Source organism: Pithys albifrons, chromosome 4 (genome assembly GCF_047495875.1).
Source record: "Pithys albifrons albifrons isolate INPA30051 chromosome 4, PitAlb_v1, whole genome shotgun sequence".
NCBI lineage: Eukaryota > Metazoa > Chordata > Aves > Passeriformes > Thamnophilidae > Pithys > Pithys albifrons.
In genome coordinates, this window is record NC_092461.1 from 73,478,113 (window position 1) to 73,550,201 (window position 72,089).

The 72,089-nt window shown below is 38.5% G+C and overlaps 1 protein-coding gene across 3 annotated transcripts; it reads left to right on the top strand.

Moving 5' to 3' along the window:
* Positions 1–239: 239 nt before the first annotated feature.
* On the top strand, positions 240–57,080 carry TRAPPC8 (trafficking protein particle complex subunit 8). 3 transcript variants are annotated; one of them, XM_071554611.1, is made up of 30 exons: positions 240–553; positions 6,705–6,899; positions 9,545–9,628; positions 12,420–12,509; positions 14,251–14,425; positions 14,822–14,975; positions 16,074–16,155; positions 17,379–17,626; positions 19,215–19,330; positions 20,687–20,837; positions 22,120–22,220; positions 23,603–23,708; positions 25,206–25,337; positions 27,300–27,524; positions 28,572–28,680; positions 29,386–29,580; positions 29,767–29,897; positions 30,966–31,040; positions 31,731–31,857; positions 32,864–33,021; positions 33,807–34,249; positions 37,234–37,381; positions 38,674–38,770; positions 39,568–39,636; positions 39,749–39,789; positions 41,485–41,670; positions 42,196–42,297; positions 50,391–50,536; positions 52,107–52,196; positions 54,794–57,080. In XM_071554611.1, exons 1-30 carry the CDS (start codon positions 397–399, stop codon positions 55,026–55,028), a joined length of 4,368 nt encoding a protein of 1,455 aa, XP_071410712.1. In that variant the 5' UTR covers positions 240–396; the 3' UTR covers positions 55,029–57,080. The 3 variants fall into 3 exon arrangements, with proteins under 3 accessions (XP_071410712.1, XP_071410713.1, XP_071410714.1); XM_071554612.1 differs by lacking the exon at positions 9,545–9,628; XM_071554613.1 differs by lacking the exons at positions 50,391–50,536; positions 52,107–52,196; positions 54,794–57,080 and adding an exon at positions 49,055–50,368.
* The last annotated feature ends 15,009 nt before the right edge of the window (positions 57,081–72,089 follow it).

Consider the following 72,089-nt stretch of genomic DNA (forward strand, 5'->3'; position numbering starts at 1 on the left):
TGTTTGTTTTGTTTTTTCTTTTGAATAAAAACGACCGCCCAGTGTATGAGTGGAGGGTCCGGGATCAGCCCCATCCCGACCCGTGGATGCTCCGGAGCATCCCCCGCGCGCGCCGCCCCCGCCCTCGGACCGCACCACCTGCACGCGGGGGGGAGCGCTCACCCCCCCGGCACCTGCCTTTGCCCGGCCCGGCCCCGCCCCGTTCGGCCAATCACATGAGCGGGCGCGGGGGCCGCCGGGAGCGGGCGCTCCCCGAGGGCTTGGCCGAGGCGCAACATGGCGGCGCTCGGCGGGCGCTGAGCGGGGCCGGGGGGGGACCCGCGGCAGGAAGGGCAGCCCGAGAACTGCGCACCAGCGTGGCGGGGCCGTCTCGGGCGGCCCCGGGCGGCGGCGGCGATGGCCCAGTGCGTGCAGTCGGTGCAGGAGTTCATCCAGGACTCGTTCGTGCCCTTGGTGGCCGCTCTGTGCAGCGAGGAGGCGGAGCGGCTCACCCGCAGGAACAACCTCAGCTTCGCCGAGCTGGTGAGGCCCTTCTGCCGCCTCACCTCGGAAGGTCGGTGTCGGGAGCGGAGCGAGTTGTTTACACGGTGCGGGGGAGGCGACGGCGCTCCTTCCCCTCCGCCCGCGGCCTCCGGGGCGGCTCCGGGCGGGAGGCAGAGAGCGAGCCCCGGGCCGGGCGGGAGGCAGAGAGCGAGCCCCGGGCCGGGCGGGAGGCAGAGAGCGAGCCCCGGGCCGGGCGGGAGGCAGAGAGCGAGCCCCGGGCCGGGCGGGAGGCAGAGAGCGAGCCCCGGGCCGGGCGGGAGGCAGAGAGCGAGCCCTGCCTGCCCCATGGAGGGGAGAGAGCCCTGCCCTACGCCTCTGGCGGCGGCCGCCCGGCCGGGTGTCACCTGGAACCGGCACAGACTTTTCGGGGACACGTGTTTGCCGAGGTTGCCGCAGGTGACAGGTGCTAAGTCCGCTTAATTTCCTTCGGTCGGTGGACCCTGGGAAGTTTGGCTTCTCCTGGAGACACGGTGGAAGAGGAGGGTGTCTGTAAATCCAGCTCTTCCAGACGGGTTTTTGTATTTCATTAAAATCACTTAACTGTTACCTGGATAGTAGTTGCACTTGACTCTTGCTATAAATCTCTCTGCGTTTCACACTTGTGGTACCCAGTCGCTGAAAGTGGGGTCAGTCTTTCAGAAACGTTAATTGTCATTTCAGTCTTTCTCCTATCTGTAGATTTATCCAATATACTTTTTCTGTTGACGCTTCTGTGAGTACGACCTGTGCAGGGAGGAGGGAGGAGTCGAGCTGGTTCTCTGGCATCGGTGAAATGCCACGTGCAATAGGAGTAAAACTGGAAATTGACCACTGGAGAGAAACAGGAATCTGCCGTAGTCACTGTAATGCTTTAAATTAATACCTGAATATTTTTTCCCTGAATGTAACTAACCTATGTGTTTCCAGTCACTGCTCATCAAAATAGTGTGCAGGACAGCAATCTGAATAGAACGACTTGTTGGAATAGTAATACAGTGCCATTTGTCAGATTTGGTTCCTGACAGACACTCCTCTCAGACTTCAGCCTCTGCATCTCATAAACTGAGGAAACAATGGATGAAGTGAAGCTTGTACTGTCACTAAAGTGATTTTTCCATTTCTCTTTTTAAAATAATGGCATCATCTTAAAAGCTATTGTGTGTTAAAAATCTGCCTTGACTCTGTGGCAAGTCTTAGTAACCTATTAAAACTTGTTTGTTTTTCATTTTGTTTAGCAACACTCATGAACTAGAATGTGGCAGAGATAAAAATAATAAATGCAGACACATCCTTCGAGTTCTGAAGTTAATTATCTCTTTAGGTTCTTTGGTGAAAGGCTCACAAAATGCAATCTAGCAAACAAAACCAGCCAGACTATTCAAAATAAAGCATTCACTTTGAACAATACTTAATGCTTGTGCTGTTTAGTTGCAGCTATTTTAGTTCTAACTATTGTGAAAGTTAAGAAACTTGCAAAACTCATTCATCCTCAGCTTTACTGAGTAAGGCTTGGGACAGTGGGGTTTGTTGCTGCACCACTCTGTGAATTCTGATTCCACGGGCCACAGGCCTGACTCCAGTTGTTGTTCTTCACTTCCTCTTCTGACTTGGAGATAAAAATGTTGCTGCATTAAGTCTGTAACTTCTTGTGGTGGAAGCCAGCATGCATGAGGCTAAGGAAAGCAGTAGTAGGTATTTTCTTTAGGCAGGAGGGTAGTTTGGTGCAATAAAACTTCTAGTCTGTGCAACAGTGAGCAATTTCTGCAGCTTCAGAATTTGTGGAACTCTGAGGGGAACAGGCTTGTTGGAATCTGCACAAACATTGTTGCATAGTGACACTGTTAACTGTGCCAAGTGCACAAGACCTGAAAACACAGGATAAGTTTTTAAATTGCTTTGCCTTAAGAGGTTTGACCAGACTTAGCAATAAAATTCTTGCGTGCTTTTCATGTTGAATTAAGAGGAAGAGAGGCATAATGAGTGATCTGCTCATGGCACAGCAGGATGTGTGTACATGACATGCCTCCACAACTGTGTGTTGCACTACTTATATCATCCTCATCATAATTTTACTATTTATGATTATGATATTATCATAATAGCTATTCTGTGGGGAGTGATAGCTGTAAACTAAGACAGAAGAAGCTCCATCTCAACATGGCCAGGTGGGAGTTGGTCTCTTCTCCCAGGCACTCAGCAGTAGGACAAGGGGGCATGGGCTTAAGCTCTGCCAGGGGAAATTTAAGTTGGATATCAGAAAAAAATTCTTTCCAGAGAGAGTAATCAGGCATAGGAATGGCCTGCCCAGAGAGGTGGTAGATTCACCATCCCTGGAGGTTTTTAAACTGAGATTGGACGTGGCACTGAGTGCCATGATCTGGTAAATGGAGTGGAGTTGGACCAAGGGTTGGACTTGATGATCTCAGAGGTCTTTTCCAACCCAATCGATTCTATGATTCTATGAGAAAGAACTTATTTCCTCTGAGGGTGGCAGAATACTGGAACAGGCTGCCCAGGGAGGTTGTGGAGTCTCCTTCTGGAGACATTCAAAACCTACCTGGACACGTTCCTGAGTCATCTGTTCTAGGTGACCCTGCCTTGGCAGGGAGATTGGACTGGATGGTATCAGGAGGTCCCTTCCACCCCTAACAATTCTCTGGTTCTGTTTTGGCATCTTCATTTCTAAGCATTTCTCTTTTTTCTTGAAGGGAGTAGGATATGTTCTCCTTTTAAAATTAATACTCCTGTCTTTACTTAGTGACTATTTAATTGAATTTGTAACATAAAGTTTAAATTGGGTTGATAAGCATTTCATCTCTTTCAGAAATATTCTGTCCCTTGTATTTGTGTAAAACTTTAAAGTACATGCATTGCTTCCTGAGCTCCTCTATAGTTTGAAAAGCTCAGTCACGGGTTTGCCACTCCATTTGTAGAGTCTTATTACAATATACATTTTTGTCTGAAATTTAGGGTGTACATAGCTTATGAACCTGCTGAAGGTTGTGTGTTCTTGCTTAGAGAAGGAGCATGGTTATGAAATGAATCTCCTGATTTCTGTGCAAAACAGTTTTGATACACAGGGACCACCTGAGCTCTCTGGTGTGCACCTGTCAGTCATCCTGCACATGTTAACAGAGATGGCTCAAAATGCTATGTGAGTCCTCAAGTAGTGTAAAACCACACACTGCTGGGAGTTGCTCAATCCAAGGAGGCCAGATCATACCTAATGTCAAGTAGAACCCCACAAAGATACGTAGTACAGGTGTAGGGATGTGCCATCTGCACTAATCATTATTTAATCTGCTCATCATCAACTTTGGCTTTTCAGGAATTTGCTAATCATAGTGTAGCCAAAAAATACCTTTGCAGTGTGGCATATTGTAGCCAATAGTAGAACATCCTGAGCACAGATTCAAGAGTGGTCTGTCCTATAATTTTTAGCTTCTTGACTTCCATGAATAAGTTGCATTTTGAAGGAGAAATGGCTAAAAAATTAGGGGACAGCTTTACTGTCCTGCTAAGTCTTGACTTTAGAGGAAAGCAAAACCAAAACCCTCCCCAAACTTTCAAAAGGCATAGAAGTATATTGAGGTTTTTATACCTTCATATTTACTCTCAAAGTGGCAGTCTGTATTAACTATTGCATTTGTTAGTAATAACTGATGCATAATTTAACAAATGTCTATATTGTATAGGTAGGTTTTCTTTAAAATACATATTTTTTTAAGGATCTTTAAAAGCACTGTATGAACTAATACTGAACTAGTACTATATAACTAATGTTGGGAGAGAGAATTACAGTGTACAGTTCAACTAGCAAATGTTACTTTAAGATAGCCTTGATTACTCTTAACCCCCAGATTACCTTAAAAACAAAAACACAAAAAAGGGAAAGCTTCTGATAACTTTATCTGATTCTAAACCTTTAATGTGTGCAGGATGTAAGGAGGTAGAATGGGAATGCTCTGTTTATTTGAGTTTAGATTTACGTTAGGAATTCCTTGTTTGTGAGTATCTTAGCATCTGATGATTTTCAACTTCTGATGAGAAAGTTAGTGTTCTAATTTTATATGTGACTGCTTTCACTTTTGGCAAAGTACTTCCTGAAATGATGTTATAAACACTTCAAAGAAATGTGTAACACTTGGATTTTTTTTAATGGGGACTAAGAGAAGTGCTTTGTGGCATTCCAAGTATGTCCTTAATTTCAATCCTTACACCAGAAGTGTCATCTGTGTTTTGTATGGAAATGTGTTTGCTCTTCATTATTATGGCTGTTCTATTGCAGGACAGACACCAAGGATGGGTTGTGGTGTTACAGCTGCACTGGTGAAGGCAAACTAGTTTTACAGATATTTGCCCCCCCCATGTCCTTTGCTTTTGATATTTTCAGTAATCATGTGGCAGTAGGGTTGATAATTTACCTGTGTGATAAGATGGAAGAAAAACCCAATCCCAGAACAACTCCTTCAGCTTTCTGTTAGAAATGCTGAACTGGACAAATTAAGTTTAGCCAGCACAATTACCCTCCTCTATGTTGATCTATAGGTCCATGATGTACCAGTTCAATCTGAAACTTAAGAGCTGAAAAAACCCACACATTTTTAGGTTGTTTTGGGCAGGACTTGTTTTCTAAACTGCTTTACTGATTTAGTGATGTAACTGTTTTCCCATGAGCTTCGGGGTTCGGGAAAGGTTGGGAGTGAGTATGTGATTGAGGAGGGTAGAACTGTGCCAGTCAAGACTCAAAATGCATTAAGAATCTGCTTCAACACTCAAGATGGATTGTAAATACATCCATCCAGTGTGATATGTAGGGCTAACAAGTCCTTATTTGTGAAAAGGCTTTTGGAAATGGTGTGGAGTGCTCACCAGGCTGGAGGGCTCAGTTTCAGACCTTCGTGGTGTGAATTGTGTGGTCAATTGAAAGATGAGAAGAAGAAGAATGTTCCCTTTATATGTGCTGTGTTTTATATGCTGTGTGGGGATTTGTGAAAATAAAATGCAGAGGAGCTGAGGGCTGTACTGTGGGGCACGTGGTAGCACCAGTTGGCTTAGGCAGCCTTAGTCAGTGTATCCCACCTGCAGTTGTGGTCTGGCTTGTTTGGTGGTGGTGGTGGTGTTTGAAATAGGGGAAAATTACATGAAAACTCAGAGCAGGCCTAGAATTGTAATGAGTGTTGATAATGCCATGAGTACTTTTTTCAAAACAGGTGGTTTGAGGGAGCAAGTTTCACAAAGATTCTACAAAGGAAGCTGTAGTATTAAAAAACATAGAGTTGTTTGAGTTTAAAGGAGCCTTAAAGAATATCTGGTTCCAGCTCCCCCTGCAGTGGGCCCATCCCTCTACCACAGGCAGGGACTCTTTCCAGTAGATCAGGTTGTTCAAAGCCCCGCCCAGCCTGGCCAGGAACACTTCCGGGGATGTGGCATTCACAGCTTCTCTGGTTAACCTGTTACAGAGCCTCGCCATCCTCACAGGAAAGAATTTCTTCCCAATATCTAATCTAAACCCACCCTGTTTCAGTTTTAAGCCATTCCACCTTGTCTTGCTTGTCACTACATGCTGTGGTACCTCTCCAGCTCTCTTGCAGGCCCCCTTTAGGTACTGGAAGGCTACTCTAAGGTCTCCCTGTAGCCTTCTCTTTTCCAGGTGGAACAACCCCAACTCTCTCAGCCTGTCTTCAATAGGGTATGTTCATTTTGGATGAATTGATACTATGTTATTGCTGTCAAGTTTCTTAAATGCTGTTTATTGTGTACTGGGGCTTTCTTGGAAACCGGTGATGCCTTGAAACATGAAATCTTACATGAAATCCATGTGATTCCTGTAGCCTTTCAGTGAACGTTGAGTATGTTCCACACAAAAGGAGGTGCAGCCGTGGTGGGGATGCACTTGGAGTACTTTGTTAGTTGTAGTGGATATTCTTACAAGCTAAAATCCTGTGCTATGTTTTAATCAATTTGCATAGATGAGCCTAATGTTGAATATGAAGTAATTTTCTGTTACCATCTTCACCCCACATCATTTTTTATAGTTAAATATTATAGATTGTGATCTAAAATGGATGATGGAGAAGTTCAGTAAACTTAAAAGAAAAAATTGTAGTAAAAAGACTAATTTATGACAGCTGTTTTAACTGTTAAACTCCTCGACAAAGATTTTTCTTTTTCTTTTTCAGTTCATATGAGAGATCCTAATAATCAGCTTCACATAATTAAGAATTTGAAGATTGCTGTCAACAACATTGTTACTCACCCACCTCAGCCTGGTGCCATTCGGAAGCTCTTGAGTGACGTTGTGTCTGTCAGTCAGCCTGCGGAGGGACTGGTAGCCAATGTGATCACAGCTGGGGATTATGATCTCAACATTAGTGGTATGTAATGTATTTTTCATAACTTAAACTAAATTTCCTGTTAAGTTTCTAACCTTGATTTCCGCTTTGTGACATGCATAAAATTACTCAGAGTTCATCAGTTTTGAGTCATTGCTTTTACTGAAACTTTAGATTTATCAAATAGGTTTGGGTTTACATGGTGCCAGAACAATGGTTGAACTTGGTTAATAACTTTGATGTTTCCTAATGTTGTACTTCTTCTGAATTTGTGTTAAATCATTATTTTCATGGAGAAATTACTAATACTTTGTGTTATTTTCTTGTTACAAAACTGATATATTGACTTGTTATGCTTGGCTGAATAAATATCAGAACTTATTTATAATGTTGGTACTAATGTACATATTTATGTTGAAGTTAGTCCTTCTGGCTTCTTCTATTTTTGTTTTTACTTACTGCACAGAGTTCATAAATTTGTCATAAAAAAATTTTGGGGAAAAGTGTGTGATGCCCCGTGTTGCCTCTTTTTGTCCCCACGAAACACAGTGCTTCATATTTCACTGTCAAAATGCCCAGAATATTCTAAAAATGGGGTTTTTTTCCCAGATCTCCAAGTGCTGAGGTATTAGGAATAATACTAAATGAGACCTGATCTTGGGAGCAGAGAAGATTAAACTCCTCCCAATTAAGGCCCTAATCTGTTAAAGCCTTTGAGTACAGACTTAGTTCAAAGCATGTATGCATTGCCCTATTTAAAGATTCATAATTTATTATATTGAAAGTTCAATGTACAGTGAAGAATTTGGCTCTGCTATAGCAAGAGACTAATAAAACTTCACGAGGATTAGTAAGCAATGTTGTTGTCATAGATTGATTTTTTTTCCTTTATGCTGATCATGGAAATAGCATAATTCTTACATCTTTGTTATCTAATTTAGAAGGCACATCATCAACTTGATCTGAAATACTGGTAAAAAAGGAGAATACTTGAGCCTGGAAACTGTAGCTTTTGAGAGCTGTTGAAAACTTCACTCCTTGTTCAGTTTGTTTCTGTGCCCTTGTTTATCTGTCTAATTGGTGAATTGCCATTTTTTTGTGATTTTTCTTGATGGAAAGTTTGCTTCAATTGTAGAGATTGGAAGACCCTAAGAAAGCAGAATGGTTTCAGTGAAGATACTTGTCCATAAGAGTTTTCTGATGATCTCAGTTCAGAAGTGAGGTATTGAAAGAAGGAAAAAAAATAGTGGTTGTATCAAGCCATGTTTTGTAATTGTAGTTGTAGAAGCAAGTAACTCTTTTTTTTTCATGTTTGCTGCTGGAGCCTCAGATGGACAAATGGTCATATTTGACTATCTTCTCTCTCTGTGATGAGGTTCTCATTTCCATTCAGACTGACTAAATGCTTATTGGACAGGAGGAGAGACACATATGCTGTTTAAGATCATACAGAAGGACAAAATCATGTGACGATGTTGTGGTGTTCCATTTCAAGGGTTTAGCATAAAACACTGGCAGCATTCTTGACGAAGAAACCCGTGTCCTATTACATTGCAGGAGGATGTGAGGAAGTTCCTTGCCTATCAAGTAGAGTTCTGTTTCTGCTTAGATAACTCTAAGTATTTACTAAGAAGTGTACTTTATTTTCCACCTTTCTTAGAGCATTGTATTGAAACCAATGGAAGCAGTTATTCCTCGAAACAAAATATAGTCTTTTGGCACGAAATGTGAAATAATTGAATCAATTCTTTCATTTGTTCCTTTTTTTTAATGGTGGGGAGGTAGTGCATATACATTAGTTTTCTAGGATAACAATATTAAACCATATTTCTTAAGCTTTAAAGTGATACTCAGGTGCACTCTGTTTTGAAGAAAGACACAAATATTGTTTGAGAAGCTGAGGTAGTCGTGTTTTTGGCACTGGCATCATTATTCTGCTCTTTTTTTGGAAAAGGTTTGGAACTGCTGTGATGTATTGATTTAATTGTTTGGAATCCTTTGTTAGAATTGTTGTTTAATAGTCTCATAGTTCCATAATCTTGTACTGAGAGACTTGGTAGAGTTCTGAAAGGTTGCTTATGTTCAGCCACCGCTGCTTCTCCCACGTACTGGTGCATGTAGAAAGTGAACAGAAACAATCCCACTAAAGACTTAAAATATGTGAGAGAAGAAAACTTTTTTCAGCTGGATCAGTTCCCTGGCCATGTTTTTTCAGGCCTGCATGATGTTAATGGTGGCATGAAGCAATGCAAGAATATGATGGAGATGAGGGAGAGTGTTGGGGCAACCACTTTTCAGCACCTAATATGTTCAGTTACTTTTAACTAGTACTACAGGCTGAGAAATCTTACAAGTTAATGCCTTAGAGTATCTTCCAACTAGAAAAATAAAAATAATATCTGGATGTTACTTAAATATCTGCTACTTTATAGAATTTGCATTTTTGTTCAAGTCTAGAGTTAGGGTTGAACTAGAAATTAATACTGATTTCCATTAAAGTATGCTGTCAAATGTTGAGGAGCCTGAAGTATTCAAGATTAAGGTTAGCTGGACTCAAGTCTCTTCAATGCCCTTGATCGGCCTGCATGATACAGATTTTTCTACTTCACGCTACCAGAGTGTAAAAGCCAATAGTGTGTTTGCACCTGACCTTTTTTAGTATAATAATATCATGTTTTCTCTATCAGATCGCTCAGTTAAAGCTAGTGTTCCTTGGTACAGTAATTGGAAAGAGACACTGATGGAACTGAACACATCCACGTTTTATTCAGGTATTTTTTGTGGTTGGTGCCGATTTGCCAAATTGCCCTTTACTCCTTTTCCATGTGCCCCATCCACCTTTCCTTACCATCTGCTATAACTGTTTAGCACTTTTCTTGGCGTAGATGTGTGTTCCTTCATTTTTCCCCCCTAAATGAAAAATTGCTGGTGATGGTTGTTTTAATTTTCTTTTAGTCACGTTTCTATTCTTGTTAATCTAAATCATTTGGTCTTTCTATGCAGTCAGTGAGATTGGTGGTGGGAAATTACCTAATGCTTTAAAAGTACTGGATTGTTTGATCCTATGGAACTGTATCCTCTTACTGTGCTGTATTTCAAATGTACTTTCTGCTTCCCTACGGAACTTCTTTCTCGGGGGAAAGTAACACTCTTTGAATTGGAACTCAGGTGCTCATTGTGCTTAGAGCACATCTGTCTCTGCTATGTTGACATCCTTTCTGAAGTATGATTTAAAATAAGGAAAGCTTTCTACTACATTTTCATCTAGTGTGTATATAAGACTTATTGCTACCAAACAATATTGGTTATTGGCATCTCAACTTACAGTGAGGCTGTTGTGGTCTAAAGAGCCCAATTTTTATGTTCTTCAATTTTAGATTTTAATAAAGTTTATGCCTTCAGTTAGTGTAATAGCTTTTGTTTCAATAGTGTCTGCTCAGATGCTGCTAAATGCCTAGAGTGTACAAGACTTCATGAAATGCTTATTCTTAAGCTGTTATGTGCAGGTATTACCACTTTTTTTTTTCTTAATTTCTGAACACATTAGCAAGTTTTCATAGAGTTCTGTTTTGCTTGTGCTGCATACTGGGAACATTTACTGGAAAAATGCCTGACATTTACAGGTCTGGGTGCCTGAGTGACAGTGTTGGTATGCACTGCTGTATTGTGTTACGAATTTTTTTTTCAAATACTGCCTTTGTTTTGAATATGGTGTGTGTTTATTTTTTTGAGTATCTACTTTAAGTGATTATTGTCCTGCAAATGCTTGAGTGAAGCCTGTCAATGTGTTGTAGTTGCGTAGAGGGAATCCAGTTCCCCTTGAGGCCAGTTCCAAGGTTCTCACTAGGCCCAACAAGAAAAGTGGGCAGGGGAGAACCAACCCACAAAACAAAGTAATACTTCCCTGGTTTGAGCTGTGTCCCATTTTTAAAAAAGCTGTGATTCAGTGGTAAAACAAAAGCAAAAATTCGAAAACAAGTTTGAAAACTTGGAACTACAGAGCGGTTGAAAATTCTGCCTTAAGTTGTTTAACATTGTTTGCTTTGAACCTGCAAGTCTTGTTATGCTTATAAAAAATATGTATGTGAATCACTTTGTCATGGTTTGTTTTTAATAACAAGCTGTGTTTTCCTTAATTTAAATAGTTGGCATATTTACACGTGTGACTAAGTGGAGCCAAGAGCTTTTTATACCCCAGATGTGTGCTCAGAGAGCAGTTGCTAGAAAGGCTGTAATCAAAAGCCAGAAGTTTGTCTTGTATTAATTTTTCTTACGTGAGATGTGCTGACTGCTGAACTGAGTGGAGTTAATGAACTGCTGACTATATCTGACTTCTGTGTCCATGAAGCTGATCTGAGAAGGCTTGACAATGTAGGATTAAACAAAATGCATTAACTTCATGCACTGGAAGGTAATTTCAACATAAAAATGAACCCGTTTTCCAAAGGCACTTTAAGAATTCAAGGTAGTTGTTTGTTTTCTCTTTTTCCATGAGGGTGCATCAGAGTTTACAAAACATTAGAAATTCTCATGGGAGTTAAATCAGGCAGTGGGTTTTTTTGGGGGCCATGTACAGAATATAAATACCTTCAGGATTTATTATTTGGCTTTTTTTTCCTGTACTAGTTACTGTTTTCTAGTTTACTAGTTGCTGTCACTCTAGGCGAGTTGACACTGAATTCCAGTTACTTCAAAATGAAATCAGGTTATTGAAAGTGGATTGATTTTGGGCTGGGATCTGTTTTCCACTTAAAGGAAGGAGTTGGAGAATTGAGATGAGCTAAGATAGGCTTAAAAGAAGAAATAACAATTCATTGCTCGACTGATAGTTGGAGTGGGAAGAAGTGGACAAAGTTTGAGTTTTTTTGAATGTCCTAGACTTTCTTGGTTTCCCTTGATTTGTTGCTCTTAGGAAAATGAGATGCCTATTGCAAAAGGGTGTTTGAACATGGCAGGTTAAAATTATAAGGCATTAATGGCACAAGTCAGATCTGAAGTTTATCTTCTTGGATCTTTGCTTTGCCAACTGACAGCTGAACTCTTTATTTTAGCAAAGCATAAGAAGGGGACTGCTATAAGCCAAGTTGAAACACTTGAAAAAGGCTTTAGACAAACAGGCAGGACAGAATTTTGGCAACCTTTAGCTCCTCTGCATACTCAAAAATTTGGTCAATTTGTGCATCCCTAGCCCAGCAAAGTAGTTAGAACAACTTTCTGTTTCCTTTCTTTCCCAAGTGTGTCTATGTGTGTGTTAAAGGGGTGGTCAAGAGTAGTTAGTTTGACTGAATACATGTGAGCCTACAATGCTGAGTAACTTTGGTGCTTACTATGCTATTCAGTTTCACAGGATTTGATTTTAAGTGTTACTGTTTCTCCTACTTGTGTGTATTTTAGATGCTTTCTCCTTGGACTGTTCCCCGTTGTTTCCCCTGCCATGCAAACTTTGTCAAGAGTTTGCAAGCTCCACTTTTAGGTGTAGTCCTTCATATTTCCTTTTCAAAAATTAGTAACTAGCAGTTTCACTGAAAAGTCTAATTTGTCCTGTTTTGTTGTGTGTTCCAGCTACTACTCCTTGGTTTGAGTCTTACAGAGAGTGCTTTCTTCAGTCCATGCCTGCATCAGATCACGAATTCCTAAACCACTATGTCGCGTGTATCCTTTGAGTGTCACTGCTCACTCCAGTGAAAGCTGTTGCCAAATCTAATGTAGGAGAAGCTGAAATTTTGCACTAACATTTTTGCAATTATGGTTTGAAGTCTATATATTTTCTCGATATGTCTGACTACACAGGTTAGTTTCATAAAGGTTTTCTTTGTGGTTATTGTTTGGTCTGAGAGTTTTTTGTGTTGTTCCTATTGGGGTTTCCCTCCCCCCCTTCTCCACACACTTTTTTGTGTCTAAATGAACTCAAAGTCACTAACCTGTGAAGTAAACGTCATCATTCTAAAACATTTCCTGCTGTTGCCTTTTAGGTGTCTGCTGACTGTCTCATATCTCCAAAAGAGACTTGTGTGTTTGGGATGCACATGCTGCTTTTTATAGCGTTGGGTTTTTTTTGTTTTTTTTTTTTTTAGTAGTTGGAGAGGAGGAGAATTGGGGAGGATGCTTTGGAAAATTGGTGAACTTTGAGGTATTTTGGAAAAGAAGTCTAGGAAGATGCCTGAATGCTTTAATTTTTTCTTTTTTACCAAAACTTAGGTATAGTTTGCTTTTCTACAGGGAAAGTAAAAATACTCACTGTTTGCTGATGTAGCTGGTGTTCAGCTCTACAGTAATTATAATGCTGCAGGTTTCATAAAACTTACTCTGTTATAACTCTTTACTGTACATTATCATTTTAGTATGGTGGAAAAGTATGGCCATTAGAGAAAACTATTTGAGTAGAATTAACTTCACAAAATATTTATTCTGGCCCCTGACTTGTGAATTCTAGTAACATTTATGATACAGCTTTGCTTTCTGGCTTCTCTAAATTAATGTCTTTTTGATTTGGTGAATAGATGTTACAAAGCAGGATGTTCCTTATTAATGATTTTATCGTCGCATTGAGGTAAAAGTCTGAACAATTCTGCTTACTCGAAGATGTTGCTGTATTTATGAATAGCAGTCATTGCTAGTGCTCAGGTGGTAACCTCAAGTCCCATCTCTCTGTGGAATTTGAAAGCTGAAGTATATGGGGAATGAATTTCAGTTGCATTTTTCCTATGTGAACATTTGGTTTTTATCTAAAACCTTAAATGAGCTGTTATGTATTGGCTTAAACTTGGATTCAGTGTCAGAATTGGAGCAAAGTCTTGTTGCAGCTCATGTTACAGCTGTTAGTTAGTGTGTGTGTGGCCAGACTTCTCAAACGCAGATTTGGGAAGGGCTCTCCCCACGTGGCTGTGCCCTTCCAGCCTGCACAGTGGATTTTTTAGGTGAGGCACAGCGTGTGCAGAACTGGCCTCACTGTTTAAGTCCTGAGGTCCATCTGCCATGGCCGAGCGAGCTTGGATAGTGACAGTGAAGTCCTCGGGACTGTCACAGCACCCGGTACTAACCGGGGCTGACCCTGCTGAGCATCCGAGATGTGACGGGATGGGATGTCAGGGAGGCATTGAACTGCCAGGGGACGGTTCTCACTGAGACTCGAACTCAGGTCCTTGGGATTCGGAGTCCAGAGTGCTCTCCTTTACACCACAGGACTGCCCCACTTCAGCTGTTAGTTAACTGATTGCTTAAACGATGTTTTTTATTGAGACCGACGCCAAATTCCAGTTGCACATACTTCTGTGATAGTGTGTTTTACAGGCTTAAATATTGTACTGATCTATTTTATACCCTTCCTGTTTTATTATACGATCAGTGATTGTCCCTGTGCTCTTCTAGTGTATGTCCTTAACGATGAATTTAGGTATGCTCGTAGTTTCTTCTAGTGAACCAGAGCCTGTGGAGCAGTTTCTGAAGCTGTCTCAGGAACAACATCGGATCCAGCACAGTAATGAATACTCATATCCCAAGTGGTTTATACCAAACACGCTCAAATACTACGTGTTACTGCATGATGTGAGCACAGGAGAAGAACAAAGGTAGGTCTTCTGCCTTCAGTGAACTTACAGATGAGCTCTTTGATTGAAATGTTTGTGTTGATAAACTCTTTTGAGATTAGACATACAGCAGGATCTGTTAACCAGTATGCTATTGTCAAGGCAGATTGCCTTAAGTATTATTTTTAGATCTATTTCTTATGTTTACATTACATGAAAACAATCAGTCCCAGGTTTTGAGGTAGATGCTTTCTTTGCTATCTTGCTGAACAACTTCTCAGAGTGTCTCAGTTTTAGTCTTGCATAAAGGACTGTTTTAAAAATAGAAGAATTTTCCTTTTAATCGCCATAGATAATAATCCAAATAGCTTGTTGCAGTGCACACTTTAAATGAAGTTAGTTTGATATCAAGACAGAGTAAATGTTTTACTTTTTCAGAGCTGACTCCATTTATGAAGAGATGAAGCAGAGGTATGGAACTCAGGGGTGCTATTTGCTGAAAATAAATTCTCGGGTGTCTAATAGAGGAACAGATGAACAGATACCAGATCCTTGGAGTCAGTACCTTCAGAAAAACACTATCCAAAACCAGGTATTACAGTATCCTAAAAACTGTTTATAAGGTGCATACGAAAATCCCTTTTAGTTCTGTTAAAGTTGCCAAGTGTTATGTATGTGTTTCTGCAGAATGGACTTCTGACATAGCTCTGACTTTTTGTGAGGGTGTAAGATGAGTGCTCTCTAGGATCTGTACTTTGTGCTGCTTCAGTTGACAGTGAGGAACACTGAAAGACTGTCTGATAGACTGACAAGAGCACTGAAATAATAGACTTGTGCTTTATGCACTGACAAGAGGAAGTAACCTCAGAAGGGTCCTATTGATAGTAACTTTGTACCTTCATTTTGTTTCATCTTCTTCACTCAAAGTTTTGTTTTTATCTTCTGGATCTTCTGTACTTCATGAAATGGTGTGGGTGTGTTGCTTTGTGGGAGTATGTATGGTTTTTCTTATAACTTATTATGGTCAGTCTGGTCTGTCATCTGCTAAGATTGTAAGTGATAGTGTGTACTTGAGTTCAGTTTGCCATAAATGTCTGTATTTTTGGGTTTAGAACCAAAAATATTCCTTCCTGACTTTTCTTTTGGTTGAACTGCAGTTATAAGTGCATCTGATTAAAAGGTTGGTTTGAGTAAGCATAATTCTTCACCAAATCTGAGTGTCACTGGAAAGTCAAAGCATTTCACGTTCTATAAGCTAAGAGCACCAGTAAGTCATGTTCCAACATAAACTGATTGGATCTCTTTCTTTTTTCGTCCCATATCGACTGTGCAACATAGATTTTTAACATGGATTTTTTTCTTTGTGCCTGTTCAGGAACTGCTTTAGGAATATATTTTTGCTGCTGTAGGCATTGCTGTGTAAGAGCTGGAATTGCTTCTTTAGTTGACAGGGAAGCTAATTGAGCAAGTCAGAAGGTACTTGCTTCATTTGATGAATGTAACTTTCATCTTGACAATAGGACAGTTTCTTAAAGCCTTAGAAACTACTTAGAGAACTTAATATATATGAACCCACATGTTTTTGTAATAATTCAGTGAACTGTTATTGAAGTTGACAAGTACTGTTTACTGACTTTTGTATGTGGTCTAGTGGTCTTAAAATTCTGACTTTTTTCCCCTTTTCTGGCAGGATTGCTATGAAGATTATACTGCTATTTCAAACAAGAGTACTGATCACTTGATATCAGATGGCTTAGACAGTGAAATTAAAGGTATTTTTGTAACTTAAAACACTGATGTTACAGAATTTACACAACTGTCGCATGTCTTGGACTGTAATCACTTAGATGGTTTGTTAAGGAATTCAAAGTAATAGTTTTCTAAATGCTTCAAGTGCCCACAAAGTAAAGTGATGTGGTACTGACCTACTAGATACGTGGCAATTGGTAGATGTATCCTTAATGAGATGTCTAGTGAGATGAATTTGGCTCTTATTTTGCGAGATTAAGCTTATTGTTGGCAAACTCTGGCAACTGGTAAAGATAGGATTAAGTGGCTAATTTTCATAATAATTAAGGTTTTGTTTTACGTACTCTGTTGTAACTTGGAAGCTGAGCTTTGGAGGGTTTTTTGTCCTTGGTATTAAATCTGTAAATGTCAGAGTAGTGACTTAGTTGTTTGGATGCACTTACATTGCAACTCAGCTTGTGGATGGGTGAGGATAGTAAATGAAATTAGGTGCAAATTTGATGCATGATCTTTTTAGAAGAAATTTTTAGTATAGCTGTGTAGGATTCCGATGAGAAGCATCATGAAATAGGGAAGAAGTGAGGTACTCTGCATTGTCTGGCCTGCCTCAGCCCAGGTGCTTCACACCTGTTGCATGCTGAGACCTGTGTATGTAGGAGAGCCTGCAGTTGCTTGTAAAAGCATCTTTCTAGGTCCCTGCAGCCCCGGTGTAGTCTGCAAGCTGCTGATTGAAATTTATGTACCCAGCTGTGCATTTCATGTGTAAAATACATTAAGGATTTGTTTTCACAGCTCAGCTTTGCTCAGTACCAGATAGGGCAAGCTGATTTTCTTATATAGAAGAGAAATAATACATATGAGAACTATTTAAGTATTTTCTCGAACATTTTAATTTGATTTTAATGTTTTTGTAGTTTTTCCTCAGTGTTGTTGATATTAGTCAGTATACTGGGGGGTTTTTTGCACTGTAGTTAAGAGCCAAAACCATACCTATTTAGCTATGTTACAGTTCTTGAGTTTCCCTGAACTTTCTGAAGAATTTGAGGAGGGATGCAGTACTCGAGGAGTGCTCTGCTGCTGTCTATTCAGCATGGATCTCTAGTGCAGAATAACTGGTGAATAACTTCTCTTAGCAGAGTTCTGAGTAAGAAAAGCTTTGAAGTATGTTAATAAAAATGACCTTTAAACCCCAAAATGTTTAAGTAACTTCATACTTCACTGGATTTTGGTTTCCATTTTTCAATAGATGGCCTGTCAAATAACTTTAAGACTCATCCCCTTCAACTGGACCATCCCAGTGGCACTTTGGATAGCGCGGATTACGTGAAGGCTGCAGCATCATTGCAAGACTCGAAGAAGTCAAATTCTGGAATGCCTCATGGTGCTTGTTTAACACTCACAGATCATGATCGAATTAGGCAGTTCATACAGGAATTCACATTCCGAGGACTTTTGCCACACATAGAGAAGACAATTCGGCAACTAAATGATCAGGTCAGTTTACCCTTAAAAACAATTTGTGCCATAATAAGGAAAAAAGGTTTGAGGATAAATCCAGTTAGCCAAAAGGCTGTTTTGACAGTATTACTTCCTTCTGTATCTAATGATTCAATGACCCCTTTGAAAACTAAGTAAATTTAAGAGAAATAGTTGAAGTTACTATTTTTGTTTGTCTTTTTTAAAAAGACAAGAACTAATTTATGTCAACAGCTTCAGTGCAGGGTGTTTTCCTGTCTGAACTGTTACCAGGGAAATATGTCCTTCTCCCTGAAGTCTTAATACTCTATGCTTTTAAAGGATTCTGGCACAGGGAACAAAGTGGACTTCTTGTGTTTTCCACATCAGAATACGCAACTAAATTTAAGAAATATATTTCATCAATAATCATCTGCAAAAAAAGCTGCCTACTTCATTTTCTACTTGACAGGGTAGAAATGCATGATCAGACTGAATCATGCAGTTGTGTTGATCTCAGCAGTTATGCAGCTGAATATACTTCTGTCAAACTAGGACTTTTTGGAAGTGCAATAGTTAATATCATGCCCATGTTTAATCAAGGGCACAGATTAGAATTATTTTCATCACAGTGAAGTCCTTTCTTTTACAAAAGTGTTTCTCTTTTATATGCTCTTAAACATCTGGAGAGGTGGATTGACTTACCTTAGTATAATCAAATTACTGTATTTAACATTAAGACTTGGACCCAAGTATCAATCTGTGGTCTGAACTTTGTATTTTGATTGAATTGTCTGTTCAAGTTGTAGTTTTCATTAGGAGAGGTTTTGATACAAAGTATCGTGTCCAGTAAGGAACGTTCACTCCCCGAATTGACTTTTGGGAGTTTGTATATGCTGACCATGTTTACACTTGAAAAGTTTTATGAAGGAACATGTGAAAAAATGACACACCAAGTGTAGCAAACACCTTTGCCACTAAGAATGCAGTGATGTGTTCCTAGTCGTGGTACAAAGAGTGAGTTGTTACAATTTTTAAAATAACATTTCAAAAGTTGCCCCAGATCTTGGGATATGATAGATATATAGAAATATATCTATCATGTGATAGAAACACACAGTTTGGGAATGGTAATTCCCTGAGGAAGTTTTCTCGTTAGTGGAAATGATGTAAAAGAATAAAGCTGTGTAACTTTGCTTGCAGGTATGACTTGTACTCTTGACACTTGAAATTGATATTCACAATGTAGTCATACTTAAGTGGATGGTGATGGGAATAAGGTTCTCTGTTGTAATATTCACTTAGTCTAGATTTGAGGTTGGACAAGTACCCAAAATTAGATACTCTGTTAGTTTTTAAACAGATACATCAGATGTTTCAGTTCTTAAGATGGTGATTCAGCAGGAATAGTGAACCTCAGCTGTCTGAAATAAATATTTCATTTGAAACTTCTATCTTGATCAGTGACTAATTCTAAAGGAGTGTGCTATTAGTTATTTTACTGGATTTATTTATTTCTGTTTTATTGGAAGCAATTTAGGAAGTCTTAATGAAACTTGTTTCTTTGTTTTAGCTTAACCTACATTTCTCTTGCAATGTGGTGCTCTAATTCAGTGTCTCTTTGCAGTTAATATCCAGGAAAGGCTTGAGTCGATCATTGTTTTCTGCTACTAAGAAGTGGTTTAGCGGCAGCAAGGTTCCAGAGAAAAGTATAAATGAACTGAAGAATACTTCTGGTTTGCTGTGAGTAGTCTGACTCCTTATTTTTAGATCTACACTGGAAATGTACCTTTTTTTCGGGGAGGGAAAGCCTGTGTGTATTTGATGGTGTTTTGCAAAGTGAACTAAGTAAACAATGTTGGGGGAGACTTTATTTTGAGAAATGAAGAGTTCTGTGCCTAAGCATATGCAGTAAAGGAGTAGCAGAACTTAAAGGGGATAAATAAACTGTTTGCAGGGTCATCTGTCTGATATATTCACAGTGATGCTTTCTAAGTTACAATGAACATACGTTTTTAGAGCAATAGTAATAAAAAAAGGTATAGTTTGTCATGAGGGAATCTTTATAATTTATTCAAGCTTTTTCTTTTGTCATTTGAGCCAAACCCCATTTATAGGTATTTTTGCTTACAATAAATAAACTATGCAGTTTATTGCAGTACACTGTGAAGTATATTGATTTTGTAATGTGTTCAAGAGCTAAACTAAAGGGAATTTCATAGTTTTTGCACCTCTCTGTTACACTGAAACCAGGTTTTAAATGTTACCAGATGCTAGTTCTGTATGTTTTTTGTAATTTCCCTCTGTGAATGAGGAGGTACAGTCATGAAAAGTGCTCTCCAACTGTCTCAACCACAGAAGTCTAAATAATTCTTGAACATTACCTAGTCAAAGTTAATGTCCCTGACATGCTCATACCCCTTCAAATTTCTGTGTTGCGTGTCTTTGAATTTGTAATCAAAATGTTGCCAATTTCAGCGTTCAGTATTGAACTTGTAAGTATAGGTTGCTTCGTACGAAGTTTGACCAACAGGTGTTTGTGAAAATATATTTGATTATCACAGAAGTGAATCATATATATTGGACTGACCAGAAGTTAGACTGATGCTTGCAGAGGACAGCAACTTGTGCAGTATTTCAGTATAAAGCATAGTGTTTTAGTGGACTTACTTCTTTCAAGAGAAGAGGGTAGTAATAACAGCTTGCAACCAGGTGAAAAAGTAAAAGTATTTTTTTTTCCCCTTTCTCATCCAGCTCTACTTAGCTGCAGTAGCTTATCTTACTGAGCAGTTTCAGTGATGGTTGTATACTTTATTCAGTATTTCTTGAGAATTTCTTGACTAAGAGGAATGCTTGCTTCAGATGTTACTGGAACAGTGAATCTTGTTAATCAGAAAGTAGAGCGTGAAACCAACTCACGTGTGGCAGAAAGGAAGCAGCTTCACTTGTCTTAGCTGTTTTTTGGGTAAGACTGAAGCAATGCAGTTTTTACTCCTACTTTGTGAATAGATACTAAGATGAGAGAGGAAGACTTTATAGAGCATGTCTTGCTCTATTGATTAACATGATGACTTTGAATTTAAATATTTGTATTTATAGGTATCCACCAGAAGCACCAGAGCTTCAAATCCGGAAAATGGCAGACTTATGCTTTTTGGTGCAACACTATGAACTTGCATATAGCTGTTACCATACAGCAAAGAAAGACTTCTTAAATGATCAGGCAATGCTTTATGCAGCTGGAGCACTGGTTGGTACTTCACATAACATAAACATTCTGTGAACTTTTTCTAGTAATTTCTGATACTTGTCTGAAGGTAACAAAAGCAGTCTCTCCCTTCCACTTCCAAATTTATGAGGGTCTCCCCAAATTTGCTGCGTATCTTTAGCAAATCTGAAGTGTTTTGAAATATATTTTCTGTTGTTACGTGACGGAAATAAAGGTGTGAATGAAAATTGAAGTTAATTCTTAAAATGTGACGCATGAAAAGGATGAAACCTAGAATGCAACCTCCAGAAAAATGGATCTTTAAACTGGTAACTCAAAGCCAGACATTAAACAGTTTTATAGTATCTCTTTTAGACTTTGGCTTGCCAGAAGGTCAAATACTAGGTCGGTATGAATATAGTATTGTACCTGTTTTGGGGGAACTTGAGAGTTGTAGTTTGAGTATGTCACTATTGAATCTCACTGTAAACACATACTCATTATTCCTCACGAGATTGAATAAATTGAATTGATACAATAATTTTCTACAAGATAAATATGAATACTGTGAAAAATTAAGAAGCTCATTTTAACAGATTTTAGAAGCTATGTTTTGTAGACTTTTAGTTGGGTTAACTTGATAAAATTCTGCATCATAGAACTATGGGGGCATTCTTGTACACTGTCCCACCTTGATGTAAAACTTATGTAAAACTTTTACAATAAATCTGTGTTTTTACAGTACAGACAGTTACTCTGCATTTGGATAATCTGAAAAGTTATTTTAATTTCCTAAGGAATGGTTTGTAGCGGTTTTAATTTTTCACAAGCTACTAGTCTTAGTCTTTACTTACTGCAGAAAAACTTTGCTCTCATATCTTCACCCCATGAAGAAAGAAGTAAAATTTGAGTGCATGTTTACAAGAGTTTCCTTGGAAGCTGATAATGTAATTTAATTTAAAACTGTCCTGATCTTAAAATCCATGACAGTGCTAATTTATCAGAAAGATTGTTCCTGCTCTAGGAAATCATCTTCGGATTTGTAAAGCAGTACTGAATCAATGCTGCTGCATAATGTTGGGAGTACTGTCATCTGCTGACACTTGTATGAAACTCTTGCTGCTGTCTGGCTAATTACAAGCAGAGCCATAGATAGGGTATTGTATTAATAAACCTTTTATCAGGTACAGTGTGTTGGATACACTTTTATGTCAGTACCTGATTAGGTGATCTTGAACTAGTAGCTGTTCAAAAACGTTCTTCAGCATTTTGAGGTTTACAGTTTGTTGAAAAAACTTCAGTGACTACTGAATTTCTCTTGTAGGAAATGGCAGCAGTATCAGCTTTTCTTCAGCCTGGGGCTCCTAGACCGTATCCTGCTCATTATATGGAAACAGCAATTCAGACCTATCGAGATATCTGCAAGTATGTTGTTTACTTTTGTGCTGATCCAATGAAAGTTTTAAGATCCCCACAATGTGATAGTGCCAGATGACATCACAGAATGATGTTAATTTTTTAAAGAGCAAGATATGTGAATTTTAGGATAGCATGAAAGGAGATCTATGCTGTTTTTGGCAGAGGACTTATTAAACTTGTGTATTGAATTCACGTGGTAGATTTTGGTAGTGGGGTGGCTGCAGTGAAGGTTTCTGTGAAAAGACAAGAGCTGTCCCTGTGTTCAAGTCACTTTTCACTCAGTTCTGAAATGCACCCGCTGGTGTTGCCTCTGTGATAACATATTTAGGGAAGGGTAAAAACAGCTGTGCAGCAGCTGTGAGAAAAGAGTGAGAAAATGAGAGAAAGAGCCCTGCAGGCACTGGGATTGGAGAGTAAGGTGATGCTTCCCTGCAGCCTGTGGTAAAGACCATGGTGAAGCAGATTTTGCAGCCCATGGAGGTCCCAGTGCCAGAGGAGGTGAATGTACCCTGAAAGGTGTCTGTAGCCTGTACAGAGCCTGTGCCACAGCGGGTTCCTGGAAAGAACTGTGACCTGTGGGGAAACAACACCAGAACAGTCAGTTGCTGAAGGGCTGTACGCTGCAGAAAGAATCTATGCTGGAGCAATTCTTGAAGAACTGTATTTGTGGGAGGCACCCCACACTGTAACAGAGGAAGATGATGTGGAGAAAGAAGCAGCAGGGGAGAAGTGTTATGAAGTGACCATAAATACTTTTCACTGTTCACCTGCCCTGCTTGTGGGGAGAAAGAATTAGAAGAGTTGGGAGTGAAGTTGAGCCTGGAAAGGAGGAGTTGTCAGAGGAAAGTGTTTTAGTTCTCTTATTTATTACTATTCTATTCTATTAATTGACAATAAATTAATCTTTTTCTGAACCAAATCCGTTTTGCCTGTGACATAGACAGGGAGATCACTCACCAGTTACAGTCTCGGCACACGAGGTTTTTAACCTGATCTCCCCCTGTCTTACTGAGCTGAGAGTGTGATAGAACAACTTGGAGAGTGCCTGGTACCCATTAAGATCAACCCAGTACAACTTGCTTCTAGCTGTTGGACATCTTGTTTATCAGATGACTTTAGCTGGTATTTTTATAAATACAGTATGTCCTCAAAAACGCTTTCTATCTTTGACTTTCAGAAAGTCCCTGTTATGGTAGGATAGGACACTTACTGTGTCAATCTGTATGTGGTTGTTTTACAGGGAATGAACTTTTAGATATTTTACTAAAAGAAGGATAAGCAGTAGAACTCAGTCTGATGTCATGTGGAGAAAATTAGTAAGATTTGCTGTGAAAAGTTTTCTATGGTTTATTTTGATAAATACTAAGACATGTATGTTTTTACTTTAGGAACATGGTTCTGGCTGAACGCTGTGTACTGCTTAGTGCTGAAATCCTAAAAAGTCAAAGCAAATACTCAGAGGCAGCTGCTCTTCTGATTCGTTTAACCAGTGAGGTAAACCTTTGTAGCTTTTTCCACTCCTGTCCTCTCCCTGTTTCTTTTCTTAGCCAAGCACTTCTAGGTTACATTCTGATTCTTGTCCTATCCTACAATATTTTCTAGCCAAAGGTAGCAAATGAGCTAAAAAGCAGGAAGTGAAGAAAACTGTTTACACTTTGAATGAAGGAACTAGTACAGTTATTTTCCTTTCTAGTCAAAAAACTTTTTTGACGACTTTAATCGTGCTAAATATTTTATCTTTGGCATTATAACTAATTTTCTTTGACATCTCTTTAGTTCTGGGATAGAGTACGTCCAGTTTAAGAAGTTGTGTGTTAAAAATATTAGCATGGCTTGCCAGAGCCATAATGGATACTGTTCTAAGTAACTAAGGCATTACTGTAGCTCAGCTGTTATAAACCATTAGAATCTTACTGTGTAAGTGGAAGCTGTAATATTAATTGGAAATTAAGCATAGAATTAGCTTCTAACGCAGAAATTATCTTGCTTGAAAAGGAGCGAAACGAAATGAAATACCAGTAATAGTATAGCATTTCCTTGGTAGCTTAGAGTAAAATCTTAACTGGCAGTTAGTTCTGACTTCACGGCTCCACCAAATGTGATGCCTCTGAGGCTTTTCTAGGATACATAGAGCATGGAATAAATTATCTGGAGCTTCCTTCTTGCCCTTTCAACTTAAGCTTACTAGCAACATTTATGAGAGCAGAATATTTAAGCAAAGAATTCTAATACTATTGGCTCTGCACAGTCATTTTACAGCTTAAAATTACATGTGGTGTGGTATGCCTGTGGTGCCTTTTGGTAGTTGAAAGAAAAATCTTCATAGGATAGTATATAGGTGTCCAAGAGTGTATTTGTAGTCCAGATACATACTTGGACATCACTGATAGCATGGAGTTCAATTGTGGTAAAATGAAATAGATCTGTTCTGATCAAGTAAAGTAACAGAGCTATGTCTTGGCAGGCAAAGAGAATGAGGTAATAATAAGAAATTATACTTTATTAAAAATGATCCAGGTTCTTGTGATACAAATTCACCAAAATCCGTTGCTCGCTTTATTTTTCCTTCATCCTGTTAAAGGTCTTATTTTTATTTCTAGCCTTAATATCTGCAGAGGGAAGGAGGGAGGAAGGGGAAGAGGTAGCAGAGTGCTTCAGAGGTAGTGGTAGGTGTTACAAACTGTAGCAGGAGTAACTCAAAAAGCAGAAAATAGTTCTTCTGTCTCTCATACTGAAACAGGTTTGTATATAGATTATCTGCTAGAAAAATAATATGAATATGATGCTGTTGAACACAATACATATATCAGTGAAAAATACTTTTAGTCTTATTTTTATATAGTCACATATGCATATGTTTGTATCTAAAATAATCCTCATGTTCACAGCACTGTTGCAACTTACTGTCCCCCTTAGCTTTAAAACAAGGCCACTGTTATTTTTGCTTTTATTGAACTCTGAGTTCTAATTCTCCTTTTTTCTTTTAAATAGGATTCAGATCTTCGCAGTGCACTCCTGTTGGAGCAGGCAGCCCATTGTTTTATAAACATGAAAAGTCCCATGGTTAGAAAGTTTGCATTTCATATGATATTGGCTGGCCACAGGTTTAGTAAAGCAGGCCAGGTAAGTATAATCTTTCCACATGCCCAATATGCCTGGTATTTGTTACTCTGAAAAACATGTTGAGTATGTAGTTAGTCTGTGTGTCAGCAATATTCAGCTCTGTGATCTTCTGAAAATGACTCCTGCATTGATCAGCTTAGCATTTTACTTCTGTATTTGAAATAATGCTGGAGATCACATGCTTGAAACTTAAATGATGTGTCATTTCTAAGTCTCATTTTGTACACAGTAAAATAAAAGGCATTTGAGCAAAAGAGTATTTTTACTCTTGAGATAGGAGTGAATTGCAGGAGCTAAGTATTTGTTAAACTCAATTTATTAGAATAATAGCAAAATGTAGTTGTCTGTTCTCCCTTGTGCCTTAAATATGCATGCTTTTTATTGGAGGTGCAGATGTGTGAGCAGTTACTGCAAGACAAACTAAAAGTATCTCTTTATGGCTGCCTAGACTTTAGCGGCAGTTAAACCAATACATATCAGATTGTTTTTACTGCCACTTGCATTCCTTTGCAGGCAGCTCTTACTGTGGTTAATAACCTTAGTGTTTATTGGACAGAATGTGTGTGCTTTGGTTCTGCCTCAGTTGTGGGATGCGCTCTAAAGATGACCTTGTGCTTGATTCTTGCTGAGGTTGTTATTGCAAAACAATATAGAAGAACCCCAGGCATCAAAATTCTGTTTGAAACAAAGTCATATGGTCTTGTTTTTGTTTTCTTCCACCCAATCTCAGTTTCATTGTCCTGGTAAGGCCTAAAGAAAGTATTGCTGTATACTTGGCTTCTGTGATGTGAGGAATAGGAGGAATACTTTCCCACTCCTTGGTTTTCTTCATTCTGTAGTTTCCCTGTCTTGTTATGACAGTACAGTACTGACAGGGAGCTATTGATCAGACTTTTTAATTTATTTTTAGTTTTATATATTGCTCCTTTGCCTTGAGAAGTGCATTGCATTTTGTGAAGTTTTGACTTCATGTAACAGCTGTCCTGTTTTGTGGGTTTTTTCTAATATTTGTAGGGATTCTGTTTTCCAAGAAATGCTTTTTCAGTGTTACTGGGAAGTGTAAGTGGTTTCTTTTCTTTTTCATATCCTTAGAGGCACCAAAATATAAAATATTACTTAAGAGAAATCAGCCAGGCCACTTAGCTGGGTACTAAAATAACTTATTTTAAGGGGTGTCATTAGTACGTGCTGATGTTAAGGATTTACTGTTTGTACTCTGCTGTCATCACCATACCAATTTGAACCTATCTTAGATTTTTTTTTTCTCATTACTGCTGTAAATAAGGGAATACTGTTCCCATTTTTCAGAAGCTGAGACTTAGCTTTATAGTGAAGGCCTGTGCAGCTATTCAGTACCTAGACTTGGGACTGAATGCCCAAGTCCTGATGTATGAACAGGAAAGGAACTGTGGAGCTGATTGGGAGCAGAACATCTGTCTCCCAATGGCTGATATGATTGGGAAATTTTCTTGTGTGTTCTGTAGGGCTGTGTTTTGTTTTGCTGGGCATGGATTTTGTCCCATATATGTCTGCTGAACAACAGTTGACTCAGAGTGTAGCACTGAATTTCAGTTACAGAGTGGAATGAAAAGTGTTAAATGTAGCTTCTGTCCTGAGGCTTGGCAACAGAGCTCTGCCGACTTCAGCAGTCAGTCCTAGAGCAACACAGCACTGTTTTGAAAGCAATCTCTTGTTTGCTTTTTTAACTTGGTGCCTGCTGCCATAATCTTTGAAAACATGAACTTTATCTCGAGGCTGGGCTCTGTAGAAACGAGCGCTTCTGTGGTTAGGTGGGTGTTGACCAGGAGATATGAGGTACAGTTCTGCAAACATTACATTTAGCAGGGCGGAGTGGTAAAAACTACAGCAACTTTTCTGACTTACTGTTTAATCTTCATAATGTTATAATTACAATCAGTGGATAATGAGATTATTTGAGAAATTAACTTGTTTTTCTTGCAGAAGAAACATGCCTTACGTTGCTACTGTCAAGCCATGCAGGTTTACAAGGGTAAAGGCTGGTCTCTTGCAGAAGATCATATTAACTTCACTATTGGTCGTCAGTCCTTTACGCTTCGTCAGCTGGACAATGCTGTCTCTGCCTTCAGGCATATTTTGATCAATGACAGTAAACAACCTCCAGCTCAGCAAGGAGCTTTTTTAAGAGAATATCTTTATGTTTATAAGGTAAATAATTTCATTGTCTTTGTTCCTTGAGTACTCAGTAATTTTATTATGACTTGTTTTCTATTAAGTCATTAAATGACTTGGTCTTACTGGCTTTGTCCCAGGGTTGTTTTTTTTTTAACTGGTTAATGTGTTCATTTTTTACTTCATGCTTCAAAAACCCCACCTACACAGCATCTCATATGTGTAGCAAGTGTACTTGCACTGGTGGGTATTGGTATCTGTTACTATTACAGCAAGGTAACATACGTGTTTTTATTGCAGTGAAATGAAGCCTTTTTAAGGGTCTTGGCTGAATTGCAGCTTATGATAGATCAGTAGTTTTTTAGAGGAAGTGGATCTGTTTTGTTTTCATCAATTTATAATGATTTTTGAGGCTTTTGATAGTAAATGTAGCTTTGTCACCATCCATATCACAATGAATTTTATTCTCTAATACGTGTATTTATAGATTGACTCATGGAGTTGCCTGTAAGTGCACAAGTGATACTGGATTGCAGTATACCCTGTCCATTATGAGGTGTTTACTACTGATGTCACCAGGCAACTTGCAGCCATGAAGATACTTCCTGTATTTTAAAACTTATAAACAGAATTTGTGTTGTATTTGATAAGTTATGGTAGACCTTACACAAGACTGGTGTTTGAGTTCACTGCTTGGCTGTGATGAGAGTGTTGCTTAGTGGTGGTGGGGTAGTGAGTGCAGTTGACGAAATTCTGAGGTGGAGAGTCAAGCTTTTATCAAATAAAGTTTGTAATAGCCATGCAGTGGCAATAGTGATGGATTAAAAAGTGCTGGATTAAAATAATTATTCTCCTTTTTCCATAAAGATTTCACAAACTTTAAACTCTTATTGAAGAAAAAACTTCTCCTTCAGACTGTCAAAACAGTTAATTGAAATTATACTATTTTCAAAAATACTCCCTGTTCAAACATTTAGTGCTTTTAACTCGGCTTCCTTATAATTTGTCATTGGGTATGTGCAGCATGGACGTCCTTGTATTTGCATAATGGCATGACACTGTTTTTATACTCCTTTACTTCAGAATGCAGCCCAGCTATCACCTGATGGTCCCTTACCACAGCTTCCTTTGCCATATATTAACAGCTCAGCAACTCGTGTTTTCTTTGGGCATGATCGGAGACCAGCAGAAGGTTAGAAAATTTTATGTGAATAGATTGAAGTCCCTTTTTTAGAGAACCAAAATATATGCAACAGTTGATGTAATTTAAAAAAGCCTGTCTAATGTGACAAGGTAACTTCTTGAAAAATATTTCAAAAGAAAAGCTTACACTTGCTAGATGTTTTCAGACCTCCTGTGTAAATATAAGATCTTATGTGTGTGGTTGTGCTAATTACCACTGTTTTTCATATCTGGAAAGCCCCAGTGCAAGTCTGTAATGAACTTCATGAAAGGGATTACAATACTTTAACAAATGCTAGGTGCTAGTGACAGTGCTAGAAATTAGCTTTACTGTTAACTTGCTCTTGCATGAAATGTTTGAAACACTGTGATTTCTGAATGTAAAGAAAGCTGAGTGGAAATTCTTACATAAACCAGGGCTGTACTGTGGGGTCATAGTCAGTCATAAAGTAAGAATTATTTGTAACCTAAGTATACCATGTAGCTTGCTAAAGTCTTGGAATTTCACAATTTCCAAATACAGTTCAAATTACTCTCTGATTGTCTCCCATGTGTGTGTTTCAAGATGTGTTGCAATTCACTGTCTTAAATCAATATTAACATAAAAATGGTAGTGACCTAGAACTTAAAATATTTTAAGTATACTTACCAAAGTGTGAGAGCAGCCCTGTGTTGCAGCTGTTCTTGTCTTCTAAGACTACCTTACTCATACCAGGTGAGAAGCAGGCAGCTACGCACGTAAGTCTGGATCAGGAGTATGACTCGGAGTCATCACAACAGTGGAAGGAACTTGAGGAGCAGGTTGTGTCTGTGATAAATAAAGGAACAATACCTTCAAACTTCCAACCAACACAGTTCTGTTTAAATCGGTACTCGGATAACTCCAAATTTCCGCTTGCTGTGATAGAAGGTAAAGTTAAGATTTTTACACTTCAGAAGTAAAGTGAGTTGGATAAATTTATATAGTGTTTCCTGTCCTATTGTAGGTTTGAACCAATTGCAAATTGTTGGCACATGAATGCTTTGAAATAAGTGTACCTCCAGGCTGTGATGGGGAAAGCCTGTTGTCATTGATTTTTTGCACTTTTTTTAATAGAACCGATAACTGTCGAAGTGTCGTTCCGAAACCCTCTGAAAGTTCCACTTCTTTTGAGTGACCTTTCATTACTGTGGAAGTTTCAACCTAAAGACTTCAATGCAAAGCATGATGGAGAAACAAAAAAGCAGGTAAGGAAAGCTTCATACTTTTTCAACCCAAACAGAACAGCTACAGTTATGTAAGTATATATTAAGTATTCAAAGTCCTGTAGTATGAAAATATTTAAGGATAAGCATTAAACTTTAAATTAAAAAAAAAAGGCAAAAAGATGTAGCTACTGAAATTTTTTATGCATTGTTTAGGTTTTCCTAGATCCATAGGGCGCAAAGCAGCCCAATTAACAAACATACTGTGTTTTGTAAAGCTGAATTCAAAACAAAATACTTCCAAGATTTCGTTGTATGAGTGCTATGTCTGTTTTGAGTCTCTCTGACCTTGACCAGCAAATGACTTGCAGTGTCAATAGGTAGATTATCAAATACCGTTTTCTTATTTGAGCTACTGTCCATAATAAAATGTGTGTTCTGAAAAAATGTGCTCATATGACATAGGAACATCTTGGTATCTCAATTAGATGAAAAATGAAAATTTATTGTATTAATGTTTTGATGCTTTATATGAATAATTTTACTACTGTTTAACTTAATGTTTCAACTAATGCTCCCAAAACATCTGTAGGACTGTTCCATGTCCATATTTTAAAGGTTTTACTATGATCTACTATTGAATATTACAGTAAATTCCTAAATATTTTTTTTCTTGGCCAAAAGCATTTGGAACATAATGATCTGTAAAGGTGCTGTAAGCGCTTGTCAGAGTTACAAACATGGTTTCACATAACTCAGCTTCAAGGCTTATGATACACTTTCTGTTTTGTTCTGATCTGCACTGCTACTTTAATGGTATGATAAATGCTTCTGTGAATTTCAGTGAAATTGACTGGGAATGGTTCCAATTTATAGTACTAAATCCTAAATTTCTCTTAAATAAATGTTTACTGAGTTTTCAAGCTGCTTTTTAAATTCAGAAATCCCGAGAAGCTGGACATGCAGCACCTGTTCATCCTAACTGTCTGCAGTTTGAAATTCGTATGCTTTTTACCCTTGAACACCTTAGGAAAGATGTTGGAATTATTATTTATGGCACTTTTTCTGCTTAGGAGTGGTAGTATCTAAAAAGCTGTGTCTTCTTTTCAGGGAACATGTGATGAAGATATGGTAGGAACTGAAGCAATAGCAGAATTTTTAATTAATAGTGAGGAGACGAAAGTGGTAAGTACTGAACCTTGTTTTAAAAATGGTCTTTTCAGTGCTGAACTTTAGAGTGGAATTCAGACTTAGTATGATCTGACCTTAATGCTAAACTTACAGAAGACATGATTCAGAAGTTCCAGTACTTCATATATCTCATCAGTGTGTATAAATATCTGAAGGGAGGATGTGACAAGACCAGAGTAGTGAGCATAAGAGGCTACACCTGAACTTCAGAAAACATTTATTTTTATTTTATTTTTTGTGATGGTGCATGAGCATTTGGCCCAGGCTGCCCAGAGAGATTGTGGAGTCTCTATCCTTGGAGATGTTAAAAGCCATTTGGATGTGGTCCTGGGCAGCTGCCTCTAGGTGGCCCTGCTTGAGCAGGCAAGTTGGACAAAATTACTTCTAGAGGTCTATTCCAGCTTCAACCATTCAGTGATTCTGTCTCTGTTAATTGCAATAAAAATTAACTTTTAGGATTTTTTTACTAATGTAATGAACATTTCTCAGTTGTGAACTGTTTTGGTAAATTCTGTGTATATGAAATTTTAAATCCAGTCAATGATATGTAGTTACTGTTGCAGTTACATGTGACACACCTATGAAGTAAATGTAGCTGTGAGTGTGTTTATCAATTGGACATTTAAATGTAATAATACTTCTTTCTAGTAGCAACAACAACAAAAATTTAACGTATCTCCACAGGCAAGACTAAAGCTCTTTCCCCATCAAACAGGGGAGCTACATATTCTGGGAGTCGTTTATAATCTTGGCACTGTTCAAGGTGCTGTGACATTAGATGGGATAGATGCTTCTATTGGATTACAGACAGGTAAGTGTATTACTGCCTGAAGCTTGTGTGTCTCTGGAAGGGAGAGACATGGCTCCTGCAGTAGAACTAAACTCTAGTGTTTAATGTTTGACTACCATGACGGAAGGCCTTCCATCAGATAGGGATGTAGAAACAAACAACTGAAATGGGAAAAGAGTGAATTGGCACCTGTAGGAATCCCATGAAGAGGGATGCGAGACCCATACTCTGCTGCTCTTCTTAAATCTGAGGAAATTCTGAAACCAGTAATAAATTGAAATGAAAATATTCCATCTAGGCCATGTTGAATCTGTAAGAACTTTCATTGATGCTCTTGCCATTCATTTTTCTTCTGGGTCTGTTAGCTTTCAACTTTTGTCTAAATTTTGCACTAAAGTTTTTCATAGATTCTCAAATTTAAATTTGGCTAATACAATTTTAGTTTTTTATCATCTTGACTTTCCTTTATGTTAATATATAAATGGCTTATTAATTGCATGGTACTTGATCTGTTTTGTTGAGTCTTTTGCCTGAAAATGTGTCTCACAGGGAAAACTGGGTTGTTAGATGAAATGGGGATTAAAACACATTTGAAAGTGTTTGAAAGAAATAATGAAGTTTATTTATCTACAGGGCAGAAACCTTTTGAATAAAAAGCATTTGGATAAGTGGTTGTCTTTGAAGGAGTTAATCCTTAGGTGATTTTTCCAGCTTGATGGAAATTGGGAAAAGAAATAAATGCACCACTTTCATGCACCATGTCTGCTACTAGTTGTAGTCAAACTGTTGAAGGGCAGAATAGGACTACAATGGCTAACTGGCTGTTAGAACTCACAGTAGCCATGTGTGATGTGTGACAGGAAGCTTTGTATAGTTCTTTGTCAGTGTTGCTGCTTAATCAATGAACACTGCATTTGCTAAATAACAGAAAAATCAAAATGACTATTCAGATTGGGTAGAGAGCTTTGGATCACTTCTCAGAAAAAAGTTAGAAATTATAAAAAAAATGTTTTAAAATTTTTTTCAGGAAAGTTGGTTTCCAATGGGTTATCTGTACGAGGGCGACAAGATTTAGAAATCCAAGGACCTCGGCTTAATAACACAAAAGAGGAAAAAACGTCGATTAAATATGGACCCGATCGACGTTTAGATCCCATTATCACAGAAGAAATGCCTTTGTTGGAGGTATGTAGCTACTTTCTATTGGCAGTTTGTTTATAAATGTAATTCTAACAGTGAAGTCTTGGACTTTTTAATGCCTAAACCTTTCCAGGCAATTTCTGATCTGTCAGAGACAAACTTGCGTGGGTTTTTCCAAAGTGAAACTCGAAGCCACAAAGTTAATATCCTTCTGAAATTGCCATATTTGGTTTAGAATTGTAGTTCCAACAGCTTTTGTACCCAGATTTCAAGGTGAGGGGGCAACAGGGAAAAAAGCTTTTTTCTTTTTGCTTGCCATTCATCTAGAGTTCCAATTGGTTAATTAAAACACAGTGCTTTTCCTTACTAGGGTTATTAAAATCGTGTGACTAACTGGTTAATGACAATGCTTTGTAGAGTAGAATAGTTCAGGTAGAAGGGACCTACAGTGATCATCAGATCATCTAGTCCAGCTGCCTGACAAAGTTACTCTATGTTAAGGGCATTGTCCAAATGCTTCTTAAACATTGACAGGTTTGGGGCATCAACCACCTCTCTCTGAAGCCTCTTGCAGTGTTTGACCACCCTTTTGGTAAAGAAATACATCCTTAGGTCCAATCTGAACCTCCCCTGGTGCAACTTTGAGCCATTCCCATGTGTCCTGTCACTGGATTTCAGGGAAAAGAGGTCCATGCCTCCCTCTCCACCTCCACTCCTCACGAAGCTCTAAACAGTAGTATAGTGTGAATGTGTTGGTGGTTGTTTTCAGGGGCATTCATAACTTGGTTCTGTGTTCAGGCTTTTATTTTCTCCTTTTGTCTGCCATACAGGTATTCTTCATAAATTTTCCTACAGGGCTTCTCTGTGGAGAAATCAGAAAAGCATATGTCGAATTTGTGAACGTAAGCAAGTGTCCTCTTACTGCACTGAAGGTTGTGTCCAAGCATCCAGAATTTTTCACTTTTGGTGGAAATACTGCTGTTCTAACACCACTAAGTCCTTCAGCTTCCGAGAACTGTAGTGCGTACAAGACTGTTGTGACAGATCCTACCTCTGTGCGAACAGCATTGCTGTCTTCAGCTTCTTCTGCAGACTTTGGGGTTGGCACAGGAGGTTCACCTGAAGTAATACAGGTTCCACTTCCTGATGCTGTTCTTCTTCCTGGGGCTTCAGTGCAGCTGCCAATGTGGTTACGAGGACCAGATGAAGAAGGGGTTCATGAAATTAACTTCTTGTTTTACTATGAAAGTATTAAAAGGCACTCAAAAATGTGGTAAGTTTTTTAATCTTTTTTGTCATATTTGTTAGACAAATTATAAGCATCATAACCATAGATCTCAATTTTTCTCAATTGCTGTAATGATGTAAAAATGGCCTGTTATCTGCTATTCTAAGCCATGTTTTTTCTACTATATGATCTAATTTCCATATGAAATTATATAGCCTACACTGCTTCCACTGAAGGAGTAATTATTAAAATAATTTTATACAAGGACAATTAATGGAATTCTGTTAATACAAACTGTGTATTTATTTTCTCTGAAACCACATCTTTCTGAGACATAGAGTGAAAAATCATGACTTAATTTATTTCTGCATATTATTAAACAAAATTTTGTCTACTTTGAATAGAAGATTTTGTTCTTAGTTAACATGTGGTTAGTAATTGTGTTGTGATGGAAGTTATTCTCTTTGGAGGAGTTAAATACCAAGTTTGATTTGTATCTTCCTTCTTGGACCATCTTGAGAGAGTGGACAGGGAAGTTTGACACCACAAGCTGACAAATAGAGCTTTCTTTGAACTGTACTTGGAAGGCAGCAAGTTGAGTTTTTATGTCACTTATTCCCAAGTCCCACCTGTGTCTGAGGCTAAGGAGGTAACTTTTTTGAGAAACATGTTCTTTGAAGGTCTTTGTTTAGAAAGTGAAGATATCAGCCCTCTGGGTGCCTTACTGTAGTAACCTGGCAAACAGCCAAATTCAGAAATGAAGACTGTCTCTTTTTACCTGTCTTTCACTGTTTTGTAAATACTGTTCTTATGTTGCTACTTTAGAGCTGTTAAGAGCTCATAGCTAGAGCTTATAAAAAGTTGCAACAGACTTTTTATCCATATTTTAGCTCACTAAGAATAATGGCCACAGACCTTGGTACATAATTACTATTTAATTTTCTGTGAGAGAGATTTATTACAAAGCTGTGTGTGCTGGGTTTGTTTGTCTGGAGAATGTCTCCGCCCACTTTAGGAAGCAGTACAGGCTGTGAGGAGTGGCCCTGGTGGTGTGGTTTAACTCCACATACAAACAAATCCCACACAATTCTCTCCCCCTCAGTGGGATGGGGGAGAGAATTGGAAGAGTGAAAGTGAGAACCTGTGAGATAGAGATGGTCTAGTAGGTAAAGCTAAAGCTGTCCACATAGGAAAAATAAAACAAAGAATTAATTCACACATTCCCATGGACAGGCAGATTTTCAGGAAAGCAGGGCTCCATCATGTATAGTGGTTATTTGGGAGGACACATGCCATCAGGCCAAATGTGTCCCCATTTCCTCCTCCCTAATTTTATTGCTGACACCATATACTATGGAATATCTCTTTGATCACTTGGGGTCAGCTGTTCCTTAGCTGTGGTCCCACACCTTCTTGTGCAACCCCGGCCTCCTTGCTGGTGGGGTGAGGAGCAGAAAAGGCTCTAGCTCTGTGTAAGCCTGCTCAGCGATAACAAAAACACTCATGTGTTACTAACACTATTGAACAACACAATCCAAAGCATAGCCACTTACCAGCTACTGTGAAGAAAATTATCCCAGCTCAAACCAACACACCTGGTGCCTGTACTATCCATGTTCAGGACAATGCTGGGCAGCAGGGCTGTTTCAGATGAGCTCTGGTAACATGGACCAAATGTCTTGTGGCTGAAACCTGTTTTCCAGGCTAGTTCTGAGTGAAACAAAGTTCATGGGCTGTGAGACTGGTTCAGTAATGTAAACCAAACCCGAGTAAATTGAAGATGGTTAAGAGAGTGGATCAGTAGCATATTCTCGAAATTGAAGTCATGCAAATGCACCCTTTGTTTAGACTTTTCACTAGCTTTTGAAATACCAAATTTAACTTTTCATTCGGCTGTAAAATAGTCTGGAGGAATAGGGAATTCATTCCCCTACAATGCAGAACTAATTTCTCCTCGTAATGTACAGAAATGGAGGTGTTTGAGAGAGAGTGGTTTGGGGAATATACGTGTTCCTACTGCACTGAAGTTTCGAGGGGATCTTCGAAGGGCTCTGGTTTAACAGTGCTCTTTGTAGACTGAGCATAGCTTTTAAATGTTCAAAACTTAATTCATTTGTGCTACTGAAAGTTATACAGACAACTGTATATCTGAGGATTAACTGCAAAACAACAATTAGGTTTATTTTGTAGACTGTGACCTTATGTGAAGTAGAGTTTAGGAAGTCAGTGTTTGTTTTTTCCTTCCAAAACAAGTGTTACATGATGCTTCAACATACTTAGTAGGCAATGCATATAAAATTTTTACATGCTTCTAAAATGTTTCCATTTGGAAGTTAATGGTATCCTAGAAGCTTCTATGTGGGAAAAGCTCATGTGTTTTGATGATGTCCAACGATGGAACATTACTCATCTTTAGAAAAACAGGAAGATAACGTTTACAAAGGGTCTGTTGGCCTGAAGGTTGAGCATGTCTGGAAAAAGGCAAAGTAGCCATGGTTTGGTTCTAGAAGATTCTCTGCTCAGGGGAATGTGTTGAATGCAGTGGTGTTTTAAGTGCTTTTTAGTAGGTGCTTATGGAAGAGATGTGACTAACTAGTGAGCCTTCTATGGATTATTTACTCAAAAACTGTTTTCCAAAGTATGTGGTGGCAGTGAAGAGCTTAAGGATATCCTTGTGCCAATACATGCCTGCTTGCTTTGATTGTGCCAGTTACCTTACATCTGGAATATTTCTGATGTATTTTCATGGTAACAGGTGAGCCTTTTTCTCTGGTGTTTTGTACTGGCTCAGAGACGGTTTGAACAGCACCAACCCATGCGGCATGGTTTTCAAAAAAAACAGAGCTTTGATATGGAGCTAAAAAGAAAAGTGTATCTTTGATGTTTGAAATAAATAAATTGTCTAATGGCCTTAATATTGACAAACATAAAAGCTAAATTTCCTGATGTGATGTTCTGGGCAGCAGTCCTGGTTATTTAGAACGTTGTCTTTTTCCTTTCCTTCCCTCTCCCCTGTCCCTCTTTCCTAGTCATAGAGTATTAAGGCACACTGCGGTTATTTGTACCAGCCGGTCTCTGCACATTCGAGCTACTGTCTGCAGAAGTAATGCACTTGGAGATGAAGAAGGCAGAGGGGACAACATGCTGGTGTTTGTGGATGTAGAAAATATCAATACTGTAAGCTATTTTTTTTAATAATAATAATGATAATGGTATTCTAAAGCTCAGAAGATGTGTCACCACTGGAACCAAGACTCAAGTAAAAGGTTTTTTTACATTAACTTTGCAAACACTAAATCAACTTCAATATTTGATCATTCCAGTTACTATTGGAACAAGTATTAACATCGTTATATCTCAACTCTCCCTCAGTCTGCTATCCTAATCAAATTTCAGGACTATAGTTCAAAGTCTTTTAGAAAGATTTATTCCAAATTGATGAAAGTTCTTGATGATTGCAACTTCCAAAATAGTTCTGAAGAGGCAGTCTGTGACCCTGCAACCTTTCAGTGGAAACACTGGTAGTTTTAGTGGCATTGTCAAAGTCAAAATTGAAGCTCCGATTTGAAGCAAGTTTTTGTGTTTACATTTATCACCAAACTCTAAAGATGGTGTTGCTAATACAGTCCAAATACAGATATACAATCATAGAATCGTATGTCTGTTGTGATCTGTTGACTTGGTAAAGCAGATAAAAATACTTCAGTTTTTCATACCATGATAATTTAAATTTACTCATTTTTTGGTAAAGCCGCTCCTATTTTTTCAATCACAAAGCAAGGTAAAATCCTCTGTTCATAATGTTCCTAGACACGTATTTGGTAGTGGAATCACTGAGCTGATTTGTCATTTTCTTTTAAAGGTCTGTACATTCTGTTTTTTCCTCAATTACTAAAGGGAATATTTTCCACTCCTCCTTTAAGGAGGAAGGAGTGTTTTTGTAAAAGTGCTTACCATGTTAATAGTGTGAGGCTTAGTTTTCCACTACCAGCTAACCCTTTACAAGAAAGGAAAGCAACTTGCAAAACTACTTCTCATTGTATATATATGTAAAACCAAAAGAAATAAATCTTGAATTTCTAGGATTTATGACCTAGCAATGTTGCTAAAGTAACCTCAGAAACTAAGTGGCCTTGTGGAAAGTGTTCTGCACTGGAGTTAGAAAAGGCTAGTTTTTGTGAAAACTGTCTTAATCTAAAGGACTAGCTTGCAGGTATTTTTCTGCAGGATCCTTAGTTCCTCTTTGTGGCTTTGTTTACTGAAATTGGAAGTTGCCGTGAGCTGGGACTGTTGTTTTACATCACAGAGGGTCTTAAATCTCTCCTTGTCTTTTAGTACTGTGTTACGGATGGTATAAATAGTGAGTTAAGATTCTGACGGTGCCACCTCGCAGTGAACATTTACTGTGCGGTGTAGCACATCACAGCTGTGATTGGTCTTATTTGACATAGCTTCTGTCTCTTCCTTAGAGTGAGAGTGGCGTTAAGGTGTTTCATATAGTGCAAGTTTCAAGTAATAGCAAGCACTGGAAGCTTCAAAAATCTGTTAACATTTCTGGAGACAAAGGTATGTATCTTTATGACCAAAATGATGGCAAATATAGCTTCTGCCTGATAAGTGAAAAGAATCTTATGAGGAGCTGAATTTGACTTTCAGAATAATTAGTTTCCAAAAACTAATGCCTTTCTTTTGTTAGTGTTGCAGGAAAAGTGTATTGACAGATAACTTTTTCATACTTTGTTAATTTTAAAAATGAGCTTAACTTACATGTAAATAGCTCATAGGAAATGTATTTCAGTGTCCCTTTACCTTTAGTTAATTATAACCGTGTTGAATTTTACTGATCAACCTAATACTCCGTTAAGAGCTCTATTCAATTACTAGAAATATACCAGAACTGCTAGTGCTGCATCTGGCATAAGTTCATGTAAGCTGCTAGTGGTTGACAAGGCTGACTATTCCAAACAAAAACACCCAAAGGTTCTGTTATTGTAGCTAAAAAATGTTATCTTGTATGCTGACACTTTATGTACTCAAAAATTAGTATAGATGTATATTCTTCTTCTATGAGTGTTGGAAGTGAAGCAGTGAGATGATGAACTGAATGTTTTGTCTTCTGTTCCTTCCCTTTTTCTCTGCATCCCTGTTTTGTATTATGGCTCACTTCCTGCTCTGTAATTAGATGGAAGGGTCAGCAGAAGATGCATCTTCTCTCCTACCATGCCATTGCTGGGCCTGATCAGTTACCCTTGTTGGATATCATCAGTGTGTTTCCTATTTGTGAATGTTTCAGACTGACTTTTGTCTAAGGGACTCTGGTTATGCTGAGGGTGAAAAAAAATCTTGCAACCTTTTTCTTTCAGATACTAAACTTGCTAGCAGAGAGAGAGCGAAGTTATGTTTTAAAGCAGTCAGATGCAAAAACTCAGAAGGTAGGTTCTTGCCTGGATGTGGTAACCTTTTGAAGAAAATAATCTTTGGATACTATATGCTGGAGTTATGACTTCTCATGCTAAAACAATGCTTTCTCTTTTTATTCCTTAGAAAATTACACATTTGCAGACATTGTCTTTGGAAATGAACAGGTAAGTGAATGAGTACAACTGCATATTTTGTCTTGTGTAAACTATACCTGTCATCTGAAAGTATCCCAGTGAAAGCTTTTTTTTTAAATTTAAAAATGGAAGCAATGATTTCATAGTTGGAAAGTTGAGGTTTTCATATCAAGAATTTTTTGTCTCCTCAGTCAGCTCTTTTTTTTTGTAAGGTAACATGGGCTAGCATATAGTCAGAAATTAGGATTCAAACACCATTGTTGAACTACTGTAGGATGACATTGCAGTGCTACCTTTTTTGCTAATGCTTTTCTTTCTGGAGCAATTATTTTAAATATATCCCAGCCCTGCCCGCTCTAGTTTCCTGGCAGAGGTCTGTGGATGTCAGATTTTTGTTCCTAATTGCATTTTTGCTGAGGCAAGTTAAAATTTGTAATTACAACTTATTTGAAAAACTGGAAGCTCTAACAGGTGTCGGTACCAGAATTTCAAAACTTCTAATATAGGTTGCAGTCAGTTCAACGAGTCTGTTTATTTGATTTTTCTTGAAGATTAAGATTCTAGACTACCATGCTCTTCTAGTCTTTTTTAAGCATACAGGTATTGCCTTGAAGAATCCTTTTAGCAAATGATTTTGGTACAGCAAGTACTTTTCCAAAACTTGAGGAAAGTATGCCTCTTGCATCAGATCAGAAATCTGTGTAGTAGATTTATTCAGCTGGATGTCAGATTGCTTGGTTTTATGCTGACTGTACATTTTTCCTATAGGTATTCAGCTTTTAAAAGCCAGAGAAAGCCAGTTTGCTGCCATTTCATTTCATAGGCCTGTAAATTGAATTAGGACTGAAAATCTGAGGGAGATGATCCCTTTTTGCATTTTGAACGTTGAAATCTGAACTGCATGAACTTTAGCCTTCCATAGAGTGTTTTATTACAATGCAGGGGATGGAGAGGGGACCTTCCATTCTGGATAGTTACTCCAGAAGCAGATTGTCTCCCTGGGTATTGGTGCTCTGCTAATGCAATAATTAGCAGCACTGCAACATGATATTCTGGAAAAGGTAACGTTTTTGAAAGGGAGGGTTTGGGAGGCTAAAGTTTTTTGCTTATTCTGTGGCCTCCAAGAGGCGACAGTATCATTGCTCTTGCTCTTAAAAACCGGTGTCCTTATCAAGGTTTTGGTGTTGGAAAAGCTTGGCACAAATGGTGACAAACAGCCCAGTGCTTCTGTTCATGCCACTTAAGACATGGGGAATATGATGTTCCATCTAATATGTGCTGTAGCTTAATGTAGGTTTCTAACTTAGATAAATAATTCTATGTAACCTGAGGAAAATAGTACTACAAGCAAAATTGACTTGCATGTGAGTTAGTTGGATGCTTCAGCTCTGTCTGCTACACTTACTACACTTCATAGATATCACAGTAGGCTGCTTTATGGTAATAATCAAATCCTTTATTTCCAAGTTTGGTATTTGTAGTTTTAAACCAGTAAGTTTATAGCTCTATTTCCCTATGTTACCTTACAGAGCCCTTTAGAAAGGGCTGATCTCTTAACAGGTCAAGTTTGGAAACCAAGGTATCTGGCATCCAGTAGGTTTGCAAAGGGGGAACCAAGTGAGATCATGGAACTGAAATACTGCAATGATGAGCTCTATTAAAGCAGCTTTTGTCAGTTTGCACCCTGTTCTGAACACTTGCTTGCCTTTTTTTTTTATCTTGTAGATAGTAAGTTCAGCCAGTCCTTGTGCAGACTTTTTTTTCCAAAGCTTATCCTCGGAATTTAAAAGAACACATGTGCAATCTCATACTCATGCATCTCAAAGGGCAGCAAAGCAATCGTTTGATGAGGCAGTCAGATTGATACAAAGATGCAGTGAAGTTGATTTGAACATTGTAGTACTGTGGAAGGTATGTATGGTGTAACCTTTGTGGTAATTTGGACATGAAATATTATTGCTAGAAAGTAATTTAATATTGCATCCTGAATTTTCAAGCATATGCATATGAATTTTATGGAATTTTTTTTCTGAAAACATGAAATGAATGGTGCAATAAGCCACGACAGTCTTAATATCTATTACTGTAATAAGTATCCTCAGATGGTTTTGCATTACTCTGGATGCACCCAGTTCTTACAAGTTGTCTTTTAAAAGAGAAGGTTATGAAATGTTAAACCAAGGGGTTTGTTAATACCTGTTTTTATTGTAAGAGTGACCCACTCTGCTTTAAAGAAAAAGATCTCATTTACCAGAATGCCAATATTAAGTAGTGGAAATTGGCACAAATATGTCATACTAGCTCTAGGTGTTGAACACTACAGCATCTTCTACTCAAGTTACGGCCAAGTCAGTAATTCTGTGTTATGAAGCTGTCTTGGGTTGAGCTGGCAAAATATGTTATGATAGTTCCTGATCTGAAAATGTCTTTCTTTAGGCATATGTTGTGGAAGACAACAAGCAGCTTATTTTGGAGGGCCAGCATCATGTTGCCCTTAACACAGTTGGGAAGGAGGCCTTTTCATTTCCTCAGAAGCAGGTAATCTGTTGTGAAATTTCACTTTACAGTTGCTTCTTTCTCAAAATAGACTTAATGAATTCCCTTTTATATAAAGGGAAGCTTTTTTAGAATCTAGTGTCAGATCCATGTTATTACTAAGTAATTGTGACTGACTGACTTCAGGTTTGATTAGTCACCTGTATTGAAATACCTAGACTTAGTTTAAAGATGAGAAAAGCAATATACAGGTAAGTATACTGCTGTGCAGGTATTGGAGTACATTGCTCTGTGGTGGTTCTGGGTAGAACTAGGAGCTTGTTGAAGGTAGTGATTATTTCATAGCAAAGTTAATAGTAAAATTATGAAGTTTTACAGCCATTTGAATTGATGAAAAAAACCAGCACCTGTAAGACACTGGTGGATGTCTTCTGGTTCATGAATCAGTGACAACTATGAAAGCTATAGATAAGTTTCTGTAAAAACATCTATGCTAAATTCAGTTGATGTGGGTGAAGACTAATGTACAAAATAAAAAATAAGTCTTGTACTTTTTGGTCATTTCCTGGGCAGTTCCTCACTGTTCCTTTTGTTTTGGTGACATTCTCCTTATGTTTTTACCAATATTGCAAACATAATATATAGCTTTCACTGAGCTCTTACTTAAACGTTGCAGCAAATAGTACTGTACGGTAATTTTGTCAAGAAAACAATAGAGGACAAATGTGTCTATAAATAACATGCTATAGTGCAAGTAGTGAATTACTCTGAAGCTGTGCACTTGGCTTTGGTTCATAAGCCTTTAAGTATTTGTACGTTAAGATGATTTTTTTTTCCATTTAGTTCTTTGTGCTGTGAAACAAATTTGAATTTGTGCATGTGGGCTCAAGCTATGCTGAGCAATACAAGTCTAATGGCAACTCCCCCCTCTGGTATTTCTTTTCCAGCTTTAAGGTGCATGTAAAACAGTAGATCACATTGTAGACATCTGAAATTGAGAGAAAATACTGTGAGCTTCAATTTCTGATCTCACTGAGATCTGGTTCTCACAAATGGATGGGAAGAAAGAAACAACTAATCCTATCTGCATCCTAAAATAAAAAAATTACTGAACTTGCTGTGGGTAAAAATTTGCATTTCTAGTTGACTGCACTGGAACTCTTTTTCTGCATCAGATTCTGTTTCAAACTAAAAGAAATTAATCCTGCCACCACTAACAAGGAGGATCCATGTGTACCGTCAGTGCTTTTTGAGGAATACATTTTACTATATTAGTATTCTCTGTCTGTAAGCTATTTCTCATAAATGTTTATTACAGCTACATTCAAATAGATTCTATTTTGATTATTGAATTCCCTTTCTTCAGCATAAGGAGGCATATACTGCCTTTGAAGCATTCTGTACCTTGGTTGGAAGCAAAAAAGCATCTGCATTGCAATGCAGTTGAAATCTGGTAGAAGAGTAATGGTGGGTGCTTCTAATAAACATGTAAATTCTGTGTCCTCACGGTAACCAAAGCCTGGATTTAGATTGAATTACAAGAGTCTATAATCTCAGGACTGTTAAGAATTCAGAAATTTTGTGTGCTTATGTACTACCTTTTTTTTAATTGACACTTCATATTGAGAAGAGTAGATAAACCGCTCTCAGATAGGAGTTGAGGTATAACAAACAAACTGATTTGAGACTTTGAAGCAGTTAGCTTCATTCAGTTCACATTTTAGAATTTAAACAATCCCCAAAATAGGATTAAATGAGGGTAGGTAGAGAAAATAATACACTTAATCTCTTAAAAATTACTTTCTGTCTTTGAATTATCTTGCTCTTGCATTTAAGTAACGCAAGCAATGAAAAGCTGGGGAGGAGAGGTAGTAGAAAATCCCAAACCCAAACTTTACTTCTGATTTAACACTTTCAATATATAGTTTTGTCTTGTAAATCTGTATTTATTCTCCTGAGTTTTGAATAGGGTTGGAAACTCTGCTCTAGGCTGTTCCTGAATGCCTTGTGCTGACAGTATCAAAGTTAGTTGTTTTCTGAGGACTTGACAGCAGAGGGAGATGGAGATGCGTTCTTTTTACCAGCACGTGTTGGTGACCAGCTCAGAAATGAGAGGGCTGCTCAGAGCTGAAAAACATAAATTCATTTGCACATTCTGAATAGGGTGTCCTATGATGCAAGGACCTATGATGCAAGAGTCCAAGTTTATTTGTTACTCCTCTACAGTGGCTTTCTTCTTGACTTAAATGTCTTCAGTTCATGCTGTTGTATCCAGCCAAAGAATTCTTGTCTGTCTGTCAGACACAGACACAGCTATCCCCAACCAAGAACAGTCTCACAATGGACATGAAAGAAACAAGATTTCTCTCTGCACCCCTTTTATGTATTTTAGTCCTCTGAGAAATGACTCAAATCTTAGATGAATTAATCAGATAACAACTTTGATCAAATTGAGGTATCTAGCTTTATATTTTGGTTATATTCTCTGTACTGCTTGACTTCTGCTATGTTGTCAATTATGGTATTATCTTAGATTAATTTTTAGTCAGCTGTTAAAGATGTAGTTTAGATTTATAGAAGTTTCTACTACTGTACAGGGAAACAAAGCTGGAGTAAAGCACTGTGGTGAAGAATGGGAGATTGATATTCTTTGGCACTGTTATGTTTTAGTTGTTCCAGCAGTTGCTGGTAGATGGTCCTGGGGTGCACTGGTATTCAGTCATCTGTATTGTGTGTGTAAGCTGAGATGTTAGACTGGTGACTGAGACACAGAAATGGGTGGTAACCTCTGCTTGGTTCATTGTGGGACATGTAATGTCCACAACAGGCACGTGGAACAGACAACACAATGCAATTAGTCTTATATTGCAGTAGCGTAACTTGCTGAAGTATTTGATAAAATCAAGATAAACCCTCTGGCTACAGTGCTGCTTGGGGGTGGGCTAAAATCTCTTTCTGGGTAAGATTTCTGCATGTACCCACATAAAAAGAAAGTAAGTAGTAGTAAAATGCTATACAAGTTCTTGCATGCTCAAATGCACATGCTTCTTTTTCTTCCCATGTTTATTCAAAATAGAAATAAGAATTCTAATATTTTTTCATTCTAACCAAGACAAATAACTGACTTCAAGACTTTTTGTTTAACTAAATAGCACTGCTTTGCAGTACCAGTTACTAGACACAGTAGACTTACCAGGTAATGTGAAGCACTACTTACATGGTCGTTCTAGAAGTTTGGAATCGCGTAGTGTGCTGAAGAAACACTTAACTGCTTTAACATAGCTAATATTATTTGTTTCATATCAAAAGCTTCCTGAATGATACGGAAAACATTTATCTTCCTAGCCTCTGTCATTTGCATTTTTGAAAAAAATGTCCTTTTTCTAAAGGTAGGGGAAAAATGCTAACTTGTTGCTTTGAAACAGAAACACCAAAGGTGCACAAAGTGATAGGAGCAATAGTCACAGGCAACAATACGTGAAGAATAAATTACATAAGGTGGAAGTTACGAATAGATTTGTTTCAGTCTGATAAAAGCCTCACTAATAAAAATGAGCTGGGTATTTGTAACTCGTGACTGTTTGGTTTCTGAGGGTTTTTTGAGGCGAGGTTTTTTGTTTTTTTAACAATGATACTGCTATAGGTTCTGTTTCTCTTCTGAAATTTACTTTTAGAAATTGGGTAGTTTTAACAGAAGATCAACTCATCATTCCATCTGAAATACAGCTATTCTGACTTGTGCTTGACCTCCACCTTAACTTAGTGAAAGGACGAAAACATGAATGCATTAAATATTCAGTCACAGTCAGGGCTGCTGATCAATATTCTTGCTGCTTTCCCTGGTTTTTCTAATCTGATCAATTCAATCCAAAGTATTCCAAAGAAGTGCAGTGTAATATGGTGGGATGGAAGTAATACCGTGGAACTGGGGCATTTGCCACACTTCTGAATGGTAATGACTTCACTCTGGTGGAAGGTGAGAAGCAGTCTAGAGGCTTGTCATTTGAGTGACAGCATGTTGGCATTAGCACCCATCCTTGTGAAACAGATTAGCAAGTGACTGTAAACTTAGTTTTAACTGAGGTCTAGATGAGGTAGTGTCTGTGAGTGTGTTTTAAATCATGTGCTTTTTAAGGTACTGCTCTTCTTTCAGTCCTCTGTTTTTATTGTGAAGTGCTCTTGTAATGCAGAAGGTGGATACCTTCCAGGCAGAATTAATCCAGGTGTGCTTCAGGAATGCACATTATGTGCATCTGGACTGCTCATTCAGTTCTGTGGATTAGACCAGTGCTAGCTAGCACAGAGTAATATCCATAAAGTGCATACAGATGCAGGCTTTTTGGCAGTGTTTCACTTCAGAGAGGATAATTTTTGGTAACACTGCTTCTTAAAATAGATGCAGCTTAGTGAGTCATCAACAGTTTGGTTGGAAGTAGTAATTTTTGAAATGTAGGAGAGGGTAGGGTTTAAATAACTGTTTCTCCTAACAGTGAATTACTGCAAGTGACATCTTGTGCTAGTTCAGAATTTTTTTACAGAATACGTGAGAAGGGATTCCTGAATCAAACACAGGTTGTTGGAATGCATTTAAGACTCTCTTTAAGCCCTCCTGGTGGAGGGAAAGCAAAGTTCTTAAGGGTAAATAAACATCAAGTGCAGAAATACACTTTTTCTTACTCTGTTACATCAATCAGTGTAGCAGGTACTGTATGACTTTGTGAGGACTGGCTTATATTATGGTCATGAGTGAAATATTCCAAATAGCTGAAATGTTTGATCTGCTGCTTTGCCCAGTGATGGACTGCAGAGCTGATGGTTATTTGTTTTCAAATGTATTATTACTGATGTCAGTGAAATACTGGTCCTGAAGTTGTCATTTCTGTACTTGAGAGCTGAAAGTAATACAAATGAGTCACATATTGAAGGAAGCAACTTAAAACAGGTTTTTAAATGGAAGTTCTCAGATCTAAAATGGGAAAGGGAGATGAACAGACCACTTAGGATCTCACTTTGTCTCTTACTCGGTTTTCTTATATTCTACTCTCACGCTTAGATTTATTCGAGAGTTTCCTGTTTAGGTTTTCTTTTGTGCTGTGCATATTGGCTCCTTATATTTGAGTGGACATGTTAATAACCTTTTGGCTCTGTATGACTTGTGATTTATGGGGCAAATATGCTGATTTTTCTGTACAACTTGGACTTTTTCTGGTATGTTTAAGAGCACATTAATGCAGACTTTGAGAATACAGTTTTTGAAGTTGAAAACTAAGTTTTCTAATATTATCTAGAAAAAATCTTTTAAAATTACTTCATGTGAAGGTATCATCACTTTCGTCCATCTGAGGGACAGGAAGAACCTTTCAATTTGAAAGTGCATTCTGAGAGATTGAAGAATGTGTTACAGATAGATCAGTCTATTACATCTGTCAAAAGATAGTTTGAATGGTTTAAGTGTTGCCATTTTAACTTTTACTTTAATGTAGTTGGTAGATCTAAAACTAGTGTGAATGAATAACTAAAATACAATTTCAGAAGTATACATAGGGATGATATATAACTATTTGAAAGTAGCAAAATATCAGACTCTCAAAGTGTCCTGGCTTTTTTGTAACTACCAAGTAAGAGAGCATGTTGAGATTATTCTACCTGAAACAGCAAGCTTGGGTCTAAGTTTAAGTGTATTTGTTGGAAGCTGGCCTTTGTAAATGGCTTTGGGCAACAAGAAGCTTACTAAAATACAAACAACTTTCCTAGCACCAGTTATGCTCTTGAAAGATAACTGAGGAGCAGTGTGGTCCTGGTGCTAATGCCTGTTGTGTGTTCCTAGTCAGAGCCCAAAAAGCTTAAAATGCACCTATGGAATTTAAAACATAACAAAACCACAACCCTTCTTCCCATCTCTTGTAGTGATGAAGTCTCTTCCAGTCAAGCCTCCCTACCTCTATCAGTATGTGTAGATGAGACACTCAAACTACACCTTCACTATTATTATAAAGGGAGCATCTTAACCACTGATGTAGCCTTCCTGTAAGCAGTATATGGTGCCTGCTGGAGTTGTGCTGCTTCTGCAGGCTTTGAAAGGAACCACAGTGGGTCAGCAAGCAGACTGCAGTTGTCAGAACTTTTTTTGCCTTTTAAAAGACAATGGCTCATTTGTGCTGATATTCTAGGAGGTCAGCAACAAAATATCACTTGTTTAATTCTTTGGGGAGTTTTTTGCTTTGTTTCTAAGTATAAATAAGCAAATGTCTTGAAGCTGTTACTGCTTGGCATATATTGTTGAAGGGAGGGGTACAAGTGTCTAAATAGGGTTTTTTGTAGCCTTGATCCAATTTCACAAGCTCCAGGGTAGGACAGAAGTTTAATTCATCCTTAAACTTAGCATTTATTAGTAGTCTCTAGGTAGCTCCCTGATCTGTATGCACATCTTCTTGGTTACCATTTGGAAGTGCTTAATTCTTTCCTGAACCATTGGGTAAGAGAGTCATGTAGTAAATGTTGGATCTTAGTCTTTGTTCTAGATACACAATCACAAAAAACCTAGACTTTGAGCAGCTGAACTTGGAGAGACAGACATCTTTTGTGACTGACACCCAGAAGCTGACTGGAATTAAGTTTTACCTCTGATGGTAAATGATTAATCTTGCTGCTTTCCAGTCCTTTGACAGAGGTGTAATATTAGAACTAAAGGTTTGAAATATTAATGGCACTCTGCATTTTCACCAGTAAACGTTCCTGCTGCATTTCATTATGTTCTTGTCTATTTGTAGAGATAAATATTCATATTTGTCTTTTGTAGGGTTTTAAAAAAATACTCGGGAATTCTGATTGGGAGGACTTGGAACAGGTAATTGACTCTAGGGCAAACTGTAGCATGCAGGATATTGCTATATGGTTCAGGACAGCCTTGAGTAATTGGTTGGACTGTAATTTGAGGGGAAAGATCAATTAAAATGAAAACCCATAATCTCTGCTCTGTTCATGCGGTCAGTTCTCATCATTAGAGACCCAAAGGGTAGAGTGTTAACACCACATTCATTCAGCGCTTGAAATATATTGTTACTATGAAATACCTTTTCTTCTGCAGAAATTACTTTTGTAAGAAAACTGTTCTTCCTTTTGAAGGAAAGAATGGCAAGCCTGATAAAACATCACTTGTCTTCCTGGTATTACCAGCCCAGACACACAGTGACTAAAATGTTCATATACATTGCAGAATGCCTATTGTGTTGGATTTTTAAGTCAGGTTTTATTGCCTATAGTGTTTGTTTTCTACTTGGGAGGTACAATAGATCACTCTTTAATTAAAAGTATGACTTTATTACGCTGTACTGAACTTACTGGTGGCTTTTTGTAGAATACTTCTTGTAGAATGGATTCATAAAGGAATACTAAAAGCCAGCTCCTTCCTGAATAAATCCTGCTGCACCAAATGCAGCTTAGTTGCCTTGTTTGGTGTTGATGCTTTTTGTATTGTTTAATTTCTTCTGCTTCAGAGACTGATTCTGCCCACAGGGTTAGGGTGAATCCTAAGTAGTGTGCCAGTGCTTGTCTTGGGCTTTTAACTGGGGACAAGGGTAACTTTCATCTCTGCAAGTCCTTGTTGTGCAATTTTTAAGATACTCTGTATTACTTAATTCTTTTGTCAGTGTTAACTTGTTCCTAAAAATTGGTTTGTTTTATTTTGGATCTGTTCTGGGAAACTTGTGCATTGCTTTTCCTCTTGTGAACTTCCCAGGGTAGGTGGGCAGGTGATGATTTTTTGTGGTGGTTGTTAGGTACAGCTGCTGAATAGGAAACTGTGTAAACATTGTCTCCTTTTCTTAGAAAGAAGCTGAAACCAAACACTAACAAACCACTGCAACAATAACTTGCTTTTGTGAACCTTGCACAGATAGTGTTTTCATGAACAGCTGTGAAATCTGTCACAAAAGAAGGTAATAGATAGGTTATAGCAGTTGCTCATCCAGCATGCTTAAATACAAAACAACTTTGAAAAAAATGTAAGTTTTGTGATGCTGCAGACTCATTTCCCTTATGAGCTATAGTTCATAATGGAAAACTGTAGCGTCTGTGACTGGATTTCTTGTGTCTTATGTCACTATTTTGAATGATCCTCTGAATTTATGTTTCAGGAACTACCAGAAACAGTTCTATTAAAGTTTTTTCGGGCAGAAAACACACCAGTACCTGCAAGACCAACACCAGAACAGCTTTCTAATCTTATTAAGACAAGTCTTCATTATCCAGAGTCCTTCAATCATTCTTTTCATCAAAAAAGGTTAGTGGAACATCTCCTTTAGAAACTTTAGAAATATTGTTAATGGCACATAAATCCTGTTGAGATGCTGTGTGGGTTATGATACAAAAGATCAAAGTCTGGTATGCAAGGATGAAATCTTGCTCAATTTTTAAAGTCACTGCTTCACAGTTTTATAGTAAAATAAAATGTTTTTTTTAAAAAAAGGCTGTAAAACCACAGCTTGCAGTTTCATTGTTAACAAGTAATGTTATCAAACTTACTGAAAGAAAAAGTCTGCTCCCCTTGTGTTTGTTTTTGTTTTCAGAGCATACAGTGTGATTTTTTTGAGAAGCCAGACAGAAAGTAAAGAGGTACTTTTAGGTTAAAAGGACATCTGCCTTGCCAAGATTAGCTCATGATTCTGATTTATGTCAGAAGGAAACGTGGTAACAGTTCAGGGCACGGGGCTTGTCTCCTGGAAGAATATCGGAATTAACCTCTGTCAAAGACATTCTGCTGGAGTGAATCAGTTGGAGCCTATGAAACCCAGGAGTCTTTCGAAATTAGATTGATATGAACAAAGCCCCCTGTTTTCATTTCCAAACATTAAATGAATTACACTTGAAACGTGAAGATACCTATCTGGGTTTGAGTTGATTTATGTGAAAACGCTACTGTGTTGTAGTTTTTTCTAACGTTTCAGTTAATAAAAGTTGCCAAAAGAAAGGGATTTCTTTTGTTCTAAAATCTAACATTTAAATGTTTTATAAGGTGCCATATTTTAAAGACAGTTGCAAAACATGCATCATTCCTGTAAGATATTTACCTCTTCTGGGTTATAGTTGCTAATTGTTCTTTCCTTATAAATCAAGTTTAGGATATTTAAACTGTTAAGCAATGGGAAGGAATTCAAGTGACAGAAATCACATACTGAATACACAGAGATGTTTCAGTTGCAGTAGTTTCTGTCCCTGCCTGTCAATATCTCAGGGTCCTTCTTACTGCTGCATTGTTTATAAAAACAATAATACTAATTGTGAACAACCAGAATATCAATTCTTCTTCCATCAATATCACAACTGTATTAGTTTTATTGAGGATAAAGGCTTACATTAAGGCTAAATGTGCATGTGCTGGCTGTTCTGTTTGGGGACTGTCCAGGCTACAACTTCGGCCCTGTGCCACCAGTTCCTCTAAGGGAGGCAGTGCAGAAGAAAAGTATCCAGTCAAAATGTGCCAACCAGTGGGTTAGCAAGTAGCATGCTGGACTATATAATTGCATTCTGAAATGTCTCTTGTCATAAGAGTAGATTCCTTGTAAACTGAGGTGATATTTATACTTTTGGCAGCCTTTCTTAGCTGGATGAAGTGGGATGGTAACTTCATTTGACTTAAATGAGCCAAAGCTGTTTGTCTTAATTGACAGCTTTTATTATAAGTAGCTCCAGTCAATGTGATTATATTGCTGCATACACTGTCTGACTCTTACATAATTGACAACTACATGTTAATTCTGTGTTACTGGAAATTTATTTTAACTATTGAAGAGTATCATTATGAGTATCCAAAGTAAGATTTTCCTTCACTGTGGAACTATTTCTCTCTGCAGCCTCTGTCTGGTACCTGTCACTCTCCTACTTTCCAATTGTTCCCAGGCTGTTGTAGATGTGATGATTGATCTACGGCATAAACCAACAAGGTAACATGCAAAATGTTAATACAGCAATCTTTTTTGAGAATGCTTCCTGTATTGAATATCTACTATTTTTTCAACAGCGGCTTCTTTGAAAGAATGGAAGTTGATAATGGGTCTTCACTCAGTGCCCTATTTTACTTTGCTAAGGCAGGACCTTGAAATGTGAATAGAACTCTGCAGATCTATTCTACAAAAGGGGAAATGCTTTTCAACTAGTGAAACAGGAGCTTCAGCAACTGTACTTTATTAAACATATGTTGTTGGGTTTTCATTTTTAAAATATTGAGTAATTTATAGAAAACAACGTTGGAAGTTTAAAAAAGTACTTCCTTCTGCAATTTGGCTTAGTATAAACTTTCATAGAACCTTGGAGTGCTGGTTTAAAGGTAAACAAACCCAACACAAAAGAGATTATAAGTCAGAGTTACAATTTAATAAAAATATTACAATAAATGCAATGGCACAAAGAAAAATTGGTTTCAACACACAAAACCCAGAAGTATAACCCAGCACCCTGGGGCACAAACACAGTGGGGTTTTGTTAGCCCCTGCTCTGAGACCCACATGGTTCCTCTGAGTCCAAAGTAAAAGGAAGTGAAAAACCTGTTGGTGCAGATGATGGTTGCAGTCTGGTCGAGAGTGGTGGTCTCCTCCTGTTGAGGTTCTGGTCCTCCTCTGGATCCAACAAGTGGTACCAGAAGTCCCCAAACCCCAAGATTATCTATGCTCGGGTTCAGGTGGGAGCACCCCAGTACCTTCCCCAGCACGAGATGTTCCACAATGGGTGATCTGACTCTTGAGTCATGGGGTATTTTTGGAATTGTTGCTGGCCCATTAGCAGACATGCCCCCTCAGGCTGGATGTGAAGGTAGCAACTTCCAGAGGGAAGTTATCACAGCTTTTATCTCACAGACTTCTTTAACACCCAGCTTTCAGTCCAAAGGGTCAGGTGTGCCCTGGGCAGCTGCTTCAAATGGTCCATGTTAACAGTTCATGAGAGATCATATAAAGGTGTTGAATACACAGCTTTGGTCACACCCACACAGTGGTCCCATTTGCTGAACCAGGACACTTGGGTATTTTTTTAAGACTTCTCCAGGTTTCGCAGCCAGTTCATATGACTACCTTTTTGCTTAGAATTGTAGTATTAGATGTGAAAATATTAGCATTGAGGAAATGTTTGTGAATTGCTTCTAAGAATTTTACTAAGGATTTTTGTGGGAGAGTGAGTTCAATACCATGATATACCATTGGAACATAGAATACATCATTGTTATTCTGCCCCTTCTGTTAAAACAAGGCACCTTCAACTTGGGTAATTCAGGTGACACCCCTGCTTTGTCCCTCTGCCCCCTTAGACATAATACTGCCTGGCGTGCTTACCACCAGGGGGGTGAGAAAGATTAGGAAGATATTGAGGTGGGCTTGGTTGTGGGGGAACGTTGGCTTCTTGCCAACAGTCCATGCAGGCAGGTAAGAATTTAAAAGCCCAGAGCCTGATACATAGATTTAGAAATGCAGGACAGAAGACTTAGGTGGATTACTTTTCAGTTATGATTAGGAAGGTATTCACTGATCTGTTTGGGATTTTTTGCAAGATAGTCATGTTTTGTATCATTGTAATACATGTCTTTTTGTTCACTTATGCACCTTGAACCTTTGTGCCATGCAGTTTGATTTAACTCTAGCTCATGGGACAGGCCTAAGAATGCCTTACGTAGGAATTCCATAGCTATGACAGTTTTGATCATGTTACTACATCTGTTGTTAATGTTTACATGATGGTTATGTGGAACGCTGAGAATACACTGGAATCCATCATTATACATATCTGTATAATTAATGCTCTGTGTATAGTATATTAGGAACCAAAGAAATGCCTTAAAGATTTGTAGTGATTTATCTGAGCTAAGGGGAGAGCCACTCTAGAGAGTTTTAAGTGTGAGTCAGAGAATGTTAAAAAGTATTTGTTAAGAAAGAAGAACCCAGAGTTAAATTGAGCTGATAGATGCAATTAGGCATCCATAAATATACCCAAGTGTATTTTAGGTACATACACACTCAGAGAGAGAGTATTTGTGGGGATGGGTGTGTGTTGATAATGGACGTAGTAGGAAAGAGGATAGACAGACATGACGCATTTTTTTTGAAGCTGCATTTACTATCTTGATAAAATGTTAAGGACTGTTCTGTAGGTGTGTTCACAGCTGTTATCCTTGCAAGGTCAAGCTTTGTCTTACTACAAAAGCCTTAATCTCTTGAAGAAAAGTAGGGTGTGTGAAACAAGGAAAGCAGGATGCACTTGGGAAAGGCAGTGATTTAAGGGCAGTAGTTGTAGACAAGCAGTCCAGAAGACTCAAAAACTTCCAAAACATCAAAGAGGAATGGCAGTGAGCACTCTCACATCCAAAGATTGCCAGAACAGCAACTTTAAGGTCCCAAGAAAACTTCTGAAAAAAAATCTTCAGAAAGTATAAAGAAGCATATCTTTGTAAGGGGCTGGTGATGGACACAATGCATTCTGAATCTTGGGAAAACTTCAGGTTGGGGGGGATCATGTAAATTGGAATAGAAAGTAACATTTTTACCTTCTTTTTCAGCTCTGAAGCACTAGAAATACATGGATCTTTCACATGGCTTGGGCAAACACAGCACAAGCTTCAACTTAAAAGCCAAGAGGTCTATAGCTTGCAGCTCAAGGCTTGCTTCGTTCATACAGGTGTCTATAATCTTGGAACCCCCAGAGTATTTGCCAAGCTAGTGGACCAAGTTACTTTGTTTGAAACGAGTCAGCAGAACTCCATGCCTGCACTGATTATTATCAATAATATCTGACCACTTCCTGAGAAAAAGCGCACTAAAAGACAAAATAAATGGGATTCTTTTCTTATATTGCTGGTTGACATTTTGCTGCAGTTTTTTTGAAATAGCACCTCAAGCATCTAACTTGTTACTAAAGATCGTGTAGAAAAGAAAATAGCAAAATATTCAGATGACTTGTCAATTTGTTTCTCGATGCAATGCACGTTGGACTGAAAATACGTTTATCCTTTTATAATGTATTTCTTCTCTGGTAATTAAGATACTCATAATACAAAATACTCCAGATCTGAACATACTTTTATGTCCAATGCCCTGTCAAAAGTGCAGCTTGACTGCTGTTACAACTTCCAGCATGGTATGTTTAATATTTGTGGCTGTATTAGGATATGGTTCAGGAAGAAAACCTGATGGGCTTTTTCCTGTCTGAAGCCATTAGTCATGACAAATCCCAACGTTACTGTGAAGTTCAATAAGGTCTCTCAAATCCATTTCTGATTCTTGGTTCCTTAGTTTAAAATTTTGTTTTCATATTTATGGAAACTGGTGACCTTTCTAGGTTTACGTAAAAGTCCCACCTAAGGTGTTTAAGAAAAAAGTAATTTCTTGAACCAGTTTGAGTATTTTCTCATTCATCTCAACACAGAATGCACTATTTCACAACCATGAGATTGTCATTTAAATTGTCATTTCCTTTATTATGTAACTATAACAACTGATCTGTTTTAAAAAAATCTACTCAAGATTTTCAGGAAATGTATTATATTTATAACAAATGTACTGTAAATAGAATAAAGCATACACCATATTCACTGTATGGACTAGTGGCCTTTCTGCTTTCCCTTGTATACAGCTGTAGCAATCCACGGGTGCTGATACTGTGTGTGTGCATATATAGTGGGTACTATCTTTGTTGTGACACCCTCTGCTCAGGTGAAATTCCTGTTTCGTTGCCACTTGTAGCCTAGATGTACATTGAATTGAAAAGCCATTTTAGTGGCTGCTTTTTGTGGGTTTTTAATTCTTATCCAGTGTTCTCAGGTACAACGTAGAATTCAGCTCTCTAGTAAATTTCAATTACTTGCTCTGTGGAGGGGATTTTTAATCTGGGTAGTAGCTGCTGAGGGTATGGAAGGCTGTGTGAGACAATCAAGAGCAGCCAAAACCAGCTGTGAATTAGGAGGTAGTGTTTGAGATGGGTTAGCTGACTGTCAGGAAAATGGAGCACCTGAAGACTTCTGGCAGTCTGCTGTTTGAAGGAAATTCTTTCCTAGGACAGCACTGGCGTATGAAATTAATCTTGTCTTGCTATTGAGCAAATACTATCTGCAAAGGCTGAAACTCTGCTACTTGCCTAACAATACTCCAGAAGAATCCCATGAACTTCCTATGAGGCACAAGACCATTAGTGCATCAGTCAGAGCAATGTTACGGCTCAGAGTAGATCAGAATACCACATCTTACTTGATGTATCTAGAAAAAGCCCTCACAACTGGTGAGACCCAGGGGATCTTTGTTGTATTAAGAATCTAATAAATTTTCATTTGTTACTACCTTGGTAACATGAAACCATGAAACGTGCCAAGCTGGATGTTTTGGTGAAAAATTAAACGCTCTGTTTCAGTCTGGACACAGTGGGGAATTTGGAACAATATGATCTTGTATTACGTAAACTACAGAAATAATTCCATGTATTAATAGACATAAAGGTAGGCTTTTATTCGGAGCTGTCCCCAGCAAACTTGCTCCAGAAATGAGGTGAATTCTGTCATGCCTTTCATACTTCTTGGCATGTGTTACTCCATCCTGTGCTGGGGGAATTCACATGGTTCTAGGCTGCGATGCCAAAAATTTCTGAAGTGCTACGTTGACAGATTACCGTTTTGTGCAATGCAAATCTGGAGTGATCAGGTTTTACAGAGTCAGTCATAGGCTGCGAATGTTACAGGAGATGGCTGATAATGTAACAAGATTCTTGTTCTTTTTCTCATCTCAAGCAGCAGTTCCCATCTATCTCTTCAAAAATAATAAAAATTGTACTAAATAAAAATTATACTGTATGGATTATTCCTCTTGAGTTGTATACTTGTCCTGGCCAAAATTAGGAGAGCATTTTATTCTAAAAATTTCTTCTTTTTTAGAAGGACTGGTTGTGCTGGTATAGCTGTGGAGTTTTCTGACCTTCTTGCCTTGTCTAAAGTTGTGTACTGAACTTTACTAAACCAGGAAAAATAATAACTTCAAAATGAAACTTAAATTAGGTATGACAAGTTCATTGAATGTCTCCATCTGAAACTACATTATTTCAATCCTGTCTAAACATTGAGTAGTGGAATAATGAGTTAACTAATAATAAATACCCAGAGGTTTGCAGCAAAAGCAGTATTGTCAAACTTGTAAACAAAATGGCTGTTTCCTTATTCTTGTAGTTGGTGTAATTTTAACTGATTATTGCTGTCTTATTAGAAAAGTGTCTAGCAAATTAAGTTGTGAGAAAAATCCTGTCAGAGTGCTGGAGTGAGTGGAAAGTACCTATGCCCTGGGGACGAAGTTAGTGTATACAAAGTGTAATGAAAGATAACCAAATTTTTTTACTTGTTATTTAAACCTGAGGTCACAATAACTACATAATGTGAAGAAACTCGGTAATATACCAAAGCTTTCTTACGGATCTAAAGTTATGTTTTCCCCTCACTGACTAAACAAAAATCAACATTTTTATTATTCCTCGGCTGTCAAGTGTAAGTAGAGCTGCTTTACTGAAAAGCAATGGCCCTGCTGCTGAGACTGCCTGAATGGAGTCGTGTGGTACAATGATGGCCATAAGCAAGGTAATAGGGACAGAATTTTTAATTTTAAATATTGTCTTGTGTATCTGCTGTGGCACAGAGCTGTTTACACCTGTGTGTATCAAAAGTCAGGTCTCTGAATTGGAATGGATGCAGTAGAGACTCCTAGATGTTTTTTCACTTGCTACACTCTTACTCCAATGAGATAAGGGATTATTTCTGAGTATACTAAAATATAAAGATGTCTGTAGTAATGGAAATATACTGAGGGAACTTCAGCCTTTCTTCATATGCACGTTGCTGCTATTTCAGTCTCTTGAAATCTTAATGTTTGCTGTCTTTTCAAAATTACCCTTGATTAATTTAATGGAAAAAAGTTACTTCTATAGAGTAAAAGACTGGAACAGAAGATAATAATTTTCTCAACACTTCTGTTTTTAAAACCATAAATACTGATTAAACATATTCTAGAACTGAGTGATTTCCTAATCCTATTTAACTCGATTTATTTACTATGTATTTCTATCAGTTTACAGGAGTAAATCATTAATTTGTAAAATGTCACTTGACTAATGAATTCTGCTAATGGCTTTAGTGGTAGCTGAAGAAGTGAAAAATCAACACAGTTTTAAAATGGTTGCTTATAAACTATAGCAGTGAATAAATCAATTCAGCTGCTGCTTGCAAGTGTTATTCCTCTGTTTTCCTCTTTTTTAAGTCAGAATGGATGTGGTGTTCTGATGATTGTGGCATAGTTCCTTACCCTGTTTCCTCTATGGTGATAAAAATCCTGCTAAAAAGAAAGGCATGTAACTATAGATTTTTACTTATTGATGGAAATACTTTTGTGATCATCTTTAAACAGCTGCCTGAGGTATTTTGAAGCCTGAGGATGGAGTTATTTCTGTAAGTTGAGGAGTTTTTAGAGAAAGTAACAACCACTTCTGACCAAGAAAATAAATACTTCTTGAAATTCACAGGCCAAATAGTTCTTCTTATCCATGTGAAGATGCATGAGTGATATACTCAGCTTTCCCCCCCACTGCACTGCAGGTGCTATTGCCAGAGGCATGCCAGAGGGAGAGACAAAAATGTGCTTGCGACATGGGCTCCACTTTTTGTAGTTGCCGATGCTGGGGTTGTGGCATTTAGTGGCATTTTGTATTAGTTGCAGCTAAAGCCTGAGCTCTTGGGTGCAGGAGACATTTTGAAAATACTAGTATGCACTGCTAGTCCCCAGATGTTGGGGAAATACTTGAAAATGTGATTTCGTTGTACCAAAAGTTCTGCAGCCATAAGATAGTTTAAAAACAAACCAAAAAACCCCCGTAAAAATCCCTCCCTATTGTAGTGCCAATGGCAACTGAAGGCAGCTGCTGGAGAGAGGAAAGGGCAGTGGCAGCTCAGAGCACTTTGGCCATGCTTGGGAAGAGCAGTGGGAGGGAGGCCTGTGAGGGATGACTAACCTGGAAAATTTTCCTGCTGTGACAGAACTGATTGAGCACATCAGTCAAGTTAAGGGACAAGGCTCAGGAATCACAGCTAATGCTATTTTTCATTTTAACATCTGTCCTCAAGGATCACAGTTTTTATTCTCCAGACCACAGAAGGGAGATGTCACTTCCCTAGAGGTTCACATTCTGTTTCTGGCTGCTTTTCAAATCCACTCTCTTCATCTGTAGGTTGCATGAGCCCTAAGTGTTTTGGATTAATTGTATCCTCAGCTGCACTAAAACCACTATAAAATTTAATTATCCTTTTATAGATGCAAATTAGAGCAGAATCAAACTTATTGAAATGCCACTTAGAAATATGTGTATTTTTAGAGTGATATTTTTTTCAGTAACAGAGCTGTAAAAGATTGCAGGGAGATAAGGAATAATTTATTGTTGCTTGTCACCATATTTTTTTCCTACTGTCTAAGGTTTCTTTTATCCTCTGCAAGCCAGAGTTCAGAAGACATGAGTGAGTGCTGAACATACTCTTCAGCATAGTTTTCTTCTGTCTAAAGCAATACTGTAATTTTGTTCAGTATGTTATGAAACTGGCTACAGGCTAGAATTTTTCTGAAGACTTGGTAGGTATTTTTAGCATTTTACAATATAATTTGAGTGCCTGTAACTTGATAAAGGTTGCCATAAAAATACATTTACTTTCTTAGCAGGGAGAAATTTCAATTAAAAATGGGATGTTTAAACCCCTTTCAGTGATGGTCTTTGCACAGTGTATGCCTCTGTTGCACAATACAAACAAGAATATATGCATTGGGGTGACAGTGGAAAGGCAGATACAGTGGAAACCTTCTTCACTGTGCTGTCATCTTCTTCCTTGCTTTAGCTGCCAGGTATTGGTGGAAATGATGAGCAGTTGTGAAAGGCCAGCTTTGTCCCTTCTCCCTCTTCTTTTTTTTTTTCTCTTTCCCTGAATGGAATCTTTACAATGAAAACTTATAATTTTAAGCATATAAGTTTAAAATTAACAGCCTTTATGTGAGTTGATGCTCTGCCTGAGCTGTCAGTGCCCTGTATCTCAGTGTGAGTGAGGGGAGGTGCCAGCCTTGCAGATGCCCTGCAGTGCCAGGCAGCAGCGGTAGAAGAACAGTGTGGAAACGAGCTCAAGGACCTGCTCTTTTGTTGATCACATGAAACAATCCCAGAGTGAGCTGTGGGACCAATACACCTGCTTTAGCGCCCTCAGGACCAGATTAGACAGCAGTTCAAAAGCTTCTGCTTGCTATAAGAGCTACATTCCTACACTGTTTGGTGGTAAATGAAAAGGGGACTGTGCTCCCCCCATCCTTATTCACAGCAGTTTACCAAATAGAATTGTCTACTGCAAGTACAGTTGGTTCTGCTCATTATGAATGCCCTGCATTTTAGTAAAAATCCTATATGCTGCTATAGACAGTTAAGTCTGTTAAATAGGTAATTATTCTTGTCAGGGGTGTTTAGTCAGGTGCGACTGCTTATGCATTATACAGTCAGGTATGGTGTTATTTATACACTAGCAGTATGATGGATGCATTGATCAATGTAGCATTTCCAAAGACAGAAATGAGAAATAACACCACTGACAGCACTTCAATGGGCACTGGCTCCTGACTGAGGACAAAAAAAGTCAATATCTCCATTTCAAAATGCTGCTTTTCCCCACTGATAGTACAAAACCAACTCTTTGACACACTGCTGTGGTTTGACATTGGACTCTACTGATTAATAGAGTGTCTGTGTCTATGAAATGAATTGAACTTTAAATTTCTTTAGGAGTGAGGACAAAATTCCCCAAGTCTGTATTCTCATTCTAAATCCAAAACACAGCTCTGGACCAGCTGCTAAGGAAAAATGAGGAGGTGAGAGCAGGACAGTCACTAGGCAGCTAAACAGGGTCCAAAGGGGGAAAAAATCCAAATAAATACCTAATCCCAACTAAATTTATTCTGTGCTGATACTGGATCTAAGCAAAGTGATAGGGTAAAAGAGAACTCTGAGCAGTCGCTGCACCTGTGGAAAAGAGTGGAAAATGGTATTGGAAAAGTTGTATAGGTTTACTAACTGAAATTTCCTGTTCTCAGTGCAAGAATGGAAAAAGGAAATATATAACCATTATTCCTCAGTTTGGGGGACAAAAAGCATAAAAGCCTTGGCTTCCATCTCCCTCAGATTCCTGAAGAAGTATCAGGAAAGATCAGTAGGAGCAGAAAGGCTCTGGTGGCCATGTCTGGCAAAACCCGAGGAAAATGGTGATAGAGCTTTTCAGAAACTAATCCACTTGTATACGTTTGACTTGTGTCCTTTTCTAGGTTTCTTTATTAGATTAAATCTGTATTATCCTTTATGCTGCTTTGAAGACTATTAGGCTGGAGGTCAGAAGGCTGTGATGAATAATCACAAGCTCTCCAAAATTGCTGCTCATGACAACTGTCTTCTACAAAAGCAAAATGAAACTGGCAAAACAAACCTAAATGTTACTGAGGGATAAATATTTGTGTTGTGGCCCAGACAGAAATCAGACACAGGAAGATTTGGGGCAGAACTTCAAAAAGTGAAGGGACAGATTAAGAAATGGGGAAGGTAGTGATTTTCAGGGTTCCTGGTATTCCTTCTTTGCATCCCATCAAACTATTGCTTTGCTTTAATCGTCGGTGCAAATCAGTTCAAATTTCCTAAATAATAATTGCTCAGGTCAAAAGCAGCAATAAGATTATACAGTTCCCTAAGAAACCCAGTTTCTTTGAAAGTGTTACTTTTTGGGAGGGAAGAGGATGTGTCAGATACATATTCTTACTTTACCTGAAATTGTTATTTTTGTTGAATCCTTCTGTGGCGATTTCAACCAGTTTCCAAGGTCCTGGAAGGACATAAAAGGACAATACACTGGATCCTAATTAAAATAAATTATTCTTTAAATGATAAGTTGATGTTATTTTGCAGTATCCTTTCACTTAGGACCCTGAATACGCAGTGAATGAAGCGCAATGCAACACTTGTGCTGGCAGGATTCCTACCTCATAGGAAGAGTATGGTAATAGGCAAAGGGGTGCATATGAAGAACAGATGCGTATGAAGAATGCAGCCTGAATCTCTAGGAAATTGCACAAGGATGTGAGCTAAAATTAATCCTGTGTCAACAGAGTTGTCCATGGGAGATGAAGATAAGAAGAGGTTTATTAAGAGAGAGAAGGTAGGGATAGTTTTGGTTACTGAGATAATGAACTAGAGCTGGTGAAAGCAGGTGCCAGAGAGAAAATGGTCAGTTTGAGTGTATGGATAAAATGCAATAAAATGGATAAATCTGAATTCAATTTCAATTTCACCCCAGGTATCCTTTGGGCAAGTGCTGTCCAAAAACCTGTATGTTTTTAAAGCACACAAACCACTTGGAAGTTAATGATTTAGAGTGTATTGAACCTGCATGTCTTTCACTTCCCATATTTTAAAAATAGCAGAGTGCACACCTATTTCATCCATATAAGTAGACTAAAAAGTATTCAGATTTGACTGTAAAACAGGGTTTTTTGGCTTAATTAATCTAGAATGGAACCTACACTGCCAGTGAAATAAAAAAGGATCTTCAATCTCATGGATTTTAAAAGCTGAAAGTGAAGCATCCATGAGAAATAAACAGTGGCTCTGTGTGTGGACATCCTTCCACAGACAAAGCTAACAAATCTTAATTAAAAAGGGAAAGACAATTTTATAAGTACACCTGCACTGATAAATAGGAGACCAAAGTTATACTCCATTTAATGAAACTGCCAGACACACAACTGCTGGATACGCAAGACTGCTGGATCTGTGATAAATTCATAGTCTGCAAAGTAGAAATATGATGATAATTAATATTAAAAGTCTGTAACTAGTATATGCGTTTTTCATTTCTCAATGCACTACACTGGATTGTAGACCAAATTTTATGTTTAAATAGCAATGGTTTATTACCTGGTTAAAACAAAACAATTATAGATGACTCCATCTCCCAAAGGACTTTAAAAAAGTACCTAACATCTTTTTCCCTAGATTGCTGTCCCCAAAGTTCAGGGTTGGCTAAAGTAGAATTACAGTAAAAAAACTGGTTCTGACAGTGGTTAATTTTAGATATTTTGCCTTCAAGGAAATTACTTAAACCATGTTCACATTATTTCTATGACCTTCCTGATCACATTTCAAGAAGTTAAACCATGTAAAGATGATTAACAAATAGTAAATAATGTTTGAATGCTATGGCCTTGATTTGAGTCTTGCCTCAGATTTATTCACATGAAATACCATTGGCTTCAGTTGAATTAGTCCTGATACAAACTGGATCGCAGTAATCTCCTAACTCTGTACCTAAACAAGCCAATGGTAGATCTTATTCAAAAGGGGACAGTGGAACAGCATTTCTCTGTACTTGAAAGTGCAAAACTGAGGTGTGCACAGCCAATGATCTACTTGGAGAGCACTCTGTGTGCTCCTGGAGGAGTGTGAAGGGAGGAAGTGCCTACCTCACATCAGATGCCCATGCTCTGCTCTGGCTGTAATTCCACAAAGGCCTTGGATGTTGGCAAAGCTGGCTTAAAACTTCTATACACTCCTGCATTTGGCTTCTTTTTTCTAGTTGCAGAGTGTAGCTGTTTGGGATCCATGTGACAAATCATAGCATTAGTTTAAGCAAGGTTAAAAGAACTGCTTTTTCCTGTTGTGCAATGAGCAGGGAACATCTGAACCGGTTTCACTAGAAAGGATGTGGTTGCACAGGAGCCCAAGCAGAGTGAAGGTTACTGAGGTCTGGGTCTCAATGAGCTGTTTCAGGGAGATGATCTAGTTGCTCTAACAGGTTTTTCATTAGCTTGAAATCTCTGAATCACCCTCCTGCCCCAAGAGATGAGGCAGTAATGCAGCTGCACTGCTTTGCATCAGCTTTAAACTGAGGTGGGACCGCATGCTGAGAAAAACACTCACAGGTTCAGGGTTTCATTGACCTCCCCTAATGCTGCACGAACCTGTGTTCAGTGACCACCAATGAACTCATTATGAATAGCAAGGATGGACTATTCAAATACAACCCAAGCAGCCAAATTTCACCTTCTACCTGCTGAAGTCTAGTATAGAGAGTTAGGAAGCATTTGCTGTAGCTGCAGAGGTTGAGGAAGCTACATAGCTCTCTGTGGCAAGAACAAGTACTGAGGATTACTAAGGTAAGGAGAAGCATTCTTGGAGATCACAGAATCTGGAAAGGCTCTAGCAAGAACTGGTATGGAGTTTTGAGAAATGAAATGTTTGGCATGCTTGTATTCTATGGAGAGAGGCTAAAGAGTGCTTGTGTATCTGCAAGGTAGTATTCATCAGAGACTGCTGGTATTTTGGAGGCCAGTTGTTGGAGTCAGTCAAGTCAGAACAGTTTCCAGTTTGTGCATTAGCTTTGAAAACAAGATTTAAGTCTTCTGGGAGATGTGTTTATATTTAGGAATTGTATGCTCTGCCACAATCATGCTCGTAACATCAACAGTCTATATGACTTCTTTCTTTGCGAGAACTGGAGTAAATAAAAATAAAGGCATAGCTTCATGGAGGGGGAAATAAAGGATGGTGAGAGGGCTTTGATTTGTAACTTCTTCTGTTTCATGTCATATTTTGATGGGAAAAAAAAGGAAACTCTAAGGAAAATAGTTACTTTTTTTTTTTACTCCTTGTGATATGAAGATCTGCCTAAAAATAGTTTTAGGTAGAGTTTTGTATTTTTTTTAACTGGTATTTTTTATTTTTCATTTCTTGTAAAATTATAAAATATGGTATTTTAGGTGCAAGAATTTCAACTCAGTGCCTGTGAGTCAGTGCCTCTGCTTAGAGGACACTGAGAAATGTTAATAAGTGGTTGTGGTGTTGCTGATGTGCCAACCTCCACCGCCCTTTGCCTCAGTGCCATGTACTGCTCTTTTGGGGGCAGTTTCTATTTGCAGAGACATTTTGGGTTCAGTTTGTGCTGAACCCATCTGTGCTTGTAGCCAGGCATGTGTGTGCATGCGTGTGTGCTACTTTTATAACTTTCTTTTATTTGACCCGTCAGCCTCCTCTGGCACCCGGGAAGGATAAAAGAAGTTGACTCCTGTAGCCCCTGAGTGCTTGAGGAGAGCTGGGTCCCCACAGGCTGTGGAGCAGCCCTGGTTTCACAGCAATGGGCTGGATGTGTGGTGAGCCCTGGATACCGATGTGGCAAAGAGGGACAGCCAAAATTTGAACCAAGTTTGCCTTAGAGCTGCCTTGGCTAATCAGATAGATTGCCTCTTCACCTCTCTGTATTCAGAAGTAGATTTTGAGGGATGGCCTTTTAAATGGTAAGAACACACCAGACTTTATGGTGTAGATAAAGGGCTTGGGTTTGGTTTGGTTTGGTTTTTACTCCAGGGTTGTGGAGTTCAGAGTGGAGATTTTTCCAAGTGAGACAAGAACATCTACAGTTCTGCGCTGGATGTGTCACATCTCGGGATCAAACCCCGGCGGTCTGGGATGCGCTGGGACTTCAGGCAGCTCCAGTCACCAAGCTCCCGCTCGGACTGTGGGCGCCGAGCGCTGCTCCCTCCCTCCCTTCGCCGCTTCCCTCCTTCCCGCTCGCCACACTGCAGAGACTTCTCGGGACGGCAGCGCTGCAGCCGGACTGTCCCTTCCTGAGCTCGCGGGACTCGTGGAGGGCAAACAGGGGCCCCGGTAGCAGCGGCGGGGCTGGGGGTGGGAGGGTCGGAGCGGCTGGTCCCTGCAGAGACGGCGGAATGCTCCAGTGCCGTGGTGGGGCTGCCCGGCCGCGGGGGGACCCTCTCGTCGGGCGGCGGCATTCGCAGGGTCCAGGTGTTTATAGGGTTCAGGGACCGGCTCCCCGTGGGGCTCCATCCCCTCCTCCTCCCGCCTCGCAATTCTGCGGATGAGTGCCAGCTGCACAGTTGCAGCAGCGCGTCCGCTCATCGGCACTTTTTAGGGATGGGGTGTTCAAACGCGGAATGCTTAGGATGGGCTCTGTCTGTCAAAGCAGTGCTCGGGTGTATGCGAGCAGAGGAGAGGAGCCCCGAGCAGCGTGGTGTCCCTGGCCTGGAGCGCTCTTACCACGCTGCCTCTGCGTCCTCCATCACCTGCCTGATGGCAGCTCTGCAGGTGCTCCTCCTGTAGAGGTGTCCCGGGACATTCACTGATGCATCATGAGATCATTTTACCTGTGATGTAGTTATGGGAGCTATGGAGCTTTTGAGCAGATATTAATCTTACAGGTCTTCTCCATTCGTGAATTTTTTGTTCCATGTTGCCTCATTGTAGTGGTTGGAATGTCATTTCAGGGATTCAGGGAATTAGAGGAAAACTGTGGATCCATAGTAAGCTAGTACCTTTTGAGGTAAAAGCTTGAACATATAATTTCTTAGTAGCTCAAAATATTAGGCAAAGAACAGAAATCTAGAATTGACTCTAATGAAATACCACAATCTATAAAAAATTAAAGGATTTTCAGGACCCAAACAGCATGACTTTAATGCTCTCGAGGTTAATAGAAAGGCCAATATAGTTTATTCTTTTAGGAGATTGTTTCTCTGAGTCTATGGACATTTGTTAGAGGAGCTGAGATATGATTAGTGAAGATACAGGACATGGTTTTGTTCCTGTTTTTTTCAGTACTTCATAAACTGATTGTACTTTGACCTGAAACAAAAAATGTTTCTTAGCTATTAAACACACCTCAGCAGTGAGTTTCTAATGTGCTTTTTGTGAACAGCAAATATAAATTCAGTTTAGACAAGTCATGATGAAAAGAAAGTCAAACACCAGGAAGGGTAGTTTTATTCTTATACAGTAATAGGTAACTGGATTGGATATTTTTCTGTCACCAGTTTCTGTTTTTCACAGGTAGTCAGGAAATATACAGTGTTTTAGGTAGCATTGTGTAGCACTGAGATGTAGCCTTTGTAATTATTATTGGCTTTTTGGAGGTGTCTGTCTTATCTTTGCTTTGGAAAAAGTGGTTGCTGCCCCATAAACAACCAGAAGGATCTGGAAGTGTACTCTACACCAAGACTATTTAGGTAAGTGATTGTGAGCTAGGTTGATTCCCATATTTTCAAGAAATTATGAGATGCTGGGAGAATGTGGCAAATCCAACCATTTTTAGTTGACTAAGATTGGTGTTGTCACAGCATTTACATCCTTGGAGCAAGGCAAGATCTGTAGCGGCCAGTTATATATATATATATATATATATATATATATATATATCTGATTTTAAACCACAGACAAGGCAAACCTTTTCATCTGGAAATGGTAAATTGTGACACTCAAACTGGCTATAAAGAGGTGTGAATGTGAGTCATGATTCTGAAAGTCTTGTTGGTAAACTAGAAGACAAATTAACTTCGAGTGTGGAGTTAAGAGCAAGTAATTACACAAACTCATTGCAGACTCCCTAGCTAGCTATTACTGCCCAACAAAGATATTTGGGAGTACTAATGCCCAGTTCTCTTTAACATCTGTTCAGTGTTTAGCATCCACAGCAATAAAGAGTGAAATAAATAATTATTTATCTCACTGTGCAGTTCCACAATATATCGACACTGCTCATGGTTGTGGTCTCTACTTCAAAACTATGTAGTAGAACAAGAAGAGGCACAGTGAAGATCAAAGGTATAGAAAAAAATCCTACAAGAAGAAGGAATTTACTTGTAGGGAGATATGCTGACAGTGCTCAGAAAAATGTGGATTTCCAAAAACTGCAAATAAGAACAATTGGCTTCCCAGTTGATTAATGTTGTTTAATGGAGGCTTTTCTTTTTCTTTTTTTATTAACAAGGATGGGGTTATTTTTACTTGATCTTTACACTTCCTATATCTGTTTTTATATTCTTATTTTGATAACACACAGAAGGCTGAAGCAGTTATTCTTACTGTCTTTACACAAGTTCAGATGCTGGAAATGTGTCAGAGAGGAGCTGAGTAGAGTGACCTCTAGGAACTAGAGTTTCAGCAACAGAAAGAATGAAATAAGCTATGACAACCTTGAACTGATTTTCATTTACAGTGGCAGGTGAAATCTGTGGTATTACTGAAACAAGGATACAGTAGATGAGACAAACAAGACCTACATTTTCAGCAGCACAAACCCCCATCATCTTGGCATGCCTGAGAGCTTTTTTAGCTACTCAAAAAAGAGCAGGCCGCTCCTGTCACAGACAAATTAAGAGCAAGGCTGTGTGCTTTTTGGGTGAGGGACACTGCATACTGGGAATATTAGCCTGGTTTTGTCATTTCTGAATGAGTCTGGAAGCATGGAATTTGTGGCTTAAATCCTCCCCTGTGAGTCCAGCCAGCACCAGGCACTTGGAATAAAACTCCTTTTTTCTCAGCACAGGATTTCATTCTCCAGAATCCATTCCAAAGACAACAAGGATAAAACCCAAGACAGTCTATCTCTGACAAGTAAGCAGACAGCTTTGGAAAAACAGAAATTCAAGTAGCTTTTCAATACTCACGATGAACTGAAGAACTGCATGTTCTAGGGTAGAATGTCTTTCCTTTAGCAAAAATGAAATTTTGCTTTTGATAGGAGAGAGCAGTGGAAACAGAGACAAGCTCAGCCTCTCCTTGTGGATAGCTTGCCTCGGAAGAAGCAGGTGAATGTCCTGTCACTATCATTGTTAGTCTCTTGAGAGCAGTCACATGCTGCAGCACTGGCTGCCAGGAAACTGCGAGAGCTGAGGATGTTGATGTGAAGTCTTGCTGTTTGCTTTTGCTTAAGGAATGGAGAAAATATTGGAAAAATTAAAATATAAATAATATTATTAGTCTTATGCATGGGGCTTGAAATTCCCCTGAGTGAACACCAATGAATGAACATGTAGCCTCTTTGGTTTTGGAGGTGTCCTGGGTTATAGTAACTGAGGAGAGAAGATTTTATGTAAAAACAAGTGATGGACCACAGAGAGAATAAGCAGTTTACAGGAAGCTTTAGGGTGATGCCTAAAATTCCTGCAAAACAGGCCCTCAGAACAACACTGGGGAGATAGAGAGAAAAAGTACCTTTATTAGAAGCTTCCACTAGTGCACACCAGAGGTATGTGCATGTGCCTCAGCCAAATGTCACAGCTTTTATCTTCCAGTTTAATCTTCCAGTAATTACATATTTGTTACCTATGGCCAACCTGGGGTACCAGTTTCTCTAATACTCTTCTTTTTATTCCAATTTTTTCCCTTCAAAATTGTTCTGATCTTCACTGTTAAATTGTAAACTTTTTGAGTCACCTCAGGACTGCTTATCATCTGCAGAGAATCTCCCCTGCAACAATAACAATTATACAAACAAATAATTATACATTATAATCTTTTGGAGACACCTGCTAAGAGGTTGGTATAAGTCAAGTCATACCTCATAAAAGCAGAAAGGAGAAAAGAGAGCAACTCTACTAAAACAATTCAACCCAAATATGTTAACTACTGATATTTTTATTAAAAAAGAACAATAAAGTAGAGATAACATTATCATTTATCTACATCCCATATAAAAAGGTCTGTCTGTAAGGTTTTTTCTGTGCTGTCTTAGAATGACAATTGCAAGACCTTTAAAAATGTAATGGGAGCTGTGTAATACAGTTAGTGGTTTTGGTGGCTGTGAATTTGCAAGGCTGGATAACTGATGATAGTGCTGTTATTATTATATAGCACCATAAAAATCAATTATAATACATACAGAGGACGCAATTACTCTCATGTGATCTCTTCACTGGTGCATGGATTTGACAGTTTCTGCAAAAAGCATACTCTGACCATATAGATAAGACAGAAAAATATTGTGAATATAAGCAGAGATGTAGAAAATCACCTCTTCTTCAGGAGTTCCTTGGGATTAAGCTATTTCAGAAACAGAACTTAGTTCTCCCTAGGCGTTGCAAGATGTCTCACCAAGCATTTGTCCAAATGCCATCTCTGAATTGTCTGCAGTACATTCAATTTAGATCATGAGGGCCTTGGTCTGGGGGATTGTGTTCAGTTTTTGTACTGATGAGTATGACCTTGGAGAAAACACACAGTATTCAGCTTGTATTTCTTTGTGTCTGTAATCTGAGTTACCTCTGAAGTACTTGATTTAAAACACTGAAGATTCATTTCACTGAAAAGGAAATGGGTGAATAATTCATATCTCTCTTCTTTTATTGCAGGAACTGATGATCATTTTTGGAATGCAATGATTTCCAGAGAAACAACACAGACCTAACACCATGGAGGTTAATTAGTCTTAAACTGTGTTTCTGCAATGCATGGACCCAGTGCTTGGGATTTTTAAATCCTCATTAATTTTTTTTTTGTTAAATTAATAGAAATTTTACCACTAATTAATGGAGGATGTCATACTGCTCTGAAACTGGAAGTATTATATATGCACTGGTACAGGCAGTCTTGAAAGCTGTGGCTAATTGCAGGTGGGAAGATCTATAAGCATAATGGAAAATATAGTGCAAATCAAATTAGATAAAGATTACTCTTCACAGAAGACCCATGATTTAGAATACAAGATACTACATCTCAGTAATTCTTTATGAGTAAACCTACTCTTGAAGTCAAAGAAGAAAATAGCCACTTAATGCCCTTTTTTTGATTTTGTCCACTTAAAAAGAGATGTTTTATTTGTAAAGCAAAGCAGTATTGTGATTTGCTGCTGGCATTTCAAGGCCATTTGGGGATTAGTTTCTAAGTGCATGTGAAGGGCAAGAATCTGCTTGAAGACACAAATAGTCTTAATGCTAACCTTGCACTGTCGACTTTATAATATTTATTGATTTGAGGTGGGGTTCAATCAGCTTTTTGGCAAGTGCAGGAGCTGGCTGATAGAGAGCAACTTGTATGTGGCTTACTGTCAAGGCTCATTAAGGAAGAACACATTTCATCTGCGCAGGATACGAAATTGAGCTTCTCTTACTTTAAAACAGATGATCACATTTGTGATTGACTTTTATTTTTGAGTAGCATAAACATTTAGAATAGTGAATCATTGAAGAAGTGCATTTAGATTCCTATTTGAGCATGGTTCAGATAAAAAAAATTTCTACCATTATGCTTCAGATCTTTCAGGAAATTTGCCTTTGTTTCTATGTGTTCTCCTTTGACTAATTCATTTGTAGTGATCACTGCTGCATATATAAAAACCCTAAGCTTTCCAGGTGTGCAGGTAGTACAACGTTGTCAGGCATCTTGGGCAAAAGTACATTATAATTTTTTTTAATCTAGAAAAGGTTTACAGAGAAAAAGGAGGACACATCCAGGCTGTTAGACCGCCTCCAGTCATCCCAAGTTTATCAAACTTCTGTTGTAGCCTGACAAATACCATTTTAATTCCTTTCCTCCCTGTGTAGGAAGAATAGCATTGGTAGTTCTTATCCATTGTTTTTCAGACTTTGCTATAATTGCTTTGGAATATTTTACAAGATACAACTGCAATATGCCTTAGCTTCACACGTCAGGAAACTGCCAGTCTGTGGAATGTTTAGCTGGCTAGTTTCATGATTTCTATCCACAATGAAACTCTTCAAGATGGGAAATCAAGGCAAATACTTCCCTTACTGATGAGAACTAGCGAAAGGTCAAACTACCAAGCCAAGACCTTCAGTGTAATCATAATAAAATTTAGGAACCGTTCTTGCTTTGCCTGGTGCTCAGCCTGTTTGCCTCTGTCTCTTGCTTATTTCAGTCTCCAGGCTTTGGTATGGTACCTGAATGCTCAGCAAAGTTTGTACAGAATGTGTCTGCAGTTTTCCAACAGAGGTTTCTTGCAGGCATTTGAAGAAAGA

Coding starts and splice junctions, on each gene's coding strand:
- TRAPPC8 (XM_071554611.1), top strand. CDS start 397: ATGGCCCAGTGCGTGCAGTCGGTGCAGGAGTTCATCCAGGACTCGTTC. Junction 16,156..17,378: donor CTTAGACAGTGAAATTAAAG/GTATTTTTGTAA, acceptor ATTTTTCAATAG/ATGGCCTGTCAAATAACTTT. Junction 31,858..32,863: donor TTCTATTGGATTACAGACAG/GTAAGTGTATTA, acceptor AATTTTTTTCAG/GAAAGTTGGTTTCCAATGGG.